The sequence below is a fragment of the Crocuta crocuta genome, unplaced genomic scaffold (genome assembly GCF_008692635.1).
Source record: "Crocuta crocuta isolate KB4526 unplaced genomic scaffold, BGI_CrCroc_1.0 scaffold21, whole genome shotgun sequence".
In the NCBI taxonomy this organism is placed as follows: Eukaryota; Metazoa; Chordata; class Mammalia; order Carnivora; family Hyaenidae; genus Crocuta; species Crocuta crocuta.
The window spans coordinates 367,851-439,939 of record NW_027527938.1 but is presented as its reverse complement, the minus strand read 5'-3'; the positions used below and the strand labels follow the sequence as shown (position 1 = coordinate 439,939).

Sequence of the window (72,089 nt, the reverse complement as noted above, 5' to 3'; positions counted from 1 at the left end):
AAAAAAAATCTATCCTACAGGAGAAGATATGTTATTCTCCTAAGTTACTAATAACTAATAACTATTGCTGAACTATTTAGTATTCCTATTATTATTTAAATACTATTTCCTCTATTTCTCTTTGGACTTTTAATTTTGTTGTCATGAGGTTTAGTAGTTTGACTGCCTTTACTCTGTATCCATATTAATTCCATTGTGGTGTTATCCTGTGTTATAAAACATATAATATATCTGTGTGTGTGTGTGTGTGGGTGTAAAATCTATGAATATTTACTAGACTTGACTTTCAACAGTATCATAATATATGCTGTTTGAACATGTATGTTGTTAATTTTTGTATAATCATTTTTTAAATAAAAAATATCAAATTACTACTTGTTTTATTTAGTCTCTCCTCTATAATGCTGTAAATTTATATTTATTTTCATGATTGTTTTATTCATATGCATCTCTCTTGCTATACAGTGTGCAGCATGAGAGTAGGGACCAGATCCATTATTATTCACCAGTGTCCATGGTACACAATTAATATTTTAAAATATTTTTTAAAAAAATAACTGAATACAGGGATGTGAAGAGAATAGTGACCTTATTTCTAGTATTTTCTATATAATTAAAAATTTACCTATCAAGTTATATATGTTCTAATATTTTAAAAAATTCAGCTAGAGAAAGTCTATATTTAAAATCATCTCTGAATTAATTCCACAGTAATCAAAAAGCTATTCTATTAATAAAAGTTAAATGTATCTTCTAACACCCACTTAAAATTACATAAATATTTGCTCCATATTAAATACACTAAAGAAAGACCAAAATAAAATTTCAATGATAATATATTTGCAGATTTTTTTTCACATTTCATTAAAAAAACAAACAAACAAAAAAGACAGCCAAAATATTTAAGAGCAAAACCTATGGACTTTTAACCTAACCAAACATAGTTTCAGGTATTTGCTTTCATGACTAAATATCTCAGGACAATATCTTTTTGAGAGTCAGTTCCAATATTAGCAAAGTAGGCAAAATTTTAAATTCCTCACAAGATTGTTGGGAAAATTTAGTAATACATCATATATGTTGAGTGCAAAGCAGACATGCAAACAAAACAATTTTTTCTATAATCTAAGTTCTATTTTATTTTTTTTTAACTTCTAGACCCTAAGATTTGGAAAAATACCATATGCACGTGTGGAGATTCAACGCTCAAAACATGTGCTGTTCGCAATTATTTATGAATAATGGAAGCTTACTAGTGATATATGTTGGAAAAATGAGATGGAGAAAACTGGGAACATAGTTGTGATCATCAAGCATTGAAATTGATCTGCAGTGAATCTGTATGTTTTTCTCCACATGGTCTATTTCTAACATCCAGCTTCTCTACAGAAATACTATTGGTCTCTGTATAGTGATCTAATAATCATTCTAAACACGGTATGTGTAATAAAGTAGTCCTAATTCAAAAATATTTACAAAATTACTTTTCTTAAAATATTTTGCATTTATCCTTTTCTTTAAAAGCATATGGTTTGGTTTATTACAAACCACACTGACGTAAACGACATTATTTACGCTATTGATTAAAAGATTCAGCACACCATTAATTTACTGCTGCTGAAATCTACTTTTTGACATATTGTTTTGTCATTTTAATATAATTTGTAAGTAAATGCATAGACATTTACAATCTCAAATGTTTGTAACATGTAATATATATGTGTGTATACATGTGTGTACATTCTGCATGTGTCTGCACATTTTATCTCAATTTTCGACTTTGTTTAAATCATGCTCTATAAAGAATAAGCCAGTATTACTAAATTCTATGCGTTATGCATCTGTGCCTTCTGAAATTCTTTGAAAAATAGCACATGTGCTTCCAAAACTGAGTTGATTGTACAACTTAGGCTCAGAAGAATTTCTTTTTATTATTTTAAATTAATTAATTAATTAATTTTGAGAGAAGATCAGGGGAGGGACAGAGAGAAGGGAAGAGAGTCTCAAACAGGCTCCACATTTAGCATAGAGGCCTCAGGGCTCGATCCCACAAACTGCAAAATCTTGATCTGAGACTAAATGAAGAGTGGAACTAAATGACTGAGCCTCTCAGGCATCTATAAGAAATTATAGATTTCTTTCTATAATTGTTGTGTCAGAAAAAAATAAAACAGTAAAACGAATTCTGCATTCAGTCTTTGTTCTTCTCCATTTGGTCATGCAATACATATCTGTAAGGACTAGTGATAAAGCAATTATTTCTCAACTTCTGCAACTGCATCAGTTATTTTCCTTCTGTGTCTCTCCTGTGTTGTTTTCAAATCAATGATGTTAACAGAGTCACAATGCACACTTAGTTTTTATCTATCTCTAGATATTTCAAAAACCATATGAATAGTCAGATGGCACTTCAAGTTCACATAAGTATTCTAGAACTCCTTTTCCTATCTAGAAAAGCTTTTCTGTGGTTATTAGCACTTTTATTTTGATTACTTTAATTGAAAGAGAAAATAAACTATTTTTGGTGTTTTGTTATTGTTAGGGAGCTAATGTCAGGTTATAATGATAAAAGGTAACAATAAATGTATATTTAGAGAAATATATGAATAGTTCCATCTCGGTTGTATGTAGATGGAGAGTATAAACTGATACATTGAAGGCATTGCTAGATCTTCACATTTCTATATCAAGGTAATCATTTAATTAAAAAAACTTCCATTATATTATCCTTACTCTAATGAAGCTATAAGTTCAATTGGGAAGTACTTTAAATAACCTAAAACAATGCATTCCATCGTGCTGATTTAGCTTCCTTTATAAATAATTTGACTTTTCCAATCTAATTCTAAATTACAGAAAACAATTTACAGCTAATTTAAAAAAAGAGAGAAGATACTACAATGATAATAGTTATCAGGTCTATAAAGGACAATGATAATAAGCAACTAATATATTTGGGGTTCTTTTTATACATCAGTGAGTCAGATAAAATAAGAATTATTGTGTTTATTACACTCAAAATATCATATCAGCTACTATTATTCCTAATTTAGAAACCTTAGTTTGATAAAAGATAAGTAATATATTGACAATATCAGGGCTTGTGAGATAGGAGTTGGAATTTGAATTCACTTCCCTCAGATTCCAGATTCATGTTTTTTTTTTAATGTTTTTATTTATTTCTGAAAGAGAGAGAGACAGCGTGAGCAAGGGAGGGTCTGAGAGAGAGGGAGACACAGAATCTGAAGCAGGCTCCAGGCTCTGAGCTAGCTGTCAGCACAGAGCCCAACGTGGGGCTCGAACCCACAAACCACGAGATCATGACCTGAGCCAAAGTCGGATGCTTAACTGACTGAGCCACCCAGGTGCCCCCAGATTCATGTTCTTTCCATTATATTATGCTGTTATCTCAACAAATTTTTTTCTCATTCCTCTACTTCGTGTTTTCATAAACACAGTTATAAAATGAATCATTGCTTTGATGAAATGAGGGCCAGTAGAGAATAAAACATTTAATATACTTTAGTACAAAAGTACTTTTCTTCATGTCTTCCCTTTTTTTATTTCTTAAAAATTATAAATATTGAAAGGAATATTTATTAGTGTAAATTATTTGTGGAAATTTCTGACAATATGTTTTAAGTTTGTTTCTTTCTTTCAAACCAAAAAACAATGAGGCGCCTGGCTGGCTTAGTCAGTTAAGGGTTTGACTTTGGCACAGGTCAGGATCTCATGGTTTGTGAGTTTGAGCCCCACATCGGGCTCTGTGCTGACAGCTCAGAGCCTAGAGCTGCTTTGGATTCTGTGTCTCCTTCTCTCTCTGTCCCTTTCCTGCTTGTTCTCTCTCTCTCTCACTCTCTCTCTCTCTCTCTTTCTCTTTCTCTCTCCCTGTCTGCCCTTCTTTCTCAAAAATAAATAATAAACATTAACAATGAGTAAAAATAAAACCAAAAAAGAATGGGCTCCTGGCTGGCTTAGTCAGTAGAACATGTGAGTCTTGAACTTGGAGCTATAAATCTGAGCCTTACATTGAAAGTAGAGATTACTTAAGAATAAAAATCTTAAGGAAAAAAAAAAAAACCTTTAAAAAGAAAAAAAACTAAAAGGAAGATATATCATCACCTTCTATAATTTGTTCACAACTCAATCTTCATTATCAATTATTACCAAGTGAATATTTACTGTTATATGTGTTGTGAAGCTTGTGTAGAAACCTACGCTTTAATCCAAATTTGAATATTTATGTCTAAAACTAAAATTGTGGGATCAACTAAATATAATTAAAGATAACACTTTGGGGTGTATATATAATACATACATATAATACATACATATATATACATATATATGTCTGTGGTTTAGGTATAAATCAGGAGTAAAAACAATCATTAAATACAGAAGCATACTGATTTTTCAAATCATGTTTATGTTATAAACAGTACAATGAAACATTTAAATAGTTTAAAATGATCAAGCTTAAAGTACAATCTGAGAGAAACTTCTGTGATGTGTTTCCATGCACTGATAGATAAGAAGTAGTAAGTGGGAACTGGGGTGCCTGGGTGGCTCAATTGGTTAAGCCTCTAAATTTGGCTCAGGTCATAATCTCACGGTTTGTGAATTTGAGCCCTGTGTTGGGCTCTGAGCTGACAGCTCGGAGCCTTGGAGCTTGGTTGGATTCCGTCTCTCCATCTCTCTCTCAAAAATAAATAAATATTAAAAAAAAAAAAAGAAGTGGGCATCAATTCCCCTAAAGAGAATTATTATTTAAAAAAAGGCACTTTGAACTTTTCATTTTTGACTCATCTAAACAAAATAGAAACAAGTATAACACTCACTCCACTATTTTTAACTTTTGCCAAGTGAAAATATTATAGAAAAATATAGCTATTGGAATCTATTTAAATCATTATTTCATTCAGATTTCTAAATAGGAGAGAACATTTCCACACAGGACAAATGTACCATGGTTAATTCCTCTTCTTCCCCACCTGTGTGAGTGTGCAGTGTGTGTAAAAAAGCTTTGTTGTTGCTGTTTATAAAAAAGTTTCATTTCTAGAGGTGAAGGTAAAACTAGCACTCCCCAGATTGCCACAGAGAGTCATTCTAGTAGTTAATTTGCTTTTATTGACTTCCAAGGTTTCCTGCTGAGAAATTTCCTGGCTGGTGCTCTTGAAATTGGAGCAAATGTCTTAATCCTTGCTCATTTCTCTGAAGTTAATATATGGTTTTCAATCTCCTCCTTAAGATTTATCAATTTGTTATATTTCTCATAAACACAAAGTGTGTTTCATTCAACACTCCCAAAATTCTAAATGTATTCTTTGATAGTTCTCCCTGGCCTGAAGCCATCTGTGACAAACTATGTTATAAACACAAAAGCTACACACGTGTATACATGGACATACACACATATATTTAAAAATAAATTGATAATCACCACTTATTTTTGTTTACTTCTCCGTGTAAGGCTCTAGCTGATAGATGTAGGGCCATCATTACCTTATTATTGACACCTGAAAACAGATTGCTATATTTGGCACTGAGAACTCAGTGGGTACAAGTGAAGAAAACTGTGACAAAATCAACAATAGAAAAGATCTGAAAGAGGCAGGAAGGTAGACATCACATTATTTTCGCCAGATAGCCTTCAATAAAAATAAATTCTGTACGTTTCTCATTAGCAAATATTTGATAATCAATTTTTAAGTTTGTTATGTTTTATTGACGAATATAATGTAAAGAAAATGTGAAGCACTATTCAAATTACAATCATAATGTTGTCTGTCTCTTCCCTGTAGAGACTTTAAATTTTGGAATAGATTATATAAGACACAAGATTAGAGAAAGTGCATCTTCAACAGAATTTCAACTGACACTTAAAATCACTATAGTTCTCTGTCTTTTCATTTTGGATAAGTAGCAGTGATTAAAAATAATAGAACATACTTCCACTTCAGGGAAGATGGACTATATGCAATTTTCCCTATTTTTCAGGAATAAGCACAAATAAACCCAAAAAACAGTCTGACAATGAATCAGACTGGCCAGGGCCCTGAGGACCCAAGGAATGATTTGGTGGTGTGTTCTTTAGTTTTCTTTATGCTTATATATCTCAGACTTGGCCAGGAAGAAGCCAACTACCTAGAAATAGCAATGGGTGCAGACAAAAAAACAAGGAAAAAATGAAATAAAACAAAACAAAACAAACAAACCAAAAAAAACCCCCAAAAGAATCAAACCAAAAAATCCACCAAAGCCTGTTATGTTTAGTCCAAGAACCAGGAAAGGTGAAGCGGTAAAGTCTATCATGAAACAAAACATTTGGAAAATAATTGCCCTACTCCATTACTGAAAATCTGAAGTACAGTAGAATACTGGAATGTATTTTAAAATCTTATTTATATTATATTAATCACTTAATTACAAGTGATATTTCCGTATGTAACAACATATTATTTTAGTTAGGCCAACAATATATTTTACTAGTAACATGGTATTAATTTTTGAAAGCAGTCTAAACTGTCATAAATAACTTCCTGAGTCACTCCATTTTAATGTTTCTATTTCAGTGACAGATTTGTCTGAGGCTGACAGTTCATTTCTCTAGGATCAACAGCTCATAGAAAAAAGAATATTATTCTCCCTGCACTATCAGGTGCATAAGTAAGATGTCAAATGCAGTGAACACTTCTCTACCCTAATGTGCTTCTTAAAATTTTGAATGTTAAGTCACATAAATATTCCTTGGATTATTATTTTACTTCCAAAGGCATCTTTCAATTATATACTTAGCCTATGAACCCTGAAGAAATATTATAGCGGCAGCTCATTTGGAAAACATCTAGGTCAATATCTTTCTTGCCATCTGTTATGGCAATATTTATGATACATAAGATAGAAGAATGCAAGTTTAAATTTATTTTGATTTGGTCATTTATAATATTCTGGAATTGGTAGAATTTATGTGGACCTGATCGATTGAAGAAAATTAATAAAAACTGCTGAACACAAACAAACGGTTGTTGGATTACTTTTCTGCTTATAAGTCTTTCTCTTATATATTTTAGAAGTCTTCTAAAATATACAAAGTAGGCAGGAGAACAGACCATATCCCAACTCTAAATTCAATAGTTATCAACATTATGCCACACTTGTTTTTTATTGTTTTCTTCCTTATTTCCTCCTTTTCTCCCTTTTTCCTTGACTCTTCTTTCAATTGTAAAATGGCTACATAATCTTCCAACCTTTTAGCATCCCATTTTGTCATGTGATTTTGCAATTCCTCAGATCAACAGGTCAAGTCTAGGGGTGCCTGGGTGGCTCAGTAGGTTAAAGTTACCTACTCTTAATTTTGACTCAGGTCATGATCTCAGGGTTCATAAGATAGAGCTTATAAGATAGACAGGCTCTACACTGACAGCAGGGAGCCTGCTTGGGACTCTCTCACCCCCCCAACCCTCCTCCACTCATTCTCTCTTTTTCAAAATAAATAAAATATACATTTAAAAAAAAGAGGTCACGTCTATTTGTTCACACCTTGAATCTGGGGGTAGGCAGTGACTTACTTTGCCTAATGGGACATGAGGAAACATAACTCAAATAGAGTTTTTACAAGAGTTTGCATATTGGTCTTTTTTTTTTTTTTTTTCTGTGTTTAGAACCCTAAGATCACCATGCAGACAAAACTGAGCTAGACTTACGGAGGGTGAGGGGCTAAATGCAGGAAAAACAAGTCCAACAAATAGCCTGCCAACTTCCTGAACAAGTGAAACCATCCTAAATCATCCAGCCATTAGCAGAACTGTAGCCATCTACCAACATATCATCAAATTCAAGCTGTGTTGGCCCAGATAACAAAAGCACAACTGATACACAAAATTGTGAGTAAACTCCAGAAGCTCTTGTTATAATATGTTAAATGATTATCCTTCTCTTCTTCATTTTTTCTTTTCTCCCTTCCTTTCTTCTTTCCTTAGAGTGTTTTATCCTTCTTATTCACTTCCTTCTCTTTATGTTGTTATAATCTTTAAAACTCCTAATCCTGTCACTTGTTTTTTTTAAGTGCTTCTGTACATATCCAAATAAGGGCATTTTAACAACCACAGTACCATTATCTCTCTTAATATTATTAATAATAATTCCCTAACTAATATCTAGTCAATAAGTAATGTTTCCAGTTGTTTCAAAATATATTTTATTGCTTTTCATTAATAAATTATAATGTCTTCAATAATAAACTATTTTAAATTTTTTTATGTCTTTATTTTTTTCTATTTTGAGAGACAGAGAGTGAGAGGGGGAGGGGCAGAAAGAGAGGGAGACACAGAATCCGAAGCAAGCTCCAGGCTCTGAGCTGTCAGCACAGAGCCTGACACAGGGCTCAAACCCACGGACTGTGAGATCATGACCTGAGCTGAAGTCAGACGCTTAACCCACTGAGTCACCCAGGAACCCCAATAATAAATTATTTTGGAAAATTGACTGCTGTAACTAGGTCAGAACTCCACTGTCTCTTCAGCTTTGTATTAGGTCTGAAATCTTTGTTCATATCTCTCCCATGAGCAGCTGTGATTTATTGTTCTTTTTAGAGTCTATCCGTGTTCATGTGCATTTCAGAATGCTTGCCAGCGCTTGAGGGGAACCCCTTGAGCAGATTACCAGGGCTCTTTTTCTGTTGTTCTCTTGTTCTGTCATCTCTGCACACAGCCTCAGGTATTCCGGCCCACTTAGCAAGACAGTCCCTCTCCATTTGGGCCCTATTTGCCTGAAAAGCAGTTTGGAAACGACCCCCTTTGGAGAACAAACCATGGAGTCTAGCCCATGCTCAAAAATGATGCAATTAAAAAAATAAAAAAGTTGGCAGGGGTAGGTGGTGCCTGGGTGGCTCAGTTAGTTGAGTGTCTGACTCTTGATGTCAGCTGAGGTCATGATCTCATGATCCTGAGATCAAGCCCTGTGTCCTGCTTCAAGCTGACCCTGGAGCCTATGTGGGATTCTATCTCCCTCTCTCTCTGCCCCTCCATGCACCCCCTCAAAAATAAATAAATAAACATTTTAAAAAAAAGTGATGTAATAGACTCCCTTCAAGGTTATTTGTTCTTTGCTTTACTACTAAATGTCTAGGTCAAAGGCCTGATATTGTTTACTGTGTTTAAAAGAAACAAGATCCTCTCACCTTAAACTGCTTCTAGTAGGCCTGTGAGTTTCCATTTATGTCAGTTTAGGGTGTTTTTATGGTCATATATATCCCACAATACTGTATAGGCATATACACTTTACATGCATACTGACTCTGGATTTTAATCTAAAAAAAGTTTGCTTTAATTTTGTCTGACAAATGATGCCTTTTTACTTGACAGTGGATTAGTTTAGAAAAGATATGAGTTAGTTATAATGTTCAATGTACATATATTATAATTATTTTCCTATTGTACTAGAGCCAGAATCAATATATTCCACATAGAACATTAATGCAAATGAGTGCATTTCTATTCTGGGATCTTAGCCATGGACATGCAGATTAGTATTTGCGGGGAAATTTTATAAACAAAACCATAGATTAATTATCTCCACACTGTGAAATAGAGTAGTATGTTCTAGTCAATCTTTCAGTTTTAATTTTGTCACTAACATTTTCTTTTTTTTTTTTTAATTTTGGAAATGAAATTTATTTGTGATAAAATTGATAGTTTTCTTTTTTTTTACAAATAGTTTATTGTCAAATTAGTTTCCACATAACACTCAGTGCTCATCCCCATAAGTGTCCTCCTCTATGCCCATCCCCCCTCCTCCCCCCCAACATTTTCTATGTTAAATTGATATATTTGGGAAAAAATGACCTTCTAAGGTAGTTTATGAAAGATCCATAGTTTAACCTGAAATATTAACCAGTTGTTAAATACATTTGTAACTTTTATATTCCATTTTCTAAAAAATCCACTTGAATAGAGTAAATTCTCAATTATTCATAGCATTAAGATTTAAAATAAAAGGAAAATGTTGAAAAATGTTGATTGATAGGCCAAATTGTGGATATTTAATTGCCTATGTAAAAATGCAGATATATTTTCATTTTAAAAATATGTTTTTATAGTTAAAACTAATAGTATTTGCTTATTCTTTGCACAATTAATGAATGCCAGAGTCAAAAATCTGAATTTGATTGTGGGGAGTCATTACAGACTGATTGAGGAAACTAATTTCCTTTTTCCTTTATTTAATTTATTTTTTATTTGAGAGAGACAGAGAGAGAGAAAGTGTGTGTGTGTGTGTGTGTGTGTGTGAATGGCGGAAGGAGCAGAGGGAGAGGGACAGAATCTTAAGCAAACTCCATGCTCAGCAGAGAGACTGACATGGGGCTCAATCCCATGACTTTAGGATCATGAGCTGAAGCAAAATCAAGAGTCAGACGCTCAACAACCTGGGCCACCTAGGTACTCAAGCAATTAGTATCCTTAATGGAATGGGTCAAACTCAAAATAAGTATTTAATATTTTCCAAGTAATATATTAGTATAAACAGTAGTATATACATAACTATAATGCCTGCTATTAAGGGCTGAATTGTATCCCTCCCAAATTCCTATATTGAAGCTCTAATACCTCAGAATATGACTCTCTTTAGTGATACAGTCATAAAGAAGGAATTAAATTAAAATGAGGCCATTAGAGTGGGCCCTAAGTTAATCTGGTATCTTTATAACAAGAGTGGATTAAGACATAGAGAAAAGATACTAGAATACATATTTACAGGAGGATGACCAGTGAAGAAGAGATAAGAGGGTGATGTCTGGAAGTGAAAAAGAGAGGCCTCAGGAGAAACCAACAGTACCAGTTCCCTAGATTTTGGACTTCAATCCTGTATACTGTGAGAAAATAAACGTGCCACTCAGTCTGTGGTATGTTGTTATGGCAACCCTACCAAACTAATACAGCTCTTCATATGATTACAATAAATATTAGGTTTTCTAATAAGAAAAAAATTGTTATATTTAAAATAACTGAAAGATATGGATGCATATCTTTATTGTTTTTGTTTTCTTTGGGTAGATAATACTTGAATTATTGGATCATATGGTATTTCTATTTTTTTTTTTAATTTTTTTAATGTTTTATTTATTTCTAGGAGAGAGAGAGAGAGAGAGACAGCGTGAGCAGGGGAGGGTCAGAGAGAGAGGGAGTCACAGATTGTGAAACAGGCTCCAGGCTCTGAGCTGGCAGTCAGCACAGAGCCCGACGCGGGGCTCAAACCCATGAACCGCGAGATCATGACCTAAGCGAAAGTCGGACGCTTAACCGACTAAGCCACCTAGGCGCCCCTGGTATTTCTATTTTTAATATTTTGTGAAACTTCCGTACTGTTAACCACAGTGGCTACACCAGTTACATTCTCATTAATGGTGAATAAGAGTTTCCTTTTGTCAATACCCTTATTAATACTGGTTATTTCTTAGCTTTTTTGGCTCTAGGCATTCTGCCAAATGTAAAGTGATATCTCACTGCAGTTTTGATTTGTCTTTCCCTGATCACTACCATCCATAGCTTTATCACAACATTATTTAAGATATGGGAGAAATCCAAGGGTCCATTGATAGATAAGTGGATAATGAAGATATGGAATATATACAATGGAATATTACTCAGCCATAAAAAAGGATGAGATCTTGTCATTTGAGATATCATGGGTGGATCTAGAGGATAGTAGAGTAAAATAAGTCAGACAGAGAAATACAACTAACATATGATTTCAGTTACATTGGAATAAAAAAAAAAAAAGGGTAAGTAGGTGGCTCATTTGGTTAAGCATCTGACTCTTGATTTTGGCTCAGGTCAGGATCTCACAGTCCTGAGATGGAGATCTGCATCAGGTGCCTTGCTTACAATGCTCTTCCTCTGTCCCTCCCCTGCTTGTGCACACAAACTCTCTGTCTCTCTCAGAAAAGAAAAATAAAATAAAATAAAATAAATACTAAAAAAAAAAACCCAAATGATTAAACAAACAAGCAAGTAAGCAAAAAGCAGAAACAGATCCATTAATATAGAGGACAAATTGGTAGTTTACTGAGGGGGGAAAGGGTAAGAGAATGGGCAATGGGCAAAATGGGTGAAGGGGTGTGGAAGATATAGGTTTCTAGTTATGGAATGAATAAATCATGGGAATAAAAGGTACAACATAGGGGATACAGTCAATTGTATTATAGTATATCGTGACAAATGGTAGCTACACTTGTGGTAAACATACCATAACATAGCTTAAGGTATAAACTTGTTCAGTTACTATCCTGTATACTTGAAACTAACCTAATGTGTATCAACTATACTCAAATTTTTAAAAATAACTAACTTAGAGGAAAGTACAAGTGGTTATAAGTTGGCAAAAGCAAAGATAACAGAAGAAATAGCTAAAATTCTTTTAACTAAAAATAAAGCATTATAAAAATAATAATGGAAAGATCATAATGGCTATAGATTAGTATATACTGATGATAGAAGTATGAAAATATTGAAAAAGAGATCTGGAAATAGTATAATGAGATACAAGCCTTTAAGAGCTTCTGGGCTATACAGAATACAGGTCTTCTGACCCCATCTCTAGGCTTGTCCATTTAATTAAAAAAATACTGCCACTTAGTTTTCTTAAGCAGGCAAAGTGAGTATGAATTTTGTCTCATCCATTCAACTGCTCAAAGGGTTTCAGAAAAGCAATGAAGTTTCAGAAAAGCGATGAAGGGTCTTATTTGATGAATGAAGAAAAGTTGAACAGAAATACCAAAAAGTGTCAATAGTAGGAAAGGAGGGAAAATTCTTTAAAAAATGAAGTTTACATTCCATATTATTTTTTAACTTTGAGTCACAAAATGTTTTTTTAATTTTTTTAATGTTTTATTTATTTCTGAGAGAGAGACAGAGAGACAGAGGAGAGAGAGAGAGCGAGCATGAGTAGGGGAGGTTTCAGAGAGAGAGGGAGATAGAGAATCTGAAGCAGGCTCCGGGCTCCAAGCTGTCAGCACAGAGCTCGATGTGGGTCTCGAACCCACAAACCATGAGATCATGACCTGAGCCGAAGTCAGACCCCCAAACGACTGAGCCACCCAGGCGCCGCAGTCACAAAATGTTTTAAACAAAAACTCTTTCCCTGTGATTTTTTCCTACTTTTTAAATAAGTTGTATATCTCTTACTCTTAGGTTTCAAGATATTTAAAACATATTTTGGATATAAGTCTTTTGCTAGATATATATCATTTATAAATACATTCCGGTCTGTAGTTTTTTGTTTTTTGTTTTTTATTCTTTTAACAGTATCTTTCATGTAGCAAATTAAAAAAATTATGAAGTCCAATTTATCACTTTATTTCTTTTATAGATTGTGCTGCTAGTACCATTTCCAAGATCTCTTACCTAACCTCTGGACACAAAGGCATTATGAGTAAAAGAAGCCAGTTTTAAAAGGTTACCTACTGCATAATTCCATTTATATGTCATTCTTGAAAAGACAGAACTACAGTGACAAAGAAAAGATAATAGTTGCCAGAGGTGGGGATCCGTGTTACTACAAAAGGGCAGCATGAGGAGTTCTATGGGGTGATGGAAATATTATGTAGGCTGATGGTGGTTAAGCAGACCCAACATGGTTAAGGTTCATGCAACTATGCTATCCTTCCAAAAAAGGCCATTTTACTTTATATTAAATTAAAAAATACAGAAATAAAAACAAAAATAAAAAATTATTTTTTTTCCACAATATATGTATATTGCAGAGTAGATATTCCTGAAAAGCATATGAATGACAGCTATCAACTAGAAGACATAGCGGTAGCAAATTAAAATCAAGTTGATCAGGTCACAGAGTCTCAAAAAGCACCAAAGAAGACATTTTGGTTCTCAGAGCTCTAATGGGTCTTAAATACTAATAAGCTTAGTCACAAATTTATGAACTTAACATATGTAATGTAAATACTAAACACTATTTTCTATTGCCTCACCAAGTGTAACTGATAGAAACATTCATAGAGGGGCACCTGGGTAGCTTAGTTGGTGAAGCATCTGACTATTGATTTCAACTCAGATCATGCTCTTGCAGTCGTGGGTTCAAGTCCCCCAATGGGCTCTGAACTGAAAGTGCAGAGCCTGCTTGGGATTCTCTCACCCCCTCTCTTTCTGCATCTCCACTTTACTTACTTGCATGCTCTCTCTCAAAATAAATAAGTAAACTTAAAAAAAAAGAGAAATATTCATATATCAGAAGCTAGTACTGGAATCAGAGTTTCTTAATTATTTTCCTTAAGAAAACAATAAGGGTGTGCCTGGGTGGCTCAGTTGGTTAAGCCTCTGACTTCATCTCAGGTCATGATCTCACGATTCTTGGGTCAAGCCCCACGTCAGACTCTCCTGACAGCTCAGAGCCTGGAGCCTACTTCAGATTCTGCATGTCTCTCTCTCTCTTCCCCTCCCCTACTCATGCTCTGTTTCTCTCTGTATCAATAAAAAATAAACATAAAAAAATTGAAAAAAGAAACAATAACAACAAACATACAAGATTGTGAATATAAAAGAAAAAAATCCTATAAATGTGAGTTGAGATGCAACCATCCCTTGTAACAGTAATTAAATGGTCAGGAGTTATTCTCTTCATTTATTTCACAATTGGCTGGCAGCCAAACTTATTGTTAAGCAAGAAAGAGAATGATGCTTTATAAAGTGGGTTTATATCATATGTTGTGGCTGGTTCCTGAGTGTTCAGTAAGTTATAGATTCTTGGGAGAACAAATCACATAGTCAACAGTTATTAATTCAGTTGTTTATCTAGCTATTTATTATTCAATACACACTGAACCAACCACAACCTAGATTAGACCTAAAATTATTTTCCTTACTGCCATTTGTATGTTTGTCTTTTTTTCTTTATTTGCTTATGTTTGGTTTTAACAAATAATGAAGTGCAGACAACTCTTAAATGTTAATGAACTGTCTTCTAAAAGAGCACATAAATCCCTTTCCTCCAATTGTTTTTTCCAGTTGCTGTTAGGCTGTTGCTATAAATAAGGAGATATTTTTACTAAGGATTCTTTTAAATTTTTAAGGTTAAAAAGGCTGCATTCTTCAAACAGCAAAGAAAATAGGCATAAAATCTTCCAAGGATGAAATCAGTAAAAGGAGAAAAAAGATTTGTGTTGGCAGAATGGTTAAAAAATGTGAATTGTTTTGAATTCATTAGGGGATAAGCAATGATACAAAAATAGGCTGCTAATTAATTAGGAGGGGCTAGAAATTAATAAGTCCAAAATGGCTGAGTTACTGAAATTGTTTGTACAACTCATTTTTTTGTACAACCTGTTTTTTAATAAGAGAAATGAGAGACATTTTAGGATATAGTGAAGACTTTGCAAAAATTGCTATTGACAAAACACAAGAAGAGGAACACTTAAATACATGAACATACCCAAATCAGCAAATTTGGATGACTTGTTTCCAAGGACGCTCTAAGTTAGCTGCATAAAACCAATCACTAAATAAATAATAATAAAGATGCAAAAATTATGTCAAAACATCTATATATTGTCTTTGCACCATATTTTCTCAATCATGTTAGATTCTACTTTTGTTACAGTATGTTTTCAATGTAATAAGATCTTTCTAGATTCCAAAATGAATTGGGTACTTCTGGTTTTTCCAGTTTGTCAAAAGTGCAGTACTTGAAATAAAATGAAAGATATTTTTGATTTAAAAGAATTGGATGGTGATGAGACACACACAAAAACAGGGATGAGAGTATTGGGTGTTTTTGTTGTTGTTGTTGTTATTGTTGTTCTTTTTTTTTTTTAAGTGGGGGCTTATTTCTACTGAAATAGCAAGGAACTATCATCAAGTAGATTATATTTAATCTGAAACATACAAAATGAGAGGGATCCAGCTATATATGAAGTATTGAAGTAAGACCATTCCAGAAGAGGGCCATGTTTCTCTAAGACAGGTGAAAAGCTTTTATGTTCAAGAAAAGCTTTTAATCCAAGAAGGTCTTCTTGGATTGATTTTAGTGCCTCAGGTGATAGTGATAGGAAATAAGGGAGATAACTGGTTAGACTGTGGATAGTCATAAGAAATTTGAATAGAAAAAAATGTAAGTTAAATATGTAATTTAAATATATAATCATCCTTAAACAAAAATCATTTCAGCTTCTGTTTCCACTACAAGAAAACCTAATGACTGAATAAGTTATATTAACATGGTAGAATAGGTTTTATTATGAACAAAATGATGGAAATAGATTGATAGAATAAAGCCAAAAGCATGAACAAACAACCTAAATCCCTAACTAGTAAAATAAACAGAGCTGCAATGTGAATTGGATGAGTTCTCCTATAATAATTGTTGCCACAAATCTTAACACATACTCCTTTTTTTATATATTCTGTTATTCACCTATGGTTAAAGAAGTGTTGTTGTTTTTTTAATTTTGTAGGGAATTTAAGATTTTTTAAGTAGCATATTCTTTTCATTTTGTTATTATTGTAATAAGTATTTTAAAGAACTATAAATACAGAGTTGAATGCTAGCCAGCAAGTCAACTATAGTAGGTCTTATCTCACTCTGATTCAAAAAAAATATGAACATTTCAGTAACTCCTGTTTGGATGCAAGCTTATTATCCCACTGTTTACTTTTAGTATCAAACAAGTTAGGTCAGATCTTATTTTAAAAAGCTCAAACCTTGCCCCAAAGAAAGAATATTACTTACAAAAATGTTAATTCTGCAACTTTTATAGTTAACCAATATACATTAGTCCAATAATAGCAGAGTATTTTCATACTAGTTGTTTCTTGCCTCCTCATTTTGTCTCATATAGCAAATGCCATAGACAGTATTTTAGGAATGGAAGACATAATGAAAATAAAAGGCCTAAGGATAGATGGAGCAGCCTGAGCTCTAGTACTAATATTTCCCCCTCAAACAGTTAGTTGGGCATAAGCAAGTCACTGAGTAGCAGAAGCTCCATGGGTAAACTAAAAATCATCACGATCAAAACCCACAGTAGATACCTTGTAATCAGGGACACTTTTGTTTTTTGCTAAAGTATTAACTTGCTAATTATTAGCTCTAAGGACCTGGATGGTCAATTTGCCTCCACAAATTATTATTTCTTCATCAAGAAAATAAGGATAGGAACACATTCTACACATATTTGAGATAATGTGTGATAAAGTGCAATATACTGCATTGTATTATAATGTATATATCCATGAAGAAGAGGTCATTATTTTCACTGAAAATAAATGTGCTGCAAAGACTTTACTATTTCTCATATACTGAAGTTTCCTTTAAATGAGAGGCCAAAAGACACAAAAATACTGATTCAAAGGGGCACATGTACCCCAATGTTTATAGTAGCATTATCAACAGTACCCAAATAATAGGAAGAACCAAAATGTCCATTGACTGCTGAATGGATAAAGATGTGAGATATTTATGTGTGTGTGTGTGTATGTATGTATATATATATGTGTATGTATATGTGTGTATGTACATATGTGTGCACATATATATGGAATATGTATATATGTACATGTATACGGGATATTATTCAGGCATCAAAAAGTAGGATATCATGTCATTTGCAATGATACAGATGGAGCTAGAGTTGTATTATGCTAAGTGAAATAAGTCAGAGTAAAACAAATACCATATGATTTCCGTCATATATGGAGTTTAAGAAACAAAACAGATGAAAACAGGGGAAGGGAGAAAAGAGAGGAAAGTAAACCATAAAAAAACTCTTAACTACAGAGAACAAACTGAGGGTTGGTGGAGGGGAGGTAGGCTAAATAAGTGTTAGGTATTAAGGAGGGCACTTGTTGGGGGGCCTGGATGGTTCAGTCAGTTAAGTGTCTGACTTCAGCTCAGGTCATGATTTCACTGTTCGTGGGTTAAAGCCTTGCATGGGGCTCTGTGCTGACAGCTAAGAACCTGGAGACTGCTTCAGATTCTGTATACTCCTCTCTCTCTGCTCCTCCCCACTCACACTCTGTCTCTGTCTCTCTCTCTCTCTAAAAAATAAACATTACAAAAATTTAACCAAAAAAAGCATTGAGTGCTGTATGTAAGTTCTGAATCACCAATATCTACTCCTGAAACCAATATTACATTATATGTTAACTAACTAGAATTTAAATAAAAATTTGAATGAATGAATGAATGAATGGAGTCCAGAAATAATAACATTAAAACTCAAAGCAAATGACTCCATACAAAAACCAACCAAACCAAAACAAACAAAATAGCTATTGGATTCCTGCAAATACACTCCAGTAAACTGCTTATATTCCATCCTTTACTTCTATACTGGTTATCAACTGCCCCTCTGCTCCAAATCCACCCTTTCCCCCTTGCTTTGTGATACTATAGCCTAGAGCCTAGGCATTTAAATCTCTTCTTTTGCTGGCTGTCACAATGTTAAGTTCTGTCAGTAGAGAGCAGTAGAGGGACAATTCAAAAGGAAGGGCCTGGGGCACTTGAGTGGCTCAGTTGGTTAAGCAACCACTTTGGCCCAGGTCATGATCCTCTGGTTTTGGGTTCAAGCCCTATGTTAGGCTCTCTGCTGTGAGTGTGGAGCCTACTTTGGATCTTCTTCTCCCTCTGCCTCTCCCCTGCTCGTGCGTTCTCTCTCAAAAATAAATAAATATTAAAAAAAAAAAAAAAAAAAAAGGAAAGCCCTTCTTTTCCTGTTTTATTGATTTCCTATTTGTTTTTCCTACATCATGAAATTCAGCTGGTGGCTTCCCAGCAAATCTCACTGGCAGCTGCCTGGGTGCTTCCCAGAGACTTTCAGCAGCACCTCACCTTGGGATTCCTTGCTGGTTAATCCTTTCCAAAACTCTCTACCATCTGGTGAAACAGGGGCCCCTGTGGTATGTGTGTCTGTGTGTGTTTGTCCAGAAAGACACTCTTTCTTTCAAGTTTACTTCTTTCTTTTCTATTCTCCCTAAACCCTAGAGATAGTGGCTGTTCCCCACCTCTATTCCTCTATTTAGAGTTCTCTATGTCTCTTAACAGTTAACTCCCTGTTACTAGTTGATAATTCTTTATATAAAAATTATTCTCCTCAGGTTTGTAGTATGACTTCCGACTCTTGACTGGACTCTGACTGATATACCTTTTCATACTCAAGATTAAAGATATCAAGTATAATTTAAACTTGGCATTCTGGCAACTCTAAAGCACACAACAGAATTTTACAAATCTATGATTATAGCTCTTAATACTAAATGCAGCTTCAAACAAATTGAATTTTACTGGATAAAAATAAATTTGAAGTCTGTGACAGATTTCAAAAACATTTCACAATATGTTGGAAAACAGCAGTGGAATGTAAAATCTTTGAATGAGTTAGAAATACTGAAAAAAAAAACAGGGAAGAGTATAAAAAAGAATAAAAATTCTTTTGGAGGCTCAATTTTGGTCCTAGTCTTTATATGGAGATTTTTAGTTATGTTTTTGTTTAATTTTCAAAGGTTGTTTTAACCATGAATAAACTTAGTAATTTTCATATATAGCTGGTATGTAAACACACACAAACATAAGCTTGATCCTATTCATATTTTCAGATTCTCTAACATGCTCTCTAAACCTCTTGACAAACTAATCAAATGTCCTTTAAATTGATTTATAATATTTCAAATTTGTGTTCCACAGTAATTTTCCCTATGTCTCTCATCCTGCACAGAAACTAATTCCTCTTCAATTGTCTCACTGTGCTCACTAAATGCTAACCTAATTTAATTATTATTCTTTTATCTTTTATACCACTAACATAGAAAGTTGATAATTAGAATAAATTAATTTTCTACTTCTAAAATGAAGAAAATTGACTAAATTGCTTTGTTCTACACATTTGAAAAGTACTTAGTATAAATATACACAGTTACTGATAACAAATGCAATGACTTAACTCCCTGGCAGCTTCCCCTGAATCTCAGACATAGTGGATTGTCACAGTGCAATGTTAATGAACATTAGCAATTATATATGCAAATTTTGTTTCCCTTTCTAGATTAGTCCATTTTGTTAAAATTCATTCACTTTAATGTATTTTCACTTATGTATTTAAGTATAAACATTCAATAAGTAATGATTTGTACAGCCTTGTTTTAGGATTTAAGAAGATTCAAGATGAACGGGCATGTTCTTTGACTTCCACATTATTTTTTTTCTGCTGAGAGTAGGAGATTTTCTTATAGGAGTAAAAAGAGATATGACTTTATCTTAAAGTATCTCTCAACATGAAAGTGCTCTCTACTGACCACTCAATAGAAAGAAATGATAATTTAAAAAATTTAATATTTGATTTATTTCTGAGAGAGAGAGAGAGAGAACAGGGGAGGGTCAGAGAGAGAGGGAGATACGGAATCTGAAACAGGCTCCAGGCTCTGAGCTGGCTGTCAGCACAGAGCCGGATGTGAGGCTTGAACCCACGAACCATGAGATCATGACCTGAGCAAAAGTCAGCCGCTTAACCGACTGAGCCACACAGGTGCCCTTGAGAAATAAATTTTAGAAGATGGGGTTCCCCTCTGGATCAGGGTTCTGACTCATATATCCTTGGAATACACGATTCAAGTACATATCAGACATATACTGAAACAACTTAATTCTCCAGAAGACATCTTCTCTTGTTTTTCTGGCTAATAGTTGATGTACAGAGATTATATAAAGGTGTAAAAAAGTGATTTTTAAATATTTAAAAAATACTTTCATATTGAGATAGAGAAGTATATTATACAATTATATTTATTTATTTATTTACTTATTTATCGCTTATTTATTTTACTAAAAGTGAAGATCTTTTTAACTTTTAAGAAGGAAGTTACTTAGAGGGGGAATAGGGCTTAAGATTCCATAGAACTGAGGTTTAGTGGAGACCATGACCAAATAAATATGTAACAAGCACACAGTTTGATACTCTAAAGCAGTGTTTTTGAGTCAGAAAAACATCCAAAGAAAGCTGATTCTTCTTGATGTGCTTCTCGCTGAACAAGACCTTTATTCACCTTTGTATTCATCAACTGCCTAGCCCAGCTATTGGTCCTCCACAATAGCTTTGTAAGGCCCCAAGTCTAAACCAAACTGACTCCATGGCAGGCTTTAAGTTTCCCCTCTAAACTAGAAGGCCTAAGTTTCAGCTTCCCTGAAACTATCAAGCAGTTACGCATTACCCAAGGCAGGAGAAACCACCCTTGCAACACCCAATCAGGAAAGGCCAGCGACCACCCTCCACATTACTAAGGGAGAGGCCTAGAGATAGAAACTATAGATAGGACACTGCTACCTAATGTTAAAGTTAACCTGTTAGTCGCAGAACAAGACCCCAGGCTCGCTCTGTGATTGGTTGAATTTAAAGGTACTCTAAACGTTGTAATTGGATCCCGCCAAAAGTAACGAATATTCTAGACAGTGTGTATGGTTAAACCCGCTGTCAATGATGTTGAATAATTATGATTGGATCACTGTTCCCATGCCACAATTTCTGTAACTCCCCAGTCACAAACCCCATAAAAACCCTACTCTGCCTTTGCTCGGAGCTCTCAGCACGGATCCACTGCTTTGGTGAGGTCTGGGAGCCTGAGCTTAAGCCCAAATAAATGCCCTTTGCTTTTGCATACGTGACTCGGACTCCTTGGTGGTCTTGGGATTTTGGGGAGATCGCGATCTGGGCATAACAACTTAATGCAACTCACAATCAAATGTCACTTTATCAAATATAATACTCTCACAGAGAAATAAATTCTAGATAACTCTTAAATTCATGATCCCCATGAACATTTCAGTTATCATAAATTACAAAATGGCAAGAAAGATTCTTTGAGATCTCAAAGTAAGAAAAAACGAGGTATCTATCAAAGAGCTTCACATATATGAAGCACAATTAATAGAATCTTGATAAAAAGCAATTTTTCCGTTCAAGATTTAAGTATCAATCTTTGAACATTCCTACAGTAACAAGACACCATTTGTGAATGCTGTTTTTTAAAAAGTTCCAAAGCACTCATATCATGTCAGGAGCGGGTGCCTCTCTGTCAGCACTGGACACAAGAGGCTTGTGGTATTTGCACTGAATCCAAACTCGGTACATTGTCATTCCCTCGGTTCAGCTGCAATCTCCCACCCACCAGATTCTGAGCTGTTTCCAGTCTAGCAGTAGTGAAAAGTGCCTCCAGCCCATCTTATGTGAAGTAAACTGTAGTACCATCACCTCACACAGAAATTTTCAGACAGACACCGACCTTTTGCTAAATTGAAGCAGAGCCATGTCTTAGTGGCCATAATCTTGCAGAAGCACCACTCTCCGTGCTTCAGAAGCCTGCTCAGCCTGTTGATAGCCTTCGGCATCTTGTCTGGAACAACCACACCAGTCAGTATTCAGTAGGTGGCTGAAGATCCAGAGAACTCATCAGTACAGATTTCCAGGTAATTGAGTTTCTGAGTTACGTTTTCTTCCACAGCAGACATCTGTGGTTTATGCCCAAGACTGTCTGAAGAACACTTGTTTTCTTTTATTTTTAAACCAGGTCCATTCTCACTGCTCCTACATTCAGCTAATTCACTCCTCTTGTTCTCTGAGAGCAAATCTTTCAGATGATTTTGGTTTAGGCTAGGTGCTAGCTCTGGGAATTCAGTAAAAAGCCAATGTCTATACTTGAAAAAACATTTTGTGGACTTTTGTCAAAGTCATTTCCATATTTGTGGGCATTGGCTTCATAATCAACTTGCTTCTCCTGGCACACCCACTGGGTACCATTCTCCCAGACTTTCCTCTCCACCACCTTGGTCTATTCTCCTGACTCCTCCATGTTGTCCCAGATGTTATTAATGGTGGAAGACTCACAGCAGAATGCTCAGGAACTGGGTCTCATCCTACTGCCTACTCTTCCAAGAGTGCAGCCTGCTCATTTAGGATACGGGCCGGCCATGACACTGGAGCCAGATATGTATACAATTATTTTTAATGATTTATATTCACATGGAAATGTGATCATATTATATGGCTATATTAAATATATATAAAAGTGGCTATGATATGATCATATTCATTTTAAGTAACAGTAGATATTTAGAAGAATAATCACCAAAATTCGTAACAACTATCTCTGAGAGCTGGTATTACAGAGCAAGGATATAAAGATAAATTCATTTTCTTGTGCTTTTTTTCCTGACGTTTTCTATTTGACATGTAACAGAGCCACGATAAAACAAAATAAAAATCATTTCAATTTTGAATAAAAACTAAAAATGATGTCAACATCTATAGCTTCATATTATATGCCATTTCTTTTTCTTTTTCTTTTTTTTATTTGAGAGAGAGAGAGAGAGGGAGGGAGGGGAAGAGGGACAGGGTGAGAGAGACAATCTCAGACAGGCTCCACTCTGTCAGCACACAGCCTGACATGGGTTTTATCCCACAAACCGTGAAATCATGACCTGGCCAGAAATGAAGAATCTGAAACTCAACCGACTGAGCCACCAGGTGCCCCTGCCATTTTCTTATGCCATGTTCTCAAAGAAGTAATTAATGATACTCACTTTCAAAATAAACAGACTTGGGGCACCTGGGTGGCTCAGTCGGTTAAGTGTCCCAGGTCATGATCTCACAGTTGTGGATCTGAGCGTCACATCAGGCTCTGGGAAAACAGCTCAGAGCCTGGAGCCTGGTTCAGATTCTGTGTCTCCCTCTCTCCTTGCTCTGGTCCCTTCCCCACTTGTGCTCTCTCTCTCTCTCTCTCTCTCCCAAAAAGAAATAAACATAAAATAAAATAAAAGAAACAGACTCATGGCCAGTTTACTTAATCAATTGTAGATACTACCTGTAATGGCTTTTTAAATTTGTTTTTATCAATTTTGTGGAAACAAACTGTAGAAACAGTATCTTATTAAAGTGGTATATGTGTTAATATTATATGTATAAATGAATTACATATATGGTATATACTGTTATATATTATTTATATAAATTAATTATATTTATATATAAGAAATATGTGTATACAAAGCTGCCTTCAAATTCAATAGATAATGTATCTTATTTTTCTCTTGAATCTTTTGGCCTAATAATTCCTCAGAATATTTCCTTGACACTGATGCACAGCACTGACATAGGTCCTGGGGGATATCAATACACATCCATGAAACAGTTCCTACCTCTTGAAATTCTGTAAGATAGCTAAAGTATATAATTCCCTACATACCATATAGAAAGCTCCAAATACCAAAAAGAGTGAGTCAAACAATGGTACATGGGCTGGAGGTATCAGGAAGAATTAAAAAGTGAATTGGCATCTGGAGTGGGTATTATAGGATTTCTGTAGATGGTATTAGGGATAGAAGGCATTCATGAGGAGGAAAATGGCAAGAACAAACATGAGGAGGCCGAAAGCCAACAGATGCATTGGGAGCAGTGAAAATACATCAGATTTGTTAAAGCTGACCACAGGGATCAGTGAAAAGGCTGGAAAGAAAAGAAGGTCTTGGATGCTAGATGAATTATTTGGATTTTATTTCAAAGTCAGTGAGATGTCTTGGAAGTAACTGGGAAGTGCTGTGATCAAAGTCCATGTCTCGAACATCAATATGATGCTCATATACACAAACAGGATGGAAAAGAAAAAAAAAAAAGCAGTGGAGGGGAGACCCATTAGAGGACTTTGTAGATATTCCAGGAATTCATGAGTACCTACACTGTGGTGTGAACAGTACGAATGAAAAATGAAAGGATATCAACGAAAGATACAAGTGAAGACTGCACAGAGCGTGGTAACAGATTGGATGTGAGGAGATAGGAAAGCACTGAAAACAACTATTGACACTGGATAAACAGGGATATCGAATAACAGGGACACGAAGGCCAAAGGAGAAGTTAGTTTATGGGAGAAAAGTGTAGTTCCTATTAGTCATGTTAAATTTGAGATGTCTGCAAAATGGCCAGAAGGTCAAGATAAATGTAGAAACGGCCGACTTGAGCCTGGGGTTGAGGCTAGCACTGGTATTTCAGTTAAGGAATCATTTAGCTTGACTCTGGCTCCTTGGTGCTGGCAGTGGTGGAGTGAACTCTGGCCACAGGTTTCATATTTTGATGGATTTTATCAATGTAACCAGTGTGTATAATAAAGAAATATGTTTTTACTTTGATGGATTTTATCAGTGTAATCAGTGCATATAATATATAAATATGTTTTTATTATATAAATAGAATACACATTTATACAGAAAGTTTCTTGAAGAACCACATCCTTATAAGTTTTTCAATTTTATTTATGAAGTAAAATGGCAAGTAAAAGAATCATACAAAAATAATTTCAGAATTGAGGTCAACTCAGATGTATCCCAACTAAAATATACCTATTTCCCCAATATCATACTGCTTTAAGGAAACTAAATTGTCCTAATTAATTGTACTCTCCTGTAGTGATGATGATAAATATACTCTAGTTCTGTGCAAATTAAAAACATCAGATGTTAAAAATACTTACAATTATATGATGTTTTCTGCTATGCAGTTATTTTTGGAAAAGTGGTGAATTTATCTCTCATCTAAATTGCTTCTATAAGAAGCTAAGTAAAAAGAAAAGTGAGAGGAGTTATTGGTGGATATTGTAATAATGGCTTTGCTGAGTCCCAATATCCCTTCTTTATATTATTTAATAACTCTTCCTGAAATGATGCTGAATAATCAAGCATATCCACTAACTTTCTTATTTATAATCTTTATTGTTTGAAAATTCTTGTATGAAATATTCATTTTTATTTTATTTATTTATTTTTTAATGTTTTTTATTTATTTCTAGGAGAGAGAGAGAGGGAGCCACAGACTGAAACAGGCTCCAGGCTCTGAGCTGGCAGTCAGCACAGAGCCCGACGCGGGGCCCGAACCCACGAACCGCGAGATCATGACCTGAGCGAAAGTCGGACGCCTAACCAAGCCACCCAGGCGCCCCTGAAATATTCATTTTTAAATGTTCTTGTATTAAATTATCCTTGAGTATAAGGAAAAGTTATCATGTCAAAGAGTAAGATTGGAACTCTAATACCAAACTACACACCAGTTAATTCTATATGATTGATTAACCCATTCATTTCCTCACTGTTCTTCTATCAGTGATATGATATATGTGAGAATATTCTTGAATTCCTCATTTGTTCTGTTTGACTGCCTTTTCCTATACCAGTGTCTTTTAAATTATTGCTGTATTCATATTCCTATCTAATGTTACTGTGGATAATCCCTTACTTCAGCCAGTTGTCCATTAATCTTGTTTTTAGTTTCCAGGCTACCATTATATAAATAGTATTATTCTACCTTATTCTATACACTTAATAAGTATTTTGTTAAATTACAAATAAAATCATTTTGAGTAAATACAAAGATTAATTTCATCATAACACACCTTTAAAGAATATGTAATTATCATAATAAAAATGAGACACATAACTTTGTTATGTGATATGTACTAGAGATTATACAGATAAAATCAAAGGCTATGAACACTGCTTAATGGAAATATTTAACTTAGAGTTATCTTTGGTGAGGCCACACACAGACCTTATAGACAACCGAATGAACATTTTAAGAAAAACAAGGATGGAGGGTAAGATAGTGATTGAGGAAGAAACAGGAAAAAATACCATAAACACACACACACGCACGCACACACACTCATGCACACACACGCACACACACTTTCTAGTCTCAATTTTAGTGATCAATCACCTACCTATATCTGAAAATCGCTGAAAATAAGTCTAATACATAAATATATATTACATACATGTTTGTAATATAAGTATGTATGTATTTGAACATGAATATGTAATACAAGTACATAAATATGCATATATATGTGTGTGTATGGAAATGAGAGACACAAAGAGAGATATACACCTTTTCTTAGATGAAGTGAAAACAGAAAGAAGACTTCTTTTCAGGACATTTTTCATTATTATTCATACAACTCATGTATGTTTATGGTAGAAAAATGTGCAATGTCTCCAAGTTTGTATATGAGTATAATATAGATCAAAAGAAGAAAAAAACGAGGTAAATAATTCTGGGCTCCTCTTCCAATATTTACAACCATCAATTGGCTTTTTAGATCTCTGGCCATTTTATAGTGTACAGAGCAAGCTGGACTAATGTGCTCAGAATTCCATTCTGTTTTTAAAATTCTAAATGTAACAAACTATATATTTTAGCATTATAGAGGACACACAAAAAATTATTGACTTCTGAATCTGACACCATGCTGTCTGACATGCAAGTATATAACTCTTGGGCAAATTTTTAACCTCTTCTTTACTCCTCTCCACCAATTTACAAAGTTAGGGTTATAAAAGTTAGCCTTGGGGCGCCTGGGTGGCTCAGTTGGTTAAGCATCCAACTTCAGCTCAGGTCATGATCTCATGGGTGGGAACCCTGCCTCGGGCTCTGTGCTGACAGCTCAGAGCCTGGAGCCTGTTTCAGATTCTGTGTCTCCCTCTCTCTCTGACCCTCCACTGCTCGTATTGTCTCTCTCTCTCTCTCTCTCTCTCTCTCAGTAAATAATAAAACATTAAAAAAAAAGTTAGCCTTTATAATTACAATTGTATACACTTAAAAGGATGAAAATCAACTTAATTTTTGTAATATATATTTACAATTTCAAAGGAAAAAGTAGNGCGGGGCTCGAACCCATGAACCGTGAGATCATGACCTCAGCGAAAGTCGGACACTTAACCGACTAAGCCACCCAGGCGCCCCAAAAGTAGAGAACATTCTTAAGCTCTTTTTTCCTTCCAATCTGACACTGTTCTATAATTTTATAAAATAATACATATTCTTTCAATAAGCAGGAAGGATGAATTAAGATGATTTATGTTTTTGTTTTTGTTTTTTTTTAATGTTTTATTTATTTCTAGGAGAGAGAGAGACAGCGTAAGCAGGGGAGGGTCAGAGAGAGAGGGAGACACAGAATCTGAAACAGGCTCCAGGCTCTGAGCTGGCAGTCAGCACAGAGCCCGACGCGGGGCTCGGGCCCACGAACCGCGAGATCATGACCTAAGCGAAAGTCGGACGCTTAACCGACTAAGCCACCCAGGCGCCCCTGATTTATGTTGTTATATTTAGCTGTTTACTTTAGGATATACTAAGAAAAGAAGAATACTAATTATCTAAGAAACACTTTTAACTGAAACTATGGTAAGAGAGAAAAAAATAACAAGTTTAAAGTTGTGCCACAAGTAGCATATTTTTATCTTAAATAATTGTCACTGAAATCAGATGTGAAAACAATGTTTAGAATCTGTTCTCCTCCAAGTTATCCAGCAAAGTGATTTCATCCAGATGAGCAACTGTTGGAGAGTAAATACAACTTTTCCCCGGCATTTTGTCTGTGGCCTCAACTTCTCTCCTGCTTAAATCCAATGTAGTATAAGTATTTATTCAGTCTGCACATATTCCTAAGTGTTGTGTACTTTATGTAAATTTTTGAAACCTTAAAGTTCCTATTTCTGCCATAAAAAGAAATAAAAAAGTAGAAAGAACAATAACTGAATAAATTAGTAAGTATAAAACAGCATTTGATTTAGACTATTTTGAACAGTAAATTTATTAATACTTTCTTGTCAAGATAAGCATTACGCATGATATTCAATGTTAGTAACAATAAATATATAATATCTGCTGAAATGGAGGTTTTTATAAATCAGGGATATTTTTTCAGGAGAATTGTAGACTTAAAGAAATCAGAAAACTAAAATGTTTTAAAAAATAAAAAATTCAAGGAAACAAAGGAGTAATAATTAAATTATATATCAGAGGAGAAAGAAAAGAATGTAAATGAGACAGTAAAAGGAAAAAGCTAGTAAACAAAACACTATGAAAAGATACATATGCTAAGAGAAAACACTAGGAAACTATCAGTGGAATTTTCTACTTCTCATATAAAGGATAAGAAGATTTCTTGGTGACAAAAATGAAATAGTCAACCATGTGACTTATGCACTATTGCTCTGATCCAACCTAACACTTTCCTAGCATTTTATCCCATGTATTTTTTTTTTTAATATTTTTATTTATTTCTAGGAGAGAGAGAGAGAGAGAGACAGCGTCAGCAGGGGAGGGTCAGAGAGAGAGGGAGATACAGACTCTGAAACAGGCTCCAGGCTCTGAGCTGGCAGTCAGCACAGAGCCCGACGTGGGGCTTGAACCCACTAACTGCGAGATCATGACCTAAGCGAAAGTCGGACGCTTAACCAACTAAGCCACCCAGGCACCCCTCCCATGTATTTATTTCAACAAGTTTTCAATTTGAATACTATGTTTGAAAAGCCAAAGTTTAAATATTTTTAATATTTATTTATTTTTGAGAGAGAGATAGAGTGTAAGTGGGGGGAAGGGGAGAGAGAGGGAGACAGAGAATCCAAAGCAGGTTCCAGACTATGAGCTGTCAGCACAGAGCTGACATGGGGCTTGAACTCACGGACTGTGGATGATGACCTAACTGAAGTTGGATGCTTAACTGATTGAGCTACCCAAGTGCCCCAGAAAAATTAAGGTTTAAAGAAAGTAATATTTAGCGAGCGTTGATATTTTAAAATATTAGATATTGTCTTTTCCACTTGAAAGCATGAGATTTTTTAATATATTCACAAAAATTTAACAGAATCCACTAAATATTCATATACTTTTAAAAATCAAACACTTGTACAGATATTAAGGCAGAAGGCAAGGAGATGGGAAAAGGCTGAAGAAAGGAGAGTCTAAGGCAAAAGGAAACAGGAATGGGAAGGGAAGGAATTCCAGCCTTGTAAATCAGTATTAGAATGGGAGACATAATTCTGTGAAAGATAAGAAATCATTATAAAAATATACTTCTGCTTTTTGAGGACTTTTGATTTTTCATGGCTAGTTGACATGAAATAGAAAAGACTAAAAGGTACTTATAAAAGGCACAAGAAAATTTTTTTCTATGTTGACCTATAGTTTTCTTCAGTACTGACTTTCATTTCTAAAATTCTGATTATGAGTGCACAATGGGTCCAATTACATCTGTGCTAAATGTTCCAGGATGATTGGACGTCTCTGGCACTGAGTAGTGAGGTGAAATGAAATGTGCAAGAATTAAAGACGGAAGTGTTTGACCAGATGCGGAGACAGATATGTTGGTTTGGTTACCCACAGCCCAAGCCTATATGCGCTTTGTCTAAATCATGTAGGTAAGAACTTGATAAAAAGTTAAAGTTTACTAATTCATAACTGATTTCAACCAACCAGAAGTTCTTATTTACTCTAAAATGTAGTTTGTCAAATTATAATCTGTCTAATAAGAATAAGAATAGAAAAATAAAAAAAAAAGTAATTGATCCAGAAACCAAGTATGTCTTATAGCAAGAATGCTAGAAGCAGATAGAACTATATTCAACTACCGCATGGAGCCAATTTATCTAGAGTAAATAATATTATTTTAAATAATTCTAGGTGATAGACAAATAATCCTAGCAGAAATATTAGAATATTTATATTTTTTTACAAAATTTGAATCAAAAAATACCAAAATAAAAATTAGTAAACCTATGTTATGTACACTGTTAGTAAGGGCTACTATTGAGTCACTAGTATGAAAAACCAAGACTTTCATGATATTTAAAAGTAACATTTAATTTAATCCTCACACCATCCTGTAATCTTATTATCTCTAGCATATAGATAATTAAATTTAGCTATAAAGATTGAGAAGTTAAGTGCTGTAACTACTCCTTTTATAAAAATTAGAATTGATTGAATAAATTTTAGTCAGCCTAATTTGGGGGTGGAGGGAGTTGGGAGAGTATTTTCAGGATTTGAAAGACCTTCTAAATCTTTTGGCAGATACCAGGAAACTAACAAACAGTAGCCATTGGTTGTCATTTAGGAGCAGGTATTATAACATACCCTATCTATACAATATTTGTGATATATTTACAATATTTGTGATATACAATGTTTGCAATATATTTGTGTATATTGCAATACATAATAATCCATGAAGATGATTACACAGGAGAATTAGGGAAAAGATAGCACAGCCCCATTTATTTCAGCTCTAAGGATCTAGGTGTTTGAATCAGGAAAATAGTTTTGACTAGGTAGGACAGTCAACAATTATCTAATGGAATAGGACCACCCTTGATTTCTCTCTTTTGCCCCATGTCTTAAGAGAGGAAACATTTTCTATTTCCACCTCAGGAAAAGGAATCTCACAACTTCAGAAAATCCACATATTGAATAAGCAGATGATGAAAGAACATCCTATCTTTGGTCAGTGAGCTTTAAACAGATTTGAAAAGTAAAGTGTGAGTACTTGCTGCATTCTTAATGCTTAATTTATGTTATTACTGAATCTTCCAAACAAATCCTAAGAATAGTTGTCCACATATTCTATTAAGAAAACTGAGTCTTAGGGAAATGACATCATTGCTTCAAATAACCAAACTACTGAATTGAAAAGTCAACTATTGAATTTGAGCTTCTGTGGCTCCACTAGTTACGATATTTTTCACTATACTATAATATACATTCACCAAGGAGTTAATTGAAACAAAGGCTAAAAAATATAGTTAATTGTAAAGCAACTTCTGTTGTTACTGGTGATAATCATCTGGTTTAATCTATTTTTTCCAATACTTTTATAGTTGAACAATTTTTTAACTTTACTTGAATTCTAGTTCTAGAAAATATTTGAGAATAATAAGCTGGAAACTACTATGTGTAATGACACAAGATATTAATATTTATCGATTTTCCCCCTATAACTCACCACCAGTGCTGCTTAATGAACAATAGAGAAATTGGATGAGTGCCTCCAAGACTCAAATGATATCCATTTTTCTATGGTGGGATCTCTAAGGAACTCCAAGTCACTGTAAGTCTTTATCATTACTCCATTTCAGGCAAAGAAATTCCAAATTAGCACAGCCAATGCATCACAAATGTGCCTTCAGGTCACCTTCTTCCACCATGATCACAGTATGAATCAGGATGAGGCTGCCACAGGGCAGAATACACTTAGAAAAGAAAAGTTTCATTCTCACAATCCCCATTCTTCATCATTATATACAGTCTAGCAAATCAAGCTGCTTCCAGCCTCTCACGCCTCTCTCCGTTTTCTTTTTTTCGTTTCTGTCTTTATTTCCACAATGCACTCTTAGATATAAATATTATATCTCCACATACATCATATATGTAGGAATAATAAGGAAACTTATTATTTTAGTCTCTTGAATAAAAGTGACAGCAATACAAGTGTGTTTCAGAGACTTGGACCTAGGGATAGACGCTGGTAATCTCAAGTAATTATCTGTGACTTTTGAGAAACCATGAATTGCAGCCTTCAGTGATTCAGAGTGATACAAATATAATTTTAATTACTTAAATTATATAAAAATTTAATCATATATGATTGAATATACTATTTAATACATAATTTTATATAACATAAATATTAAAACATAATATTTATTAATTTCATATATATGTGTGTGTGTATATATATATATATATATATATTAATCAGTCTTAAAACTAAAATGGTCCTGGGCCAAGATGGATGATTGGTTACCCTATTACTGGTTAGAAATTATTAACAAAGCCTTTTATTGTGGGGATCAAAGATAATGATAAGTACATTATTTTCTGTATATACAGCATTTATAAATATTAATTGCCCCATGTTGATTTGCTGGTCCTGTAGACAGGATCTCTTTGCTTCTGAAAGTAGACTGGACTTATAAATACTGTTTGTTTTTTTTTAATGTTTTTTATTTATCTCTGAGAGAGAGAGACAGCATGAGCAAGGGAGGATCAGAGGGAGGGAGACACAGAATCTGAAACAGGCTCCAGGCTCTGAGCTAGCTGTCAGCACAGAGCCCGACAGGGGGCTCAAGCCCACGAACTGTGAGATCATCACCTGAGCTGAAGTAGGACGCTTAACCGACTGAGCCAGAAGGCGCCCCTTTTAAATACTGTTGGAGCTAACATCCACACAAAGTTCCAAAGACTGCCAACTTCAGCGGCACTGTGATCCCTTGGAAGTTTTTGTACAGTTCACTGTGCATTTACTTTAGAGTTGTAATAGAAATCTGAAGGTCAGATAATTCGACTTCTTGCACCATCCTGCCCCATCTCTACTAATCTCTCTAGGAAACTCATTGAATCCAGGTTTCATGTGGTGCTGATAATAAATAATAATAACTGTTTTATAAACTTATATGTTGGTATCCAAATACCACATTTCTACAGGAATAATATGTATTCATTTCAAAGGTATATTATTTAAGAATAGTTTATTCATCTGATTTGTCATTAATCCTAATATAAACATGATTTATATCTTCCTTACCCAAAATTACAATGAAATAATACAAATCAAGTACAAAATTTAAAAAGGCAAATTGAACTAAACCAATGTCAAGGAGGCAAGTAAAGAAACAAAACTTCCCCACACTACTCCTTCTCAGCTCCACCTACTTCATAATTTCCTCTCTTGTACTTTCTCAGCCCAGATTCTTGATAGAATTATCAATATTACTTCACGATTGAATATTTTAACCACTAAGTGCAGGTTTTGTCTTTTTTCCCACTTATTCATTACAATCATGGCTATTTCATTGTCAAATTAGTAAGAGTTCCCTTGTCATCAAATTCAGTGGACATCTTGATTTTACAAGGAAGAAAAGAAAACCGATAATCAACCAAATTGCAGTAAGCTGCAAGAACGACTTTCATGAGAATTGCAGTTGAAACAAAACTATTATTTAAGATGAAATCAGTCAGGGGCCCAGTCAGTTAAGCGAATGACTTTTGATTTCAGCTCAGGTTGTGATCTCAGTTCCTGAGGTTGAGTGAGCCCCGCGTTGGGCTCTCAGCTGACAATGCGGGGCCTGCATAGGATTTTCTCTCTATTCCTCTCTCTGTCCCTCTCCTGCTTATGCTCATGCTCTCTCTCTCTCAAAATAAATAAATAAACTTAAAAAAAGAAGTCAATAGGTCATTAAAGAAAATATTTCACAGGTCCAATTTCAGTAAAATAAAAGTAACATTCATTTTAGTGCACTCAAATTTGGAAACATGCATGTAGATTTATGTTGAAATGAGAAATATCTGAAGGCATAATACAATGTATCTGAAGAGTAAAGCTTAATGAGGTAAGTTTTCTTCATTTTTTTAATGTTTTTTTAATTTATTTCTAGGAGAGAGAGGGACAGAGAGAGACGGCGTGAGCAGGGGAGGGTCAGAGAGAGAGGGAGTCACAGCCTCTGAATCAGGCTCCAGGCTCTGAGCTGGCAGTCAGCACAGAGCCTGATGCGGGGCTCGAACCCACGAACCGCGAGATCATGACCTAAGCGAAAGTCGGACGCTTAACCGACTAAGCCACCCAGGCTCCCCAGTTTTCTTCATTTTTAAAAAATTAGAACATAAACAACTAGTGAGTAAGATTGTTTTGGAATCTGCCTTGTTAGAACTTCCCAAATCTTCCTGAAAGCACTTCTTGAGAAACAACTGAGATAGCCCTAAAAGAAGAGATTGTTATCACTTGCAAATTTTGCTTTGTAGCATGTTTTAAATAGTTTCAAAGATTTTGGGAAAAACAATATTAATAGGCCAACTCAAAATTAAAGCATTTTTTAGCATTTTCCAAAACTGGATTACCTAGGTTGCAGATTAGAAAAAGAGAACAAAGATTCAAATTTTAAAAATCTAGTTCTGAAAGTAAGAGGCACAATACTTTAGAAATAAGTGTTTGTCCCTAAATATAGTTAAGAGCCAGAGACTTCAAATGTTTTCAGTGTTTCAGTAAAATGATGGAAGATTCACTCCTTAAAACAAATAAACGAAACATATTCACAAAACAGTAAAAATATCCACACATATTAGATTGAAGAATAAATTTCTGCTTAATAGTCAGTCTCTCCTTTGCAACAAATGACAAGGTGGACATTTCATTCTTTGAGGAAAGTTAACCCTTTCCCATGATTATGAATAATACAGCTATTGGCCACAATGGAATGCCTGCTTAGTTATGCAAAGGCAAATGTGATGTATTGCTTCTACTTCATACACACACACATACACACACACACACAATTGTCATGAAAAGTGCCAGAGTGATCCCAGATAATATGCCTCTGACTTAACCCTCACAATCTGAAATGTTATTTTACATGCCAAAGGGGATTTTGAAAATTGAGAATTAAGATATGGATTATGGGGAGGTTATCCTGAATTATCTGAGTGAGCCCACTGTGAGAACAACAGTCTTTATAAACACAGGTGTGCGCGCGCGTGCACACACATACACACACAATCACACACACACACACACACACACATAGGAACAGGAGTGTCAGAGTCAGGAAAAGGAGATATGATGAAAAGGATGTAAAGAAAGACTGGAATGATAGATGAAGATGGAGGATGGGGCCAGGAGCCAAGGAATATTAGCACCCTCCTAAAGCTAAATTTCCACTGGATCCACTACAAAGAATTCAGTCCTGCAAAAATCTTCATTTTAGCCCCTTATGACTCTTCTCCAACTCCTGACCTCAAATAACACAAAATAAGTTTGTGTTATTTTAAGCCACTGAGTTGTGATAACTTATTAGAGTAGAAATAAGAAGCTAATACAAATACAAAATAAATGTACTACTGAAAAACAGATATAAAATAGATTTTTTAAACAGAAGCATATAGTTGCTTGTGAGACCATTTTCTAGTTTCTATTCCTGAATATCACTGCTAAAGGATATTAGAATTTTCCTATATCAGCTCTCATGTAAAATGTGAAGAACATTTGAAGAATTAATTGATAACTTGTTCCTACAATTCATTTTATGAAACTAGTTTTAAAATAGCAATAAAATTAGGAATAATGTATTATCTTCATAGACATCAATGTTTTCTTATTTTAAATGTTGAGATGCAAAATACATTTGAAGAATTTTATACACAAGAAAATACGATCTATAAAATAACTCATATTCCTGTCATTATAGGACTAGGTAAATGTCAATGATAAACCTGATTTTTTTTTTTAACAAAGTGAGAGAAAAAAACCCTAGGTTCTTTAAAAGAAATTTCATTACTGATATTGTTGATTGTGTCTGTTGCCTGGAGATTTGGTATTGAGAATTGGTGATTACCCTGTTTGATCTTAGTTCAAAGTATGCTCTATTGTTTGTCAAATGGCTGCAAACCTATCTACTGTCTTCACAGTAATGAATGTAATTCATGTGCCGGCAAAGCCTCACACTTAATACCCAGGGAAGAAAATGATGGCATGAAATATGCATATGCTATTCAGGAGACAGCTCCAATTATAATCTATTGACTACAGTAACCCTGAGTATCTGAAACCAGAGGTCTACTCAGGCTACCTAATACTTAGCTATAAATATTCATTGAGATTTCCACAACAGATTATTTATCTGAGTTGCTGCCACTCCATTGGCATTAAAAATTGGAACAATTCTGGATCTAGTGATAAGAATTTTCTGGAAAGTGTATTTAGAATTCATTCTCTTTATTCATAGAAATTGATTTTTTTATATACTGATTAGAAGCAAAGTAAAGCAGGTTTAAAAATTTGAGCATCTCATTCTACTAACTCTTTTTAAAAGTAATTTCCTCTATTTACCCATCCTAAAAAGTGATTAAATTAAGTTTTTTGGGGCTATCTATTCCTTGATATCCTCCTCCTTTTTCTCAAATCACTATCCCAGACCCATCTGATTTAACATTTTCTTTTTAACTAAATTTAAACTTTCCTGATTTTGAGCCTTCCAAATACTACACATGTAAAATATTTTCCATTCTGATTAGACTATCACAAATCTCTCCAAGAAGTTTTAGACTTGAATATTAAAGAGCTTTTGAAATATCATTTCCTTCAGATATTTCACAAATCTCATAAAGCTATTTTAGACCAAATAAAGGCATCTACCACCCTGCATAAACAGGTTGTGGACTTATTCTCTTTCTTCTGATCTAACTCTTTAAGGAAAATAAAATGACCTGGCAAAACACTTTGGGTTTTACCTGACATATAAAATTAGCCACTACTACCAGGGACAATATAAATATAAAGATAAAATAAATTATCTTTCTATAAATAGCATATGATCCATTAAAGGAATGGCATTTGACTAAAATATATGTTGCATATATACAAGGAGTTTGATAAAATAGGTGAATCTGAACACAGGTAACATAAGAATGGAGAAAAGAACAGATAAAACCCCATGATACCACAAGAGCAGCCAGAGCAACCAAGGAGAAAGATAAATTGATAAACCCAGAGTTTATTAGAAGGAGACTATATTTAGAATCACTACCTAAAGAAAAAAAACCACACTAATTCAAAGATATTTATGCACCTGTTTGTTGCAGCATTAGCCAAGATATGGAAGTAATCTAAGTGTCCATCTATAGATGAATGGATAAAGAAGGTGTGATATGTACACAGTGGAATTCAGCCTAAAAAAATAAAAAAGAAAAGAAATCTTGCCATTTGCACCAACATGGGCGGACCTAGAGAGTATTACACTAAGTAAAATAAGTCAGACAGACAAAGACGAATACTATATGATTTCACTGATATGTGAAATCAAAAGAAAACAAAAACAAAGGAGAAATAACAACAAAGAGACAGAATCACAAATATAGAGAACTAGTGGTTGCCAGAGAAGAGGAAGCTAGGGGGGATAGGTGAAATAAGTGAAGGGGATTAATAGGTACACACTTCCAGTTATAAGCAATTTATAGAAAAGAAAAGTACAGCCTGGGGAATATAGTCAATAATATTGTCAGGTGTATGATAACAGTAGGTAAACACAGTTAACATGGTAAATATTTGTAATATATATAATTGTCAAATCACTATGTTATACATCTGAAATGAATAAAATATTATATGTCAATTATGCTCAATTAAAAAAAATTGCTAAGAAAAATTTGCTAAGAATCACCTGGGAAATATTTCAAACTATAGCAAACTGGTGTTCTCCACATTTTATGTGACAAATAAGATATTTAGGGGGATGGCCTACCCTCATATAAACACTAAAAACTTCCAGATAAAATACAACCCTCCTTCATTAAAAAGGCATCTGAGATCTCAACAAAGCAGATGTCTTACTGAAGGTAGGCACTTTGTGGGGAAAGGCCAGGAATGATAATGCATATGCTGTTCACAGGTCAGTTAAAAAAATTGTAAATTTGTCCCCTCCATTTACAATCTTGAACCCATTTGGAAAACTTGACTGAGAAAAATGGATCTGTCCTAGGATATAGATTATAGACTATACTGGTGAAATGAATTTGTAGAACATAATAACTTAACTTGGTTAGCTTAGAAATGGACATGCCCTTATGACTCAACAACTATACTCTTAGATACATACCCTAGAGAAACTGTTGTACTTAGGAACAAAGAGACCATACAAAAATGCAAAAAAATAAAAAAAAAAGCCCATGTCAACATCATTTATATTGGAGGAAAACTATAAATGATGTAAATGTCCCTCAGCAGGGGTATATATAAATAACCCATGGTATGTTCAAAAAATGTAAATCTTGGGAAAAATAAATATGAATATATTATAGCTATATATTCATTGATGTAAATGAGTTAAATAAACAAAAGAATCAAAATCATATTGCAGGACATACATAAAGGTTTTAAATTTTTAAATTTTATATGTTGTTTAGAGATGGAAATATATATTTAAAACACAGGTAACTGACAAACACCCAATTCATGATAAGAATGGGAGAGTATGCAAGGATATATCAGCAGAAAGATGTATGCAGTGGACATTGACAGTACCTGCAGTATTTCATTTTATTTTCTACAACTTAGATTTCCCCACCCTAGATTCTACACCTTTGATATCCAAATTAAACTCAACAAGACTCCAAATATCCCTTCTTCTAGGCTAGTTTGAAATTCAATCTGTCATTGCAGCCATCACTTCTTTGAAGGTTTATAGCAGAATCTGTTGGAAAGGTGACAAGTCTCTGGGAAAATTGGCACCTCCATTACACATCCAGCCTTACTTTCTTTAAAAAATTTTTTTTAACTTTTTTATTTATTTTTTTGAGAGAGACAGAGCATGAGTTGGGGAGGGGCAGAGAAAGGGAGACACAGAATCAGAAGCAGGCTCCAGGCTCAGAGCTGTCAGCAAACAGACCTATGCGGGCTCAAACTCATGAACCCATGAACTGTCAGATCATGATCCGAGCTGAAGTTGGCTACTTAACCAACTGAGCTACCCAGGTGGCCTCCCCCCACCCATTTAAAAAATTATTAATGCAACCTCACTTTCAATCACTCTTTTTCTTCACTTAGGTATGACATGTAGGCTTCATATATGTTCCTCAAATCTACCAGAGAAGCCCCTGATGAACTAACTTTGTCCTTGCTGTTCTTTCTAGAAACATGTGGTCCTAGAGTTATACATGACTGCCTACCTTATCTTCTTCAAGTATTTTGCTTACATGTTACCTTAGAGAAGCTTTCTTTTATCAATCTGTTAAAGAAAACAATTCCCCACATCCATTCTCCCTATCACTATTCTTTCAACTTTTTTTTCACCAGACTCATCTAATACACTACATAGCTTATTGATTGGTTTATTGTTCCTAGTAATTTATGACAACAGCAAAAATTTTGTGCATTTTCTTAGCACTACAACACATGGTAAGCAATTGGTATATTTTTTAAAATGAAACAAGGGGCTTTTGACTCAAGTCCTTCATGCCTTATACTTAGATGTATGTTCTAGAAGCCAAGACTCTCGATAGCCTTCAATTCTGTTGCTCCCATGTTTGTTAAAGTGAAAGAAAATACACATCAAGGCTCAGAGCCAAATGCCCAGAATCCAGTCTCACAAGGTATCTCATGCAGTTTCCTCACTACATTTTGTTTTTGAAATCTATTAGAAATCTTTCAATGAGACTTGCATCTAGTCTTCCTATCTCTCATGCATTCAACCATCAATTTCTCTTTTAGGCAGTTTAGTCTCTTCTTATACCTCACATTCTTCTCTACCCCTTTGACACACACTAAACTTAGTCTTTTCAATAAGACTTCTTTAGTCTTAAAAACTTTTACAATGGTGCTAAATACACAACTCTCTACTGAGAAAAAGTAATAGAAAATTACCTGCTATCTCTGTGTAATGTGGACAAATAAAATACTAAAGGGGAAAAATATGTTCACTGAACTATATTTTTTATTATAGCAACATATAATTTTTCATAATTGGTCACTGTTATGCACACACTCTTTAAAAATTGTTTTCTTGCTCATTTTCCTTAAAAATAGAATTAAAATTATTCTTCCAGTAATCACCATGAATTTTGAAAATATGTACACATATCACTGTGTCTTGCCTTTATGCAGAGAACATATTTTTTGTGGGACCAGGGACTGCCGTTTCTGAATGAATGTGAATTTGGCCTTAATAGCTCAGCATTTAAAAAATTTAACTTAATCCTCATATAAAATTATTTGAAGTTGTCTGAATTATTGAATTAAGGCAAAATACAGCCAAATTATACTCAAATGTAGAAGGTTGACAACCTAACTATATGTGTCAATATAAATATTAAAAGAATAACAACTGCCAATATTTAAATAATGTTATACAGAAAAGCTCAATTTTAAAGGAAAATCAGCATTTTGTATGTGAATGATATGAGAAATTTCTCTTTTAGTTGCAAACTTAAATACCTGCTTCTGTACAAAAAAAAATCGAATTCAATTACATGCTTTGTTCATCATTTTACGCTATACTAGATACCTTAACAATAAGAGAATATTTGAAATTATCATTGCAGTGTCCTGCTTTTGTTTCAAGAGTATTAATTATTCGTGTAGGAGGAAGAAAGCTGAGGCACGATGATTATAGTAGTCTCCCAATCAATTGATTATCCAGAGTTCACATCACTTAATTATAGGTTATAAAAAAGAGAAAAGTGAATGACTTTTTCTGTTTGCATTATTTGTTCAAATTTATCATGAGATTTTCTTCTTCAAAAGAAAATACTTCTACTTATTTTTAGTAACAGTGATTTTTTTAAATTCTATCAATGGCTTGACATATGTAACGTGTGATTCTGACAGGAAAAATATACCTTCTTTCAAGAGATAAAAACAAGTTAAGTACCATGATAAATATATATTATTTCTAGGCAGTTCAATCATATTATCAATGTATTTTCTAAAATAGAGGGTTAGAAACTTTAACATTCTATTCCTGTTTCTCTTCAATGCATCATGAAGGAAGGTTAACAATTTGAGGACTGTGGTGAAAATAATGTGGTCAAATGGTCAGGAGAATTTAAATAGAAGATGGGGTCATATTTTAATAAAAAGGAAAGTTAGTCAGACTAAATTTGTACTATTAGGAGAAAAGGGATATTAGCATACTTATGTTTAATAAAAGGACATGAATAAAACAGACTTCAGAGGTTGTTTTTAATATTTACAGAGATATATCTGAAACTGTGCATATAAACATTCACAAATCCTCACCTGACTTTACATATCAAGGGATTAGAAAAAGAACAAACTAAGCCCAAAGTTAGCAGAGGGAGGAAATAAATATTAGAAAATAAATAAAGAATAGAAAAACAAAATTAAAAACAATATTGACAATATTAAAAATTAACAACACTGAGGGTTGGATTTTTGAAAAAAAATCAATAAGCCCTTAGATAGACTAAGACTAGAGAGAAGACTCAAATAGATAAAATAGAAATTAAAAATATTAATAGAAGATTCAAAAATGAAAGAGTCCATATAGGACCATTATGAGCTATTATTTAGCCAACTAATTAGATAACCAAGATGTAATGCATAAATTCCTAGAAACATGTAATCTACCAACACTGAATTAAGAAGAAACTGAAAGGCCTGAACAGACCAACAACAAACAGTAACACTGAATTGATAGTCAAAAAGCCCCCAACAAAGAAAAGTTCAGAACCAGGTGGCTTAACAGGTGAATTTTACTGAACATTCAAAGAATTAATACCAATCTGTTTTAACATTTTCCAAATAACAAAAAAAAAAAAAAAAGGAACACTTCCAAACTCATTTTATGAGGCCAGATCACTCTTATACCAAAACCAGGAAAAGACAACACAAGGAAAGCAAACTACAGGCCAATATCCCTGACGCACACTGAGACAAAAATCCAAATTCAACAGCACTTTGAACAGATCAGACACCATGAACAAATAGTTATCCTAAGGATATAAGGATTATTCAACAAACACAAATCAATCAATGTGACATACTACATTTTAAAAATGAAAGAAAAAACCCACATGATCATCTAAATAGATGCAGAAAAATACAGCATTTAGATGTGGAGAAAATACACCCTTGTACACAAATGATGAGAATGTCAACTGGTACAGCCATTATAGAAAGCAGTATAGAGTTTCCTCAAAAAACAGAACTACTACATGATCCAGCAATCCTAACTCTGGGTTGATAGGCAAAATAAATTAAATCAGTATCTTGAAGATACATCTGTGCTCCTATGTTCACCGCAGCAATACTGACAGTAGCCAAGATATGGAAACAAATTTAAATGCCCGTTAATAGATGTCGCACGCGTGCACACCCACACCCACACACACACACACCTGAATAGTATTCAGGTTGAAAAAGGAGAAAACCTTGCCTTCTCCAAAAAAAAAAATAAAAAACAAGATACAGTAATGTCACTTTAATTAACAATACTGTATTGTATACTTGAAATTTGCTAAGTTGTAGATCTTAAGTGTTCTCATCTACTTACTACCCCAAAAAGAAAGAATAACTATGCGAGATGATAGATATGTTAATTAACTTGACTGTGGTGATTACATCACAATATATATGTAAATCAAAACATCAACATCAACATTACAACTTAAATATACACAATTCTTATTTGCCGGTTATACTGTGTTCAGAAGGCCTAATTTATATTATGATCTATTTTTGTACTACTTGTGAGGTAAAAATGTTTCTTTACATTTTAAAAAGGAATAGGGTTTCCATAAGTAGACCCATTTATATGTGGCCAATTGATTTGAGACAATGTGCAATAGCAATTCAGAAGTGATTTTAGAATATAGTATTTGTGAAAAATGAATTAACCATGTCCTAAAAAATCAGCCATACTCAATGCTTCTTACTATAGACAGAAAGTAACTCAAAATTGATCAGAAATTTATGTGTAAACCTTTATAACTTTCAGAAGAAAATGTAGGAGGAAATCTTTTTGACCTTACCTTTATAAAATTCTTCGATATGACACCAAAGGCATAATCCATAAAAGAAAAATTAACAACCTTATCAAAATTGAAAACTTCTTGTTCTTTAAAGTACAGTGTTAAGAAACAAAAAAGAAAAGCCAGAGACTCAGAGAAAATATGTGAAAATCATATATCTGATAAATGACTTGATCCTAGAATATGTTGATAAATCCAAACTCAATAATAAAACACCCAATTAAAAGTGGCAACAATTTTTAATAATAACATAGGAGAATTCATAATTAATCATTAGAGAAATTCAAATTAAACCACGATTTGATACTACCACATGCTTTTTAAATGTCAAAAAAACCCCACAAAAAAACAAAAAATCCTGATATACTGACTGTTGGTGAAAGTAAACTGAAGGGTTTATTAAAGCACTGATTCCTGGCCTTCACCCGAGATTCTGATACAGAAGTAGTTAGCTGGAGATAAAGAATTTAGATTTGCAACAAGCACTCATAAGACAATGACGCCTACTACACAGGGAAAATTGTTGGAGTAGCATCCATCTATAGTGGTATCCTTGAGGAAGTTTATTATCTGTAATCATAACAAGAAAATGTTATCAAGTGGAAGATTTCAAGCAGTAACTGAAACACTGTCTCCAGCAATATCCTGATGTCTGTATTAATGAAACTTGTTACATATTTCCTGAAGTTCATATTACTTATCTTTGTAATATACATTTTTTGTACATATGCATTGTATTTTTTACTCTTTATATGCATATGAAGTAAACACATTTTATGTGTACCCTAAGCAAACTTTTGTACCAAGAAAATTTAAATTGCTTTCAGAATCAAAGGAAGAGTTTCAAGGATCCAGATTAGTTTGGATGAGTTTGGACCTAGAGATTGACAAATCTGTCTTTCTCACAGTCCCTCTGGCTTTCAGACACATTTCTCCACTATTTTATATTTTAGAGCACATGGTGAAATACTGTTAACATTTTCCTCTTAAAAAATAAAGAGATTATTCTATTCTAATTATTCTAATTATTCAAAAATTAAAGAGATTATTAGTGAGAATTCTATTGACCAATAGTCCTCAGCCAACATGGAGAATTGCCTAAACTGGAATGAATCACTCACCTAATGTACTTCCCAGAGAAAGTTCCATTTGATAACTACCTGACAAGGTTAAACAGCCATGGCCTCTTTACCTCACCTTAGAACAACTCTGGAAGACTATTCTATGTTCAGATGTCCCTGTGGGTTTGACTGAGGTCTTCACTGAGATGACATCCTGCCCAATCTTTCTCTCTGCCTAATCCTACTTCCTTCTTTTATTCACATGTTTGCTAATATATTTTGTTAGACTAAAAAGTGCCCTCCCCAAGATATATTCACTCCTAATCACTAGATACTATAAATATTACCCTATGTGTAAAGAGTTGATATTACTTTCTATGCCAAAAGCAATAATTAAGTTAAAGATCTTGAGAGGAGGAGTTTATCCTAGATTATCTATGAGGGCTCTACATCCTACCCCATGTATCCTTGTAAAAATTGGTGAAAACAACAGAGTAATTTGTGAGGTGTTTGTTAACTAACCTTACTGTGGTAATTTTTTGGTAACATATACACATACCAAATAAATATGTTGTACACCTTAAACTTACACAATGTTATATGTCATTTATATCTCAATAGAGCTGAGGGAAAAGAAGTGGAGGGACTCTGACAGAAGCAGATCACAGAGAAGATAATGAAGATGGAGCAGAGAGATGCAGCCATAATGCCAACACCCATGAAAAGCTGAAGAGGTAAGGAATGTTTACTCCCGTATAGCTGGGAACTCTGGAGGGGACACAGCCCTACCAGCTAGATTTCAAACCTCTGTCCTTTGAGAGAATACATTTCTGTTGTTTTCAGCTAAATGGTTTGTGGCCCTAAAACAACAACCACAGCAAAACTAACACATCTCTTTTTATGGTACTTTCTATCTCAAAGTCTTCTTCCAGGTAACCCAAACTGGGACAGACATGGTAGTTACAAATTCTGAAATCACAATTCACAGCTCTACAAATAAAAGATGAAAAGGTCCTTCTCTACCACTGCCCTAATGCCTAGGGAAGTTTCTGATTGTTTTGTTTCTTTTTCTATGTTACAAAATGAGTCCCAGAACTGTACCATTTAATATATCAGAGGGACTAGGATACACTTTTGTTATGTGCTTACTCCTTAAACCAGTGGAACAGATATTAATATGGACAGATTTCCCCCCCACACACACAAAAAAAATATGAGTGAGCAGCATACAAATCACCTATGTATTCCCCTAAGACAGAGAGAGAAATGGAGGGCTTGGTAGACAAAATAAATGTCCTTTAGTCCATCTTTTCCTACAACAAATCCCCATATCAGATTGTAACAATAAAGCAGTGAACATTTCTTATATGTAGCTCCTGTTTAACAGTGGGAAAATCCCAATATAACTTTGCCTTCCTTTATTAATATACATTTTAGTTAAAATAGCAAAACCTAGTAACTCAGGCAACTTGTTAAGGCCTGAATTGATATGATCAGGTTCTGATCCCCAGGGCCTGAAGGTGTGACTGTATTTGGAGATAAGTCCTTTAAAGAGGTAATTAAATTAAAAAGAAGTCATTAGGGTCAGCCCTAATCCAATACGACTAGTATCTATAAGAGGAAGAGATTAAGACACAGACATACATAGGAGAAAGATCAAGTGAAAACACTGGAAGAAGAAGATCTCCAAGCTAAGAAGAGAGGCCCTCAGAATGAAGCCAATCCTGCCCACATACGGATCTTGGACTTCTGGATCTAGACTTCAGTACTGTGATGAAACAACTTTGTGTTGTTTCCTGTGGTATTTTTTATGGCAGTCATAGCATACTAATTCATTATTGGAAGATAATATTTGTAATATATCAAACCTCAATGTAAATAATAATTTAAAAATAAGCAAAATAATTATTAGCATTATCTAGAATGATTTCATGTATAAAAATCTCATGAGTTATATTATTAAGATATATTGTGATTTATGTGGATATTTATAAATGCTTCACTAGCTTTGCTTCCTAAGGTAAAGAAAAGGGTGTTTATCATGAGAAAAAAAATCAATCGTATTCATTGTATTTGTACACATTGATTGATTTATATGCATGAATATAACCATTTTAGAATCCACTCAACTAGAAAACTTCTGCTCATCTTCTGTATAATCAAATATTACAGTAAATAATGTTCAATTTTAAGTTAATCAAAATCATTAACATTTAACCATACATTTCTGTCATAATGTAAATAAGGAACAGTAACTACTTTTTTCCAAAACTTCATTATTTTTAATGCAATAAGGAATAGCACTCAATGAGAACCATTGATTTCAGTGAAGTGTACTGACTGATATACACAAAGCTGTTAGAGCACTATGGAGATATGATAAATATTCTAAGGAAAAATTGCACTAATCAGAAAAAGACTGGTAGTTCTGTTTTTCCATCAAAATTAAACTTTTGCTTTTTTAAACCACTAAAACTGTTGGAGTCCTCTGTTACTACTATATAACCTAGCCTATTCAGACTGGCATATATATGATCAGTGATGGGCTATTGATAAAACAAATTATAAAGTACCGGGCATTATCTTAACACCGGCTAACAGCATGGGACTAATTGCCTGGTGTTGGAAAGATAGTAATCCATTAGATGTAATAGCAATTTTTTGCATACAAATGTTGCCTTATGTTACATGTGAAATAGACCCTATACTATAAAGTCTGTAGCTCTAGGGAAAAGGCTGGCAATCTAGTTCATAGCAGCATATAATAGTTTACTGTTGGCTTCACTTAATAAGATATTGCAAGAAAAATAGGAGTTCAAAATAATTGATGAACTTCAATTACTGGTCAGAATGCAGATAAAGACAGATGGTTGCTCCCACCATAGAAAATGTAGATTAAATTTTTAGAGGTGCCTGGGTGTCTCGGTTGAGTGTCTGACTTTGGCTCAGGTCATGATCTCACATTTTGTGGGTTCAAGCTCTGCGTCAGGCTCTGGGCTGACAGCTCACAGCCTGAAGCCTGTTTCAGATTCCATGTCTCCCCCTCTCTGGGCCCCTCTCCAGCCCGTGTTCTTTTTTTTCTCTCTCTTGAAAATAAACATTAAAAAAATTTTTTTCAGTAGATTAATTTTTAATATGTGTATTTATGTGTACTGAACTTTTGTTAATATTAAATGTTCTCTTTTTCTCTAACACAAGTTTTAATACCTTTTTAAAACTAAGAATTTCAGACATAAAGAAATCTTGAGTCAAAGGATTAATATATTTTTTAATCTAGATTCCTAACATGTTACTATCTTAAATTAGTTTAATGTCCTACATACATACACACACATTTGGATTTTCTAGTGTTTCCTCACTTTTAGATTCCAGTTATACACTTTTGGCAAATAATATGCAAGTAAGATTTTTTTTTATTACTTTCCAGAAAGATATTCCATATTTATCCTGAATTTTTGCTGCTCTGGCTCTTGAATCAGGCTTTTTCCCAAGGAGTAATAGTTGTTTTCATCAAAGAATAAAATGTACTTGAGCATGAGTTGAGTTCATAGACACTAGAAAATCATTGCTATGTATATACATACATGTGTACATACAGAGATACATCTGTATCTATTTCTAGATCAAACTATATTTAACTTTTTTCAATGTTTACTTATTTTTGAGAGAGAGAGCTAGGGAATGAGTGGGGGAGGGTCAGAGAGCGAGGGCCTGAAGCAGGCTCAAGGCTCCAGGCTCTGATCTGTCAGCACAGAGTCTGATGTGTGACTTGAGCTCACGAACCAAGATCATGACCTGATCCAAAGTCAGATACTCAACCAACTGATCCATCCAGGGCCCCCAGATCAATCTGTATTCAAAAATTATATGTATCTATAAATATGTCAGATACATTTGTATCTGAATATGTACCAGTATGTGTTTCTGTATAAATACATGAGCTTATACTGACACTTCCCATTCCAATCCAACAGCAGAGGCTTATTCTATTCTTCTCCTGGTCTATATTTATAATTTCCATCTATCTCCATAATGAGAAACCAAGCTCCAATTACCCACAATGTATTTACGTAATCACTCAAACTTTGAATACCCAAAAAGTAGTTTCAGAATTTCTAACTATGACTCTATATTAACTATAAGGTTCAATATTTTTAGAGTTCTGTTGTTTTTTTTTTCCCTTAGCCTGAGGATATACTATCCAAATGCTGATTAAAAATCACTTGGTTTAATACTCCTACATGATTTTCACAGTGGTTATGCAATTTATTTGAAATATGGTTTGGTTCATTTGTTTCTGTTTGAGTTCTATTTTGCATTGCCACTCTTTTATTTGTTTTATTTGTGTGTGTATCTGTGTGTGTCTATCTATGTGTGAGTCTGTGTATGAACACTAACAGTTTCCAAAGTCAGACTTATACCTAAAGATGTATTTAATGAGTTAATTCTTAAGATACAGAAAAAAGAATCTCATTGTTCTTGAAAATATTAATAGGAACATTAATTTGGATAGATATATTAAGGAGTTAAATAAACAATATTCTTAGTAAACAAATTACATAATACTGCAGAGGTTCTGTGATATGTATTTTAAGAATTAACGATATTAAAGCACTTCATCCCAATCCTAGACCCATACCATGACCACCACCTATAGGATTTTCCTTCTTTGGTAGTTTAAACAATAGAAGTGTTCCATTGTTTTGTCTATCCTCAAAATATTATGTTAGGTCCTCTCTACATATTTATATAATTTAGCAATTTCTCATTTCCACCTACCAATTCTTAAAATATAAATCCAAGTATTGAAGATAAACACAATGGGGAATAATTAAAATTCTAAACAGTAAAAGAAATTTTTAAGTGGTGACCAAATTCATGGTAAAAAACTTTATTGTTTGAAAAATATGAAATCAGTTCCTGGATGAATAAAGTATTGCTATACTTCAGAAGGGTTTGGTTATTGGCCATTTTGGGTTAAGGTAAGAAAGGATATAGAAAATTTTAAAATGTATCTTCTTAGTGATGAATCAATTCTTTAAATTGTCAAATTATTCTTTTATATATCTATAAACAGCCCATTTATTTTTATGGCTAATTGCGTATAGTTAAGTTGTGTAATTCTGAAGATGAATAGAACTGAGCATGTGCAAAACAACTCCATTGTGTTAATACTACATAGCTTAATATTCTATTATTAAATCTATATAAAACTGGAGGACAATGATCCAGTATTAATTAAACAGTAACCTATGTTCAACATAAAAACATATACACTTTTTACTTTCTTGAGAGAGATGAAGATAATAAATTTGGACAATCAAATATAAAAGCCATTTTAATTGTCTTGATCACATACTCACAGGCTAAAATACGTACAATATTTATTTTTAATCTTAAAATACTGAGTTATATTTAAATAACTCAGTTATATTTAAATAATATAGTGATAGATGACATCTAATATCATTACCATATGCTAGATAATATGTATTATTAAATAATGTATATAATTTATCATGTTGTATATATGTGCATCTATCTATCTATATCTACCTATCTGTAGAGGATGTTGTTCAGTAACATATTTGCCTAATAGCTATTAAATTGTCTTTTCCAAGAAGAAGATAGAATGAGAGAGACTCAGAAGGAGGATACAAGTATCCAGTTACAAGAGATATCGGAACAAAATTATGTAATTGACTAAAACATTATGCTTTGAATCTAAAGGTAAAATTGTTAAAAGAGTAAAAATATGTGCACTATATTTATATAGTTTCTACAGAGGCCACAAAATAATTACTGATAAAATACTACTGATTGTTATTCTAACATCTTTTAGGATCCAGGATTTAAACAAATAGAACAAATTGATAATCATCTAATAACTCTCTGTTTCCCAAACAGGTAATTTCTCTCTGAAATGTGTAGTAGAGAACAGATATTTGTAAGTCATTTTATACTATGTTTTCTGATTTTTTTCTTTCTGTTTTTCTTTTCTTTTTTTTTTTTTTTTTTTTTTGACAGAGGAAGGGGAGAGTGGCAGAGGAAGAGGGAGAGAATCTTAAGCAGGTTCCAAGCTCAGAGCTCAGTGCAGAGCCCAACATGGAGCTTAATCTCATGCCTGTGAGATCATGACATAGGCTGAAATCAAGAGTCAGATGCTTAACTAACTGAACCACCCAGATACCCCTGATTTTTTTTTCTTTCCATAAAAATTTAATAAACTGTATATACCAAAGTTCTCAAAATTTTACTCCTAGGAAGTGAGAAACATGCCGAGTATGTTGGCAGTTTAGATGCACTCATAAACAATGTTTCTTCCAGAGATAAATTAAAAATTGAATATTATAAGATTTCTAAGAAAGAATATGAGAAAGACAAATACTGTGTCAACAAAATTAACAAATATTTTATACTCAGCACTATTTTTTTCAATAAACTAGAGATTCTATCCACTTTCATCCTATCATAGAACAAATATTATTAAGGATGTGAAAATATGAATAAATGTGGAAGAGTATGAATTTTGGATAAAATCCAAAGAAAGGAAATCTAAAATTAGCTCATATGACTAGACTGCACTGCAATAATTATACTATCTATATCAATAGTAATAACTTAAAAGGAAATGTCAAATTACTTCTTGATTTATGAGCACCATCTAATTAATTGAATTTTACTGAAGCTACACGGAATTACACAGCAAAGATAAATAATAACTACTCTTTCTTAAAAAAATATATAAACACGGGAAGAAAATTAGCCTAAAATTAGAGAACTGATATAAGTACAAATTCAATTTTCTAAATTGAAATTCATTCAGATATTTTTAGTAATTCATTTTTCTACAAGTATTTCTTTAGCACCTACTTGTGCTGCAGATATAACAGATAAAAATTCCTCTCCTCATGTGGCTATTGTTTAGTAAGGCTATGATGGTGACAGTAAGAACTTTAAAAATATTATTTAAATTATATAATATGACCTTAGATGAAAAATTCTATGAATTAAATTAATTTTAAAAAAAGGAAGGGAGGACAAGAGAATGTTTGGGGAAGGGATTATAATTTTAAGTTGTATGTTTAAGGAAAGTAAATTATTCAGATAGGCTAAATTCCAGTAAAAAAAAAAGAAAATAAAAAGCTTTTAAGTTTTAATTGGTTTAGAATATGAATGTGTCTTCTTGGCCTATGTAAATTTCTCTGTAGATCTGACAGCTCTCTATGGCAACTTCTTCCTAAGTGGTGTTATAGGGAACCAATTCTGGCTCCATCGTAACAAAATAAGATTTTCATGTTTGCTGGAATGGATATGAGCAAGTGACCTTATTGGTTATGGGTTATTGGTTATTGCCTCTGTGACATGACTGCCTCTAGAAAGGACATGTTTTTTTTTTTTCTCACAGTCACCAGCCCAAATTGGTCATATTGACATGCCTAACTATAATTGGATTGGGTACTGTGGTTTTCTGTGTATTCAAGGACATAAGGAAATTTATATATTTGTCAACACTATTGTATCACCACAAAATCTTCAATACAAAGGTGCATTTAAGTAAAGACTTGAAAGAAGTGAGGGGTTAACCCATCTATATGCCAAAGGATGAATAATCTAGATAGAGGGAAGAACAAATTCTGATGACCTGGAAGTTTCAGGCTGAACTGGATGAAGATTATGAAGAACATTATGTCTAGAGGTAGGGTTAGGCTGTCCCTGAGATAAGAGAAGGTTAAAAACATACCCAAATTAGAGTAACGGTAAAATATATACTAATTTTGAGATTGGTTGAGATTACCCTTCGCTTCCTAACAGCTCTTACAGATATTGCAGAACATACAGGGACATCATGGTACCCTAGAACATCAAGAGTCTAAATTATATGCCCCAAGTGGGAAAACAGGAACCAGAGCTTCAGAGATTTATGGAGGACCAAAAAAGTACTATGATATCCAGGTTAGCAGAAGACCAGGAAAGACTGCTCCTCTGTATAAATAAATAGCAATATTTGAGCTCAGTAGGATTACTGAATGGGATTATTGGTGGGATTATTGGATTCGGGTGGGAATGAAATTCTACATCTTATTTGTTAAAAAGGACAGAGACCTAAGAAGGTCATATATTACAGTAACAATGTTTGGTTTCAAATAATGAGAACAAATTGGATCTAGAAATCTGGTCATGAAATCTTGCACCAGATCTAAGTGGTTATGTAGCTATGCCCTCATCCGAAAACAATTTCTCCTTATGCAGTTCATATAAAGTTTCAATTTAGAATTCTGTATGAGTAAAATTGTGTTGTCTTTTGGGGACAAAGGGAAGTATAACTTTGTATCCTTCCTAAACTAGGGTTTATGTGTCTGGACTCTTCATGCAATTAACACAGAAACCAGTGCCTTTTACCTTAGGCAATCTACCGTCATGACTTTCTATCTCCAAATCCCTGACCATTGATAATCTGTAATTACTTTTCCAAATGATGAATTGCTAGGTCAAAAGTTATGCCTCTTATAAAGCTTTTAATTCATTTGCCAAAATTCCTTTCAGAAAGATTGCATTATATGATATTCCAACCCTATCTGGGGTTTGAAAGAAAAATATCATGCCAATTTTATAAGAAAAAGCCATATCTTTACAAACATACCTCTTTAACAATAAAAATCTAATTATTTAAAAAGTCTAATTAAGATGTCCTTACTTCACATCCTCTTGTGATTTTTCATAAGTGTAATCATATACAGTTAGTGTGCAGATTTCTTGGGGTTCAATCTTGGTTCCACAATTTACTCTCTGTGAGATCTTGAGCAAATAATTCAATGCCTCCGTTTTTCATTTGTATTACAGTATGATACTAGGACCATCTTCAAGACACTGCTTTGAGGAATTAATTGTGATAATGTGAATAACAATTTAGTGGGGCGAGTCTCCAAAATACATGCTGGAAAAATGTTAGCTTTTATTTTATATGATTTTTACAAAAAAACTAGTAAAGCTTTGTGAGTTTTTGAATTCAAAAAATATAAGTAAGTGTGACCAATTCACGAAGTATCTTTTAAATTATACCCTTTCTACCAAATTAATTGGAAAGTTTTTATTTAAAAATAATTTTAAAAAACACTCTATTTTGTAATTCACTATAAAACTTAGTTAAGGCATTTTGCTTTGGGCATATTTTCATGTAAAAGCATTTATTGTTTACATGATTTTTATAACACAGCCAAATTTAAATGTGACGTCTGATTTTGTGCCAGAGGACAATGAACTTTATACTGCTTTTAGTACAGCTCTCAAATTGATTGCTAAAATGAAAGGAAGTGGTGAAAACCCACCTACATTGTTTGGCAAATGCATGCTGTCTCTGTAGGTGGAATAACTCATTTTACTGAACAATACTCTCTTTGCCAGGCCCTCACTTACCCTGCAGAGGTCAATCAAGGACACTTCAAAGTGGCAGCTACCATTTTTGAACACTCTGACAAATCTTTATTGTTTACTTTAATAATATGCTTATAATTACACTTATGAGTTTAATTTACTATTTGGAAGATGTTGAAATTAGTATTTATGGAGTAAAAATGACAGCATTTGCACAAATAATTGCAAATCTCTTTAGTAATTGTCATTAGCAATAATTCTACAATAGGAATGTTAAAAGTAGCCTAACTTTTCACTTAAAACACAGTTAAAATCAACTGGGATGCTATGAAAAGTTTTTGAAAAACTGAGCTCATTTTTAAAACTAATAACTTGGTAGAGTCATGTGTTAGAATTAAACATACTCTGTTGTTGACAACCCAAACTTTTAGGCATTTGAATTTGTAAATTGCTAACAAGCAAAAGAAGAGTTGATGAGTGTGATTTATTTGTTAAATATGTCTCAGTTCATAATGATGCTATATTAGGAGAGAAAATATTGATAAATGTGTTATTTAGCTGAAAGTAACTATATGGAGCCCCACAGATATCCCAATGCAAATATGAGGCCTATTTCTTGAATTTCACCAGTGGTTTGTATAAAGAATTTCATACAGTTCTCTAAAATTAGTAGTGATTTGATGCTTTATAGTTTACAAGGTTATCTTCACTCATATTCTCATTTAACCTGAAACGAAGACAATAAAATAAGTATTTTGGCAAATTTTCTAATGATGTAGCTGAATTTCAAGAATCTCTGTGGATTTTCCCAAGGCCAATACCCAGTGAATTTGAAGGCAATACAAAAACCAGATAATTGTTCTAGTAAAATCAACATCACCACCAATATGATCTTTTAAAACATATCATGTCATGCCTGTCCTCCAATAGTCTCTATCTAATTCAGATTTAAACAGAAAATTCTTACCACTCTGTAAATTTCATATTAAACAATTCTATGATCTCTTGCATATTCCTCTAGCTTTTCTGTTTTCTGCTCTGATCATACAGGTCTCATTTCTGCTCCTCAAACAAAGCAAGGTGTTCCAGAACCTTTGTACTAGTCTTCTCTGACTGGAACACTCTCCTCCAGATAGTCACGTCCCTAAGTTCCCTTTATTTTGATCTCTTATTAGAGAGGCCTTCTATTACCACCATTTAAAAAGCAGCCCTGCAATTTTACTCCTATCCATCTTTTCTTCACAGTGCTTATCACTGATTCTTCATTTTTATAAAATAATACTCATAAATCCAGATTACTTCTGTATTATAAATTTCTGGTTTCCTGGAAGGCAGATGCTCTTACTGGAAATTAGTTTTTAGATCAGCTGTTGGTTCTTCTCCTATTTATTTTGCTGTAATAGATCCAAAAATGTTAACGTCCTAGGACATGGTGGCAGTGCTGACACAACTCACCATGGACACTATGACTTAGACATCATATCATTATCATGTGCCTTGAGCATCATAGAGGATATTTGTGATTGAGCAATACTCAGTAAAACAATAATTAAAATTGTTTTAAAGACAGAATTTTTTTTTTTACAAATAGTTTATTGTCAAATTAGTTTCCACATAACACTCAGTGCTCATCCACATAACACTCAAGTGTCCTCCTCCATGCCCATCCCCTCCTTCCCCCTAAAGACAGCATTTTTAAGATCACTTCTCATCTGGGCACTCAGGTTTTGAATTTTTAATAGAAACAGATTGATTTCATCTCATGGGCCATACCTACTTGAACCCTCTATGGGTGCCAACCTAACCCGTACCTGGTGAACCAGATACTAAGGTTAAGTCTTAGCTGAATTGCTTCTGAGGCATCAAACATGACATACTTACACCTGCTGTTATCCAGTGACCCCTAAACAAAGCCCAGTTACTCCTTATATTCTAGATGTGATACCCTATCCCTTTATTTTACACACACACACACACACACACACACACACACACTAAGGGAGAATTCCATACTTTCTACTTGTCCAACCCTGAAATATTTGGTCCTAAGTATTCCTGGATAACATTTCTTAATGTTTGAGCTACTAATTATTTATTATTTTTCATATTTTAATGGGATATACAATTAATTTTCAACATCATATCCATGGAAAACATGAATAGAAATATGTAAAAACAATTCTATTCTTATTTATGCTAAAAAGTGTTCGGAGTGAGAAATAATGGAAGTGACACATATTGAATGATGAAATGATACAATATGAAAAGTTGTACAATATAAATTCAACATGCAAAAACATATTCAATTCCTACTCTCCAAAAATAATAATTAAACCACCAATCAGCCATCACAAAGTAGTAATTATTTTTCCAGTAATCAAGTGGGAACAGTGTTACTTTGGGTAACATTGTAAGACAGAACAGTATGTTTATTCTTCCTCTTTATGTCTCATAGGAGCACTACAGCACACACTGTCATTGACCATCCAGGTCTCCTCAGATCTCATCTACAGGTTCTGTGTGCTCACTTCTAATGATTGACACTTGCAATCTACATAGTTTTGTCATGTGGTCCTGGAACCCTTTCTCCCTCAGCAGGAGAGAGCTGGAAGGGCCTGAGAATTTACATTCTAAATGACTTACTGATAGAATCTGAATCCCACCTTTCTTTCTAGAAATTGGAAGAACTCTATGATGTGATTCATACGTGAGGAATTCACTATGAAATCAGCTTGAGGCTGGGAATTATTCTGGACTCTTTACCCTTTCCTGTTTTGCTCCCCCCTCCCTCACCAGTTACTTCTGTAACATTTCACTTTTTTAAGTTTTTATTTAAATTCCAGTTAGTTAACAATTGTGTAGTATTAGTTTCAGGAATACAATATAGTGATTCAACACTTGCATACAACATGGGTAGCATGTGGCTATCCAAATGCCAAGACAGCTATGTCCCCACCTCAAAGAAGTCTGTGCTCTGAATCTTCAAAACCCTGTCTTCTCAGGCCTAATCACCTAAAAGTCCACTTTCAAAAACTATATTTCAGACACCAACACAAGCAAATAAGTTTCTATGAAATTGAGTAGTACAAACTTTCTACTTTGCTCTTGTTTTCCAGAATTAATTTAGCTACTTCAACAATTCAACAAATTTGAATATGGACTATAGATTGGGTAGAATTATTTCACTGAAGTTAAATTTCTTAATTTTTAAAAATTTGAAAATAGAGCTTATTTTAAAAAAAAAAAATCTTGTTTTTAGGAAATACATACCTAAGAATGTAGACACAATGGTCATGATTTCCCAAATTATTTTCAAACGTTTCAGAAAAATTGATATTTCTCTATCTCTAGGTATCTGTGTAAGTCTTAATATTGCTGTGATGTAGGTGTTGACATATGTAAATATATCAAAATAGATAATGAGAAAGGATACAGAACAAATGTAAACAGTTGATGAATTTTAGTAGAAAGTATATGAAAGTTTATTAAGTTATTTTAAGATTTTTATGTTTGAATTATATTGAATTAAAAGGTAACAAAAATTTATACTAGCAATTTTTAAGATACTTGTAGAGAAGTGCTGATAATGTCAAATTTAATGTTTATTCATTTATAAACACTGAAATTCTGCTTTCTTTCTGACATGTATTGATTACACAGTTAAGTCTCAAATGACATTAGTTCACATGTCTTTTCAAAGGAAGCCTTTATTGCCTGAGTGTATTTCAAGTGAAAAATATTTAAATATATGTTCACTTAATATAAAAATTAATGGATTACAATAAAGAAGTAAAAACATCATGGTAGCAGCTCCAATAGTGAGTACAGCCTTCCTTTTATATTTACAGAAATCATCCCTTTTAGTTAAACTTAGTTTCACTTTGGTACATTAGCAGCTTTTCTCAAGTATAAGATTTTGCTCTTTTTGTTTCAAAATTGACTATATATTTAAAGAAAAGAAAATGTTTTTGGTAGTTCAAGATGTAGAAACCAAAATAGATCCCTTAAAAAATGGTTGTGTGTGCAGTTATGGAACCTAGAAGGGAAACACAATCTAGGATACCTACGATAATGGGATTTATTCCGCATTTAATACGAACTGACAGTACCTTTGCTAGTAACACAAAGGTCAGTTTTTCTAAAATAAACCACGTTCTTATTTTCATTTTCTTTAAAATATGATTTATTACATGTTTTATTTTTCTTGTCTGAAAACATTTATTATGTGGTTATTAAAACATTTTAATTGTTCTTTTCTGTCAGTACCAGAACAATGATTAGAAATTCTTTTTTAATAATTTTGTCAAAGTCACTATAACCAAGTAGTTTTAACTACTTTTCTATTTCAAAACACTTGCCATATTTTATGTAATGATACCTATACATGCATATTGCTTAAATAAAGACTAAAAGATACATTTACACAGCAAAGTTAAGTATACAGATGTTTTAAAATAATATAAAAACAGATAACATTTAATTATTGCTATATGAATATATTATACATGTGACCCATCCTTATAAATCAGTGACTTTAAAATCTTGCTTCTGCCACCTCTTTCCTCTCTCTAGTATTTATGAAAACCACTTCCTCGGCATCCAATTCAAGATGCTATTTCTGTATTTCTTTGGCCTCAGTGTCTGTAAGGTGCTTATTGCTGTACTGCATATTAGTTCTTACTCTTTCTATTAGGAGTTGAATATGTAAATCCGAAGTTCAAATGTTGAAATCCTAACTCCTGGAACCTCAAAACTTACTTGTAAATAAAGTCATTGCAAATATAATTAGTTAAGATGAAGTCATCCTGTAGAAGAGTGTGCCCTCATCCAATTTGATTTTTGTCCTTAAAAAAAAAAAAAAAAGATTTGGACACAGATGGCATACAGAAAATACCATGTGAAGATTGTACTTTACTGCCACAAGCCAAGGAAGGACTGGCCATAAGATAAGAGAAAGTTCTGGAACAGATACTTCCCTACTGCCTTGAAAGGGGCCATACCTGCTGACACTGGTTTCAGACTTCTAACCTCCAGAATCATGAGAAAATAAACTTTTGTTATTTAAGCCACAGAGTGTTTGGTAGTTTGTTTCAGCAGCCCTAGGAAGCTAAACGCCAATGTCAATACTAATACTGATAATTCAATGTTATACTCATTCATTTGGAACAATTTCCTGGTTTGAATTTAAATTTTATTCTCTTTATAAGATATTGATATTCATGTTTCGCCCTTAATTGCCATAATAACAGATAAAAGTATATCTGGCATCCCGAGGTAAAGTCCTAGGAAAGTGGACTTTTAAGAGTTTGTGGTCCATGGGGCGCCTGGGTGGCTTAGTCGGTTAAGCGTCCGACTTTCGCTTAGGTCATGATCTCGCGGTTCGTGGGTTCGAGCCCTGCGTCGGGCTCTGTGCTGACTGCCAGCTCGGAGCCTGGAGCCTGTTTCAGTCTGTGACTCCCTCACTCTCTGACCCTCCCCTGCTCACGCTGTCTCTCTCTCTCTTTCCTAAAAATAAATAAATTAAAAAAAAAAAAGAGTTTGTGGTCCACAAGTATTGCAAAACCTAGACACTTATGTTTCCCTTATAAGCAAGAAGGTGCTGCCTACCCCACTGAAGTTTTTACATCCTTTATCTTATTTGTTATTCTCATATTTATTTAATCACCCCTTTTTACCAAGGTTCATGAGGGGGACTTCTACATATCTTGCACCTGTATTATGCTAGACATTTAGTAATATATGCTTCTAAACGCTTTTCAATTCAGTTAGAAAAAATTAACAATCTGCTGATTGCATGGATAGTTACTACTTGAAGGGACACAAGAGTAAAAGGCTGGCAGGAGAAAGTGGTATAAAAGTAAAAATAAGTACTGATAACTGTATGAAGCTACATGAAAAACTTAGGTATACATATAATGTAAATATCAAGGCTTAAAGCCATAAAGGTAATTTTAAACAGTAGAAAGTGAATGAGATTGCACTCAGAAGGGCTTGGTATGAATCTTAGGTCTTCTTCAACCTAAAATTATCCTTTTAAGCAGCTTTAAAGCAATATAGTCAGATACCAATCAATTTACCTACTTAAGATTGCAATTCAATTTTTTAAAATATGTTTACAACATAATGCAACTATCCTCACAATTAATTTTGGAAAACTTTCATCTCCCCCAAAAGAAACTGTATCCATTACAATTACTCCCCCAAATTCGCTACTCGCCAGCCCTAGTGAAGCACTAAACTACTTTCTATCTCTATGTGTTTGCCCGTTTTAGACATTTCCTAAGTGTATTCACGTGACATGTGGCCATTTGAGACTGGCTTCTTTCATTCAGCACAGTAGTTTCAAAGTTCATTCATGTTAGAGCATGTATCAGTGCAGTAACTCATTCCTTCTATTGCTAAATAGTGGCCCATTGTCTAGATTTACCACATTTGCTTATCCACTTATTAATAACCTTTGAATTGCCTCTACCTCATTTGTCTGAGGAAAAATGTTGCCATAAATGCCCGTGTCCAAATTTTTGAAGGTACATATGTTTTTATTTGACTTTGGTAAACACATAGGAATGGAATTGCTGGGTTATGTGGTAACTCTGGGTTGAACAGCTTGAGGAACTGCCAAACTGTTTTCCAGAACAGATTCATCATGTTACCTTCCCACCAGCAGTGTATAAAAATTACCATTTCACCGATTTCATACTTATCTTTGTTGCTGTCCAGTTTCTCTAAAATGATTTGTTGAAGATATTTTGTTTCCATTGGATATTCTTTCCTGCTTTGTCGGAGATTAGTTGACCATAGAGTTGTTGGTCCATTTCTGGGTTTTCTATTCTGTTCCATTCATCTTTGTGTCCACTTTTATTACAGTACCATACTGTCTTACTCACTACAGCTTCATAATATAACTTGAAGTCTGGAATTATGATGCTTCTAGCTTTGTTTTTCTTTTACAAGATTCCTTTGGCTACTCGGGGCCTTTGTGGTTCCATAAACAATTTTAGGATTGTTTGTTCTAGCTCTGTGAAAAACACTGGCTATATTTTCACAGGGAATGCATTAAATGTATAGGCTGTATTGACGTTTTAGCGATATTTGTTCTTCCAATCCATGATTATGGAATGTTTTTCCATTTCTTGTGTTATCTTCAGTTTCTTTCATAAGTGTTCTATCATTTTCAAAGTGTAGATCTTTTACCTCTTTGGTTAGGTTTACTTCTAGGTATGTTATGGATTTTGGTGCAGTTGTAAATGGGATTGACTTCTTGATTTCTCTTTCTACTGATTCATTAAGGTATATAGATATAAAACAGATTTCTGTATGTTGATTTTGTATCCTGTGATATTACTGAATTTGTTTTTTCAACAAATTCAACAAATTTTTTCAACAAATAAAAACACGTTTTTTTTTTTGGCGGAATCTTTGGGTTTTTCTATATTGAGTATCATGTTGCCTGAAAACTGTGAAAGTTTGACTTCTTCCTTGCCCACGTGGATGACTTTTATTTCTTTTTGTTTTCTGACTGCTGAACCTAGGGCTTCCGATACTATGTTAAATAACAATGTTGTTCTTTTTCTGTTTTCATTTATCATTCTTCTGTAGACAAAAACTGCTCCTAGAACCTGTGGCTCTAAGGAATTCAATTATTCTCTGTGTAAGGATATTGGATATTAAATATTGTCTTATGGTACATATAGCAGTATTTCTTCAAGTTGTATTCTTTTGATAAAAATGTGGTTTTTTTCCTGTTTATTGATTTAGTTGGCCCAAGGACTGTATATTTTAGCTTTTTCTCAGGAGTTGGTATTTATATATGTTGGTGTATATGCATGTATGCACGTGTGTGGGTGTGTATAGAACAAAGGTAGAAATAAGCAGTAATTCTGAAGATATCCAAAAGGCTATATAGACAGAACTATCACCTAAAGCTGTTGGATAAGCAAACAGAATTTGGTATACTCAATATACACTGTATTGCTAATCTCAAATTTCAATATCCTATATTTCTGTAAATATATTATATTAGCTTGATATTTATATTACTATTACTATACAATATTGATTTTAGATGGAAGAATTCAGTTTCTGGGGCTGCTGTAACAAATGACCACAAACTGAGGGAGTTAACAACAGAAATTTATTTTCTCACAATTTTAAGGGTTAGAAGTCCATTATCAGGGTATCGAAGAGGCAATGCTCTCTCCAGAGATTTTTAGGGAATAATGCTTACTTGACTCTTCTAACTTCTGATGGTTGCCATCAATTCTTTGGGTTCTTTGGTTTAGAAATGTATGACCTCACTCTTTGCATCTGTCTTCACATGGCATTCTTCTCTCTGTGTGTCTGTGTCTCTGAATTTCCTTTTCCTTATAAGGACATTAACCACTGGATTTAGAGATCACTCTAATTCAACATAATTTTATCTTAATTTGATTACATCGTCAAGACCCTATTTGCAAATATGTTCATATTCACAGGTTCCAGTAGACATGATTTTTTGGAGGATATTGTTCAATCATACTAATTGGGGCTTGCCTGATAACAGCAAGTTATTATTAGTATGATATGTTATGAGTGACATTTATCTTGGTACACTGGGTAAATCCACTGTAATACTCTAAGGGAGTAAATATCTCCTGAAAGGGAAAACAAAAACTTGAGTATTAAGTATTAGGTGTTTCTCTAATTATTTCTTTGTTTATCAGGGGAATAGGAAACATGGTAGTGAGGTAAAAGAATTTTGCTCAATAAACTGTTTTGGGGGAAACTAAACTCAGTCTACAATATCAGGAGACAGGAAGGTCCAAGGAAAGATCCATGCATTTAGGCCTCCTTGTGGAGGACCTTGTTCTCATGATCTGTAAGAGGAAACTCTTCTTACGTGAGTCACTATATTCATCCTAATTGGTGTTCTACTCTTTCATTTATAAGTAATGAATAGATTCTTGATGAATGTAGTTGCCTGGTGTGAACCAGTATAACTACTGGTAGTAGTCCTATAACTCAACCAGTATTTAGTACTTTGGGAACTAAAGGGCTAACTTTGAGATCACTTGGACCAAAGACTGTAAAAAATGACCTCTGTTGAGTCCATGCAAGAGAGAACACACAGAGTTCAGGAGGTAGTATGTGATTAATAAATATTTGTTATGGTTATTCTTTTTTTCCCGTACGGTCATTGCTAAGACTGCCATACTAAAAGCACTTTCCTATTTATTGTTTAGTACTCCTACTATTTCTGTCCATTAAATATGAGCAACACTACAACTATGTTGACTTTCTGTCAGAGGAAAATATGTAATTTGTGTAGTGAACTTGGAGGGGGTCTACTAATTCTTCTGCTCAAATTCTCTTAGATCTACTCATATGGGGGTTTTAAATAATTTAATAGGGATCTGGGTATTTAAAAGATAAATTATAATACTTTCATTCTATGATGTACCTCTAGATAAATAACTACAGTGACTATGTTTCTGGACAACTGTGTACTCAAAACTGTATAACTGTTAGGCCAGAGATTGCAATGAAATATGTTGAATTATTTCTTTGATGTTTTGCTTGCTTGCTGTTCTCTGAGCTTCAGGATTTGTGTCTTTCAACTCTAATTTAATGTTATTATATTGTAGCTTAGTTGTGCTGATAAAATGTGGAGGAGGGAAGAAATTCTATAATTTTCTGAAAAAATTCTCAGCCTTTTAGTATCATGTGTCTCATGTCTGTGAGAAACAAGTTTCTCAAGTGGTATAGCTTTTTTTCTCCCTTGTCTAGTACTGTATTCTGTAGCTTCAGTGATCCAAATATATCTTCTTGAAGCCATGACTCCTGTGGAATATTTCCCCCATTAGGTGACACAGGAAGACTAGATGGGTCTGGAATGAGACAATTCCATTTCCCAACTTGGAGACTTATTTTTCCCCTACTAAACACTTGCACTTTTTATGGAGAGGACTCTGAGAATGTTTAACAATGACTTATCTTCTCCTTCCAGTGGCAGAGGCATGAAAGGATCCTTTCTGCATCTTTACTGTGAGGACCCAGTAGAGTTCCTAGAGATTAAAACCATAAATATGTTTGGGCTCTTCTAAAAATAAGGCTTCAGACTTTCTCACTCTCATTCTAGGCCACACTGAGTCACTAGCAAGATTTCCAAATGACTGTTTAAGTGTCTATGCCAGTTAATGAATCCAGAAATTTCTATTCTAGGTAAAGAGATCTTAGCTATTTCTCTCTGGATGTATTAGTCTCTCTAGATTTTGGAGGAAGAGTTTGCCCTGGATCTTGGAACAATGAAAAGTTCAAAAAGGTATTGCTTTTCAGCTTGTGTGTTAAGAAATATTTGTTTTTTGTTTTGCTTTGTTTTGTTACTGTAAAGACATAGTAATGACTTCCAACCTCTTTCAATATTAAGGCTGAAATATGAGGGGATTTTTTAAAAATTTTCATTTAAAAAATAATTTAAGTCGCATGAGTTGCAAAATTGTACAGAACATTCCTATTCTCTCAACTTCCTCCGATGTAAACATCTTATGTAATTTTACTATTATCAAAACCAAAACATACACATTGATATGATAACATTAAATAAAGTAGACCTTATTCAGATTTTAAGTTTTCCATTCACTCCTGTTTTCCTTTTCTTGTGCCTCTACACTCCTATGAAATTTTCTTAAATGTACAGATGTGTGACCATCACCACAATCACAATACAGGATTTCATTCACCACAAAGAAACTCCCAATGTTACCACTGTATAGTTACATCTTCCACCTAGTGCTAATCACTATAATTCTCTCATTTTTAGAGGGCTACATAAATGAAATCATTCAGTGTGTAATTTTTATTATATATATAATATACATATTATATATATATTTTACTTACCATAATGCTAAGAGACCATCCGAATTGATACATGTGTTAATAGTTTTTTTCCTTTTTATTGCTGAGTAGTATTCCATTGTACGAATACATGGGTTTGTTCAACTATATCCTCATAAAAGGGAATTTGTATTGTTTTTAGTTGTTGACTATTCCAAGTAAAACTGTTATGAACATATTATGAACATGCATGAATATGTTTTCATTTCTTTAGAACTATGCTAAAGTGCAGTTACTGGGTTATACAGGAAGTACATTTAACTTTTTAAAAAAATGCCAGTTGTTTTCTGGAATGGCTATACCATTGTATGTTCCTACCAGTAAGTATGGGATCCAGTTGTTTTACATCCTCACTAGGACTTGATGTTACCAGTATCTTTTTTTTTTTAATTCTTTTTATAGATGTGTAGTGACACCTCATTGTGGCTTGAATTTACAAGTTTGCTGTATCTTTTGTCTGTTTTTCGGGTTGGGTTTTTAAAATCCATCTAACTTTAAGTAAGCTGATACCTCTCTTATTTCAAATATAATATTTACTCTGTCTAGTGAATCTTTTCTTTCAATTTTGACTTTTCACTTTTCCAATACTCTTTTGACTCTTTTTTATCATTTCTGTTTTCAATGGATTTTTCTGATTGGCTGAGCTTCTATCATCACAGTCCTTTTGAATTCTTTGAACATACTACCCACTGGTTAAACATATTTGTTAATAGTATCCTTGATGTTTTTCTTTGGAACCTTGTCCCACATAGAGTTAGTTTCTATTACCTTATATTTTTTTCTTAATAGCATGGGTCACAATTTCTTCCTTCTATACATTTCTACTTAAGTTTGGTTGAAAATCAGATATTTTACATAATGTTGTGTAGCAAGTATAGATTATATTTTGAGTTTTGTTTGTTTCAATAACCTGAAATTAAAATTCCGTCTTGTATACCTCTGCCCAATTCCTTTTTGTGTTATTGATGTTGTTCTTCTCCTTCTCCTCTCCTTCTTTATCCTCCCATTCCCCTCCTTTTTGCAATATTTATCTTTAAGCCGAGTTCTTCAGTTCTTTGTCTTAAGTAGGTATAGCTTAATGGCAAGCCCAATGATCTGAATAGAGGTTGTACTCCAATACTCCAAGTGTTTAAGGCTTCTAACCTCTGCTGATTGATCTGTGCATAGGTTAGGGAATACATTAAAAGCTGCAGTCATTCTCAAGTTTCCTCTATTTTCCCTTTATTTTTTTAAGTTTATTTATTTATTTTGAGAACAAGTGAGAGTGAGTGAGGGAAGGGTAAACAGAGGGGGAGAGAGAGAATCCCAACAAGGCTCTGCACTGTTAGCAGAGAGCCTGAGAGAGCTCAGAGAGCTCTCTCAAGCAGAGAGCTTGAACTCACAAACTACAAGATCATGACCAGAGCCAAAACCAAGAGTCAGACGCTTAACCAACTAAACCACCCAGGGGCCACTGTTTTCCCATTTTTGCCAGACTCTTTTTAGTCTCAGTGAATGTGCATAGCTTCTCTGTCATCCAATGATGTGCAGAGACTTTATATCAGGTCTTCCTTTAATGTATCGATTCCAGGGGTCTACTTGATAATGGTCTACCACTTGCCTCAAAGTAAGCCTGAAAATGTAGGTTAGAAAATCTATTTTATCCTGTTCATTCTCAATTTCATTATATAAAACCATACCTTTTGTCTCACCCTGCCCCAAATTAAAATCACCTTCTCATGAAGTAAAGATACTATCTTTTATGGCTAGCACTAGGTTGGTAAAGCTACAGTTCTCAACAACTACTGCAGGTGGCAGTGTAAATAATAGTAACTCCAGTTAAGAACGCACATACCTCTGCATGTCTTATCAAACTTTAGAAGATTTTCAAAAATAAATTATTTTCCCATTCATTGTCTGGTATTAGTTAACTTCAAATACCCTGAAATGGTTGTTTCTGAGAATTCATCCAGTTTTCAACCTTTTATTTGTGAATGGGAATTGCGTTTTTCATGTCACCATTCCCATCAAAACTAACGACTTATTCCCCAATATCCAAATACACTTTGTATTGTACCAAAATGTTAAAATAATAATTGTTATTCAGACTCTGAAAGGTGAATAAATCACATAAACATTATGTGTTTTATTCTTCCTTCTTTTTAATCTCTCACAACACTTGAAATAATTACAGTCATTACAGTTAATCCCATATTATGGTTGAAATCAAGGTAGATTTAATGACTCTTTTACCTGTGATTATATAATGGTTAAGTTTTAGAGCTATCACTTAAACCTAAGGAATCTGTTTTCTCCTACTGTTTCCTATTAATTGAAATTAATTTAATCTTAAGAGTTTTTACTGCAGAGAAAACATCCCACTTTTATTTCCACTTATGAGGAACTCAATGCATATACATTTTTAGATACAGATATAAAGCAGAAAATTGACCTGAAAATTTAGTTCAAGGAACAATTCAACTTTTATCTATTTTGGCATTCTTATAAATGTCCATCTATTGTATTTTTCTTATTAAACATTCCCTCAGTTTCAATAGGAGAATCTATTGAATCTAACCCTCACTTCAGTTCACTTCTTTACATAGGATCTAATTGATCCATTTTTACCTAACACTTTGTCTCTTTTTTTTCTGACATATTTTTTTTACTATATGTATGTGTAATATTTTCATATTTGGGTTAAATATTAATTTGTCAGTGCACCTGAGTGGCTCAGTCAGTTTAGTTTCTGACCCTTGATTTCAGTTCAGGTCATGATCTCATGGTTCATGGGATCAAACCCCATGTTGGGCTCTGAGCTGGCAGTGTGGAGCCTGCTTGGGATTCTCTCTCCCTCTTCCTCTCCCCTCAAAATAAAGAAATAAACTTAAAAAAATATTTATTTGTCAAAAACAGCTAGATTGTTGTAATGATATTGTTTTAGGTGTATATTTTATTTTAATGGTTTGGCTGTATATGATTACCTAACATTTCATCTTAAAACTGAATCTATTAGCACACACACACACATACATATTCTAAAGCTATGGCTATCCATATTCTATTTATTTATTTATTTATTTTTGCCTATCAGACACTATATATTTTAAAGAAGAATATTAATTTTTAAGCTTAATGTTTTATTGATTGAATGAGTTCCTTATAAGCTTATTTCTTAAGCTTACTGTTTTATTGATTGAATGAGTTCCTAAGAACTCTTTCATGATATAATTTTGACATTCTCCTCTCTTGGTATTTCAAACAAATGCAGCCCTGGTCACCTGAAGTCTAAAGAAGAATAAGGTTAAATTACACTATTTTGGAGTGAGGAAATAATGAAGATATTCGGAGCAATTAGGGTTGTCAGAACTTCAAAACAACTATTTGGAAAATAGAAGAGACCTTGGGCACTAGTTCATCTGGATGTTAATGGATATGGTGGCTTGAAAGGGGAATTAGTGTGTGTTTTGAAGCTAATTAAGGCACAGTTGTTAAATGTCACATCTGTTGTTAATAAAGCATATGGTTTTAAGATTTAATCTTGCACAGATCTGGCATTTTTAACCAATATCTGCTTATATTTGAATCTGGGATGATTTGATCCTTTTGTGGTTTATTGGAATTCAGTATTCAGGGCTAGATTTTAAGAGAGAACCTTTAAAATATTTTAGGAAAATTTAAAAAAAAATTATGATATATTCTGGCTCAAAACTACTTATTAATATTTGTAACTTAATTAAAATTACAATGATAAAGAATAGCCTAAGAATTAGAAAATACTTAAATCAACATATAAGTAGATATTCTGGGTCAAAGTATTAGGGATCATTTTAAGTTTTTGTTTATGATAAATATGATTTTTTTATCCTCATGTATCTGTTTAACATGTATTTGACTTTACAGTGCCTTGGCTTTCAAGTGCATGAGAATTAATAGCATGAATCACACACAATATGAAATTCCTAACAGTTGATTTGAAATATATAAATGTTATAAAAGTTTTCCTTAAAATTTTAATTGGGGGTCTATTTTAGGGCAATACAATGTTGTTTATGTTCAATTAATATTATCTTTCATTGTAAGAAGATAATTTATCTTGTTTTCATATCTCCAATCTAGAAAGGTAAAACAAGAAGGAAATTACAATCCTCTACTTGACCTCTTTTCACATCTAATTTGAGAGCATTGTTTCTGTGGAGATAACAGTATCCATGGTTACTGGGTACACAGACTTCTTAAATGTTTTAACAATGTTATGGGGACCCATGGGGCTGTTGCTTTGCATTTCAGCAAATAAGGACATTTGTCCTCTGAGGGTGCATCTCTGAAATAATAAGTGTGTATTAGATGAAGCACATTGTAATGTTTGTAACATATCCGTGCTTATAAATGTGCATATATGGGTGAATATCCTCCTAGAGTCTCTGCACCTAAAATTGTAATTTGTCAAAGTAAATGCCTGTTAATAGGCAGAATTGGATTCAAATATCTGGATGGATCAATATCACTGTGCTGTTCAAATAACGTAGAGACAACTCTCCAGTTGGGGATTCAGTCTTGTTATCTTTGAATATGGCAGGAAATGTCATAATTGCAACGCAAAGCAGAGATGTCACTTAAGAAAAACAGATGGTATTTTACAGAAAATAAACATTTATACAAATAGTGTAAAACGCCTCACTTGTATTAATATAACTGTCATGTTTCCTTTTGGTAATTTTTTGGAAGACAACAGCTGGATGAGGAAGAGGAGAAGGAAAAGGAGGAGGGAAAGCATTTACTATCACACATTTTAACATCTTTTCCATTTAATCCACCATAATTTTTTTCCTAAAATGATCCCTTTCTCGATTCTACATGGATATATTTATATGTTGTATAAATGTATAAAAGGTAATACTACATGTTTGCTGTTAGTCAAATAACGTGGATTTTTTCCAGCCATATAAACTGTTCTAGGGATTTTAATTGTATAAACCCTCTAAGTGATTAGCACATAAAAAATTGTATCTTTAGTTCACCTTCAGTATATTTGAATTGTGAAATCTTGAGCATTTGATGTTAATAATAAGAAGCCAGAAATTATTCAATTTTAATATACATTTTTCAGTTTGACACATTTTAGTCAATTCATTTGGACTACCTACTGACTATATTTGTATTACAATGATAGACCACAGAAATAAACTGAAAGAAATAGAGCATGGAAGTAATCCTCTGGAGTGTTGGTATTTTGTTTGAGAAGATTTATTCTATGCTCTGTTTCACCCATCCTCAGAATCAGTCATGTTAATTCAAGAGCTTTGTGTCATGGACAAAAAAAAAAAAAAGTTTTCCCTATTAAAACGTAGCTACTTTAATCCCAAAGTTGGGTCCTGCTTCTTTTTCCTCCCTTCTAAATTTACAGTCATATTTTATATGTTTGTTTCAGCTAGAAATAACATTGAAATCTACTTAAAATTCTTTAGACTATATTTTTAATGTTTTAACAAAGAAAAATATTAAAGGAAATGAGTTAACCAGCCAAACCCCATAACTCACTGAAAGGTAACGTTACAGTTTGGTTTGTATGCTGTTTCATATTTTCAGTCTTGCAATAGGAAAATTATTATATGACCTGTAATATGTTCATAAGAAAGAATTAGGTAGCCATTAAAAATAATGCCCATAAATGTTGTTAAAATTCCTACAATGAAAATTATATAAAACATACAAAATACACAAAATTTAAAAATATATCTCTGCATATTCACTCTTGCATAATTTAAAGAGACTTCCACCATCCTGGTGGAAGATACTGCCTTTTTGTTGTTGTTGCTGCCATTAACTTACTAGTATAACTAATTTAGGCTAGGAGACTTAATAGGGGAAAAGGCCAAATGTGATATATTAAACTTACCATGTAAATAAATACGTCTGACTCAACAAACATATAAAGTGACATTGCATTTATCTAAAAGTATATAAAATGAACACAATGTTTCAACCATAAAGACCATGTTACACTAATGATTGCTTATATTTCTCAACCTACAATATTATATGGATTAATCTAGAGAAGATGAATAAGATTATAAAATATTTCAAAGGGTCTATATTCATATTTTTAATTTTTAATCTTTAATTTAATTTGTTTCTTAAAACTTTTTGGAAATCTATCAGAGTGTTTGTGCAGGATAATCCATCTCAAATACATGTAAAAAAAGCCCCCAAATATCTCAAATATCCACTTATCTACCTATGATATTTTGGTGAGGTTATTTGGTCTCTTTAAGATGACATGAAATCTACACGTGGGAGATACTAAAAAAATGTACTTGCCAACAAGGATATACAAATATAAATATTAGTTGTAGCTATTGCTATAGTTTTACTGAGCTCAGGAAGAAATAATCTGTGGATCAGAGAAGGGAACTTAAATCTACTGAATGCAGACAATGAGCCAGAATTTTGCCAGATGATTTATAACTGGTTTTCAGGGACTGTATTTCTGTTTTCATATTATCAGTTATTTTATCTTTGTCACATTTTCCACTGTCCATTCTTTTTTATCATCTTTCCTTATGCCCTTCTTTTTCTATTATTCTCATGTTTTCTCAACCTTGTCTCATTCTTTTTCTGTCTTCTATAACCAACCATTTGGGGATATCTGTGAAAACTGTTAAACTTATAGTGGGAATCTAAGCCACGAAGTTTGGCCCCGATCTATCCTTTCTTGCCTTCCTCATAAATTCTATTAGCATGTATACAAAGTAAGTAAATATGCCCTACTTCATAAGTCTTATAAGATTTCACATAAGTTCTTCATAAGAACACATACATGCTAAATATATTTTTGCTTATATCCTGCATGTATATCTAAAATATCTTTTTATCTTTTATTTTTTGAGAGAGAGCGAGAGATCAGGGGAGTGGGGCAGAGGGAGAGTCAGTGGGGGGAGAGAGAGAGAGAGAGAGAATGAATCTTAAGCAGGCTCAGAGTAGAGCCCCATGAAGTTCGATCCTATGACCTGGGGATCATGACCTGAACTGAAATCAGGAGTCGGATGCTCAACCAACTGAGCCACCCAGGTGCCCTTATAACATTTTTTATTAGCAGTAGCTTGTAAATACATGTTTTGCTTTGGTTCTGCTATTAACTAGATCTCAACTTTGGACAAAGCCTATCACCTTAATGACACTACTCATTTTTAATATAATGAGATTGGAATAATATTTTCTAATGTATGATAATTTTTTACACAGGTGTTGAGTGATTTTGGTAGAAGACATCTATAAAATTGAATTTAATGGAGAAATCAGGCAGTGGGATGCAAATTAATAAATAGATACAAATATAGAATACATTCCAAAGGTTAGATATAAGGCTTAGTCTCTTTCCTTATTGTTATACCATCTACTAATTTGGATATTTAAAAAGGTAAGTTTCACATGTAACATAATGTCCATTT

At 33.5% G+C, this 72,089-nt stretch overlaps 1 long non-coding RNA gene across 1 annotated transcript; it reads left to right on the top strand.

Annotated features, from left to right (window-relative positions):
* Positions 1-30,116: 30,116 nt before the first annotated feature.
* LOC144221706 (uncharacterized) lies at positions 30,117-50,610 on the top strand. Its single transcript, XR_013332146.1, has 4 exons — positions 30,117-30,233; positions 31,247-31,353; positions 45,031-45,143; positions 50,437-50,610. It is a non-coding gene; the product is annotated as an uncharacterized LOC144221706 (long non-coding RNA).
* Positions 50,611-72,089: the final 21,479 nt, after the last annotated feature.